The 72089-nt window shown below is 34.7% G+C and overlaps 1 protein-coding gene across 1 annotated transcript; it reads right to left on the bottom strand.

Annotated features, from left to right (window-relative positions):
* Positions 1–17066: 17066 nt before the first annotated feature.
* LOC144352221 (substance-P receptor-like) lies at positions 17067–56720 on the bottom strand. Its single transcript, XM_078009384.1, has 4 exons — positions 56113–56720; positions 34491–34641; positions 18549–18745; positions 17067–17326 (listed from the first exon to the last, which is right to left on the bottom strand). The coding sequence occupies exons 1-4, from the start codon at positions 56718–56720 to the stop codon at positions 17143–17145; spliced, it is 1140 nt and encodes a 379-aa protein (XP_077865510.1). The 3' UTR covers positions 17067–17142.
* Positions 56721–72089: the final 15369 nt, after the last annotated feature.

Genomic DNA, 72089 nt, shown 5'->3' with positions numbered 1-72089 from the left:
GACACATCTAGAATACCACAAAGTCCAATGACACACCTAGAATACTACAAAGTCCAATGACACATCTACAAGACTACAAAGTCCAATGACACACTTAGAATACCACAATGTCCAATGACACACCTAGTATACCACAAAGTCCAATGACACACCTAGAATACTACAAAGTCCAATGACACATCTAGAATACCACAAAGTCCAATGACACACCTAGAATACTACAAAGTCCAATGACACATCTACAAGACTACAATGTCCAATGACACACTTAGAATACCACAAAGTCCAGTGACACACCTAGAATACTAAAAGTCCAATGACACATCTAGAATACTACAATGTCCAATGACACACCTAGAATACCACAAAGTCCAATGACACACCTAGAATACCACAAAGTCCGATGACACACTTAGAATACCACAAAGTACAATGACACACCTAGAATACTACAAAGTCCAATGACACACTTAGAATACCACAAAGTCCAATGACACACCTAGAATACCACAAAGTACAATGACACATCTAGAATACTACAATGTCCGATGACACACTTAGAATACCACAAAGTCCAATGACACACTTAGAATACCACAAAGTCCAATGACACACCTAGAATACCACAAAGTCCAAAGACACACCTAGAATACTATAAAGTCCAATGACACATCTAGAATACTACAATGTCCGATGACACACTTAGAATACCACAAAGTCCAATGACACACATAGAATACCACAAAGTCCAATGACACACCTAGAATACCACAAAGTACAATGACACACCTAGAATACTACAAAGTCCAATGACACACTTAGAATACCACAAAGTCCAATGACACACCTAGAATACCACAAAGTCCAATGACACACCTAGAATACTACAAAGTCCAATAACACATCTAGAATACCACAAAGTCCAATGACACACCTAGAATACTACAAAGTCCAATGACACATCTAGAATACTACAATGTCCAATGACACATCTATAATACCACAAAGTCCAATGACACACTTAGAATACCACAAAGTCCAATGACACACTTAGAATACTACAAAGTCCAATGACACATCTAGAATACCACAAAGTCCAATGACACACCTAGAATACTACAAAGTCCAATGACACATCTAGAATACCACAAACTCCAATGACACACCTAGAATACTACAAAGTCCAATGACACATCTAGAATACAACAATGTCCAATGACACACCTAGAATACTACAAAGTCCAATGACACACCTAGAATACCACAAAGTCCAATGACACACCCAGAATACTACAAAGTCCAATGACACATCTAGAATACCACAAAGTCCAATGACACACCTAGAATACTACAAAGTCCAATGACACATCTAGAATACTACGATGTCCAATGACACACATAGAATACTACAAAGTCCAATGACACATCTAGAATACTATAATGTCCAATGACACACTTAGAATACCACAAAGTCCAATGACACACCTAGAATACTACAAAGTCCAATGACACATCTAGAATACTACAATGTCCAATGACGCACCTAGAATACCACAAAGTCCAATGACACACCTAGAATACCACAAAGTCCGATGACACACTTAGAATACCACAAAGTCCAATGACACACCTAGAATACCACAAAGTCCAATGACACACATAGAATACTACAAAGTCCAATGACACATCTAGAATACCACAATGTCCGATGACACACTTAGAATACCACAAAGTCCAATGACACACCTAGAATACCACAAAGTCCAATGACACACCTAGAATACCACAAAGTACAATGACACACCTAGAATACTACAAAGTCCAATGACACACTTAGAATACCACAAAGTCCAATGACACACCTAGAATACCACAAAGTCCAATGACACACCAAGAATACAACAAAGTCCGCTGACACACCTAGAATACCACAAAGTACAGTGACAAACCTAGAATACTACAAAGTCCAATGACACACTTAGAATACCACAAAGTCCAATGACACACCTAGAATACCACAAAGTCCAATGACACACCTAGAATACCACAAAGTCCAATGACACACCTAGAATACCACAAAGTCCAATGACACACCTAGAATACCACAAAGTCCAATGACACACTTAGAATACCACAAAGTCCAATGACACACCTAGAATACCACAAAGTCCAATGACACACTTAGAATACCACAAAGTCCAATGACACTCCTAGAATACCACAAAGTCCAATGACACATCTAGAATACCACAAAGCCCAATGACACATCCAGAATACCACAAAGTCCAATGACACATTTAGAATACTACAAAATCCAATGACACGTCTAGAATACCACAAAGTCCAATGACACACTTAGAATACCACAAAGTCCAATGACACACCTAGAATACCACAAAGTCCAATGACACACCTAGAATACCACAAAGTCCAATGACACACCTAGAATACCACAAAGTACAATGACAAACCTAGAATACTACAAAGTCCAATGACACACTTAGAATACCACAAAGTCCAATGACACACCTAGAATACCACAAAGTCCAATGACACACCTAGAATACCACAAAGTCCAATGACACACCTAGAATACCACAAAGTCCAATGACACACCTAGAATACCACAAAGTCCAATGACACACTTAGAATACCACAAAGTCCAATGACACACCTAGAATACCACAAAGTCCAATGACACACTTAGAATACCACAAAGTCCAGTGACACACCTAGAATACCACAAAGTCCAATGACACATCTAGAATACCACAAAGCCCAATGACACATCCAGAATACCACAAAGTCCAATGACACATTTAGAATACTACAAAATCCAATGACACATCTAGAATACCACAAAGTCCAATGACACATTTAGAATACAACAAAGTCCAATGACACATCTAGAATACTACAATGTCCAATGACACACCTAGAATACCACAAAGTCCAATGACACATCTAGAATACTACAATGTCCGATGACACACTTAGAATACCACAAGGTTGCTTGACTCATTTAGTAATAAGAAAAGACGGCACTAAGGACCAGAACCCATAATAACACTGACTTTCCGTGGTCGACATTGTGAAATTCTTCCGTTTTTTTGCAGAATAATACAGTATAATCATATTTATTAAAGTTATTGTTCATACATGAGTTGTTGAACACACTACATAGTTTGTAATTTCATTCAGCTTCTTTCAGACAAATAAAAGGCAAACATATGGCAAATTATCCTTTTTAGGTAATATTCTTGTGTAATCGGTAATTATGAAAATTATTGATGGGTGCATAAGGAATATATTTTTTTAAGAATTAACGAAGTATATTTCTGAATTATCTCATCAAAATCAGTTTTTTCGTGTTTTTTATTCTCTCAAAAAAACGAAAGATTTCACAATGACGAAAACGTAAAGTTTATATTAGTGTTTAATACACATGACACTGAAACTAAATGAACCTCAACCAAATAGAATGCACACAGGCTAAAGTGCGATTACACTGTATCGAAAGTGGTTTACACTCTTTAATCCCACCAAAAACAAAAATTGTATTTAGATGTGTAGTTACAGTCTCCATCAATGCATTGCTTACTTTCATTTCTTTCCATTTCAGTGTCATTCGACTCTATCCTGTGTTGATTGTCGAAATATTTCATTATTGTAATGTGTGGGTTTCTTGCGATGGTATCCCAAGTGTTTATCTGCATTTTTTTATTTTACAGAGTCCCCATCAATGGGAAGTTGTTGTTTAAAGTTGGTAGTTTGGTCTATAGGCGCATTGGAAATGTAAGTCACACGTCGATAGGAAACGGTAATATACATTCGATACCCTTTAGTATAATGAAACATTCGGTCTAATCATTTTGAGCGCCGTGAACATAAGCAGGAATAATACACTGAGTATGGAAAAGAACATGAAACGTTTATGGACTACACACTTGTACATTTCAGTAATACACATCCTATAAATCAAGTGAAGCACTCTACTGTCGACATATCTTTAGAAGTACACCACCAACGACGATATCGTGATAAACGTATTTTCGTTCGTCCGCGCATATGCACAGTGAAGAATCTCATTGTTATTGGGGTGAATTATTGTTGTACATGAACAACGTTTTAGTGTATTACCAACCATAACGTTTTTAGCAACATATAGTATCAACTATTGCACTATTGTACAATGACACACCTAGCATACGAGGAAAGGTTGTCAACAAAAATTACATGTAAAAGAGAACTATAACGATCAGAAACCGTAATGCACATGACAGTGAAACTAAATAAAGCACAACCAACAACAATGCACAAAGACTAACCCGAGTAGAAAAAAAAAATTAATAAAAGAAAATCACAAAATGAGAACAAAGCATAGTGACGTCATATGAATGTTTTCACAAAACTAGTCTGTTCCCTTGCCCCAATTTCAAAGCTGAAGGTGGTTAAGAAAATAACTTCCCTCGGCGTTGAAGGGGACCAGACCATCACAAAACCGCATCCCAAATAAATACACGGTGTCATGTGACAATGTCGACGTGCATGACACTTATATACACTACATGTATATTTCAGCAATATACATTATTACACGAATCACGTGACGAATACCACTGTCGACAATTGTATCTTCTTAAAAGTACACCACCAACGATGACGATCGTTTTAATCTTGTTTACGTTCGTTCTCGTCAATGTTTCTTTGTTTGAGCAAAGTTCTTCAGCACTGACATGTGTACAGTTGAACGCAGCAATGAATGATTGTTTTATTCATAAATATGCAAATCGACACACGGTCAGTATATTGATCTTTGATAACGCGTTCTTTGTTTAGTCTCCGTTCGGAGAAAATGTGTGTCTAAAATGTGTGCATCATGGAAAATTGATTTTGATTCATGTTGGTTCACATAATATCACCTTCAGTATGATTATATAATTCAAATAATCTACATCACATAATATCACCTTTAGTATGATTATATAATTCAAATAATCTACATCACATAATAACAGCTTTGGTATGATTATATAATTCAAATAACTACGTCACATAATATCACCTTTGATATGATTATATAATTCAAATAATCTACATCACATAATAACAGCTTTGGTATGATTATATAATTCAAATAATCTACGTCACATAATATCACCTTTGATATGATTATATAATTCAAATAATCTTCATCACATAATAACAGCTTTGGTATGATTATATAATTCAAATAACCTACGTCACATAATATCACCTTTGATATGATTATATAATTCAAATAATCTACATCACATAATAACAGCTTTGGTATGATTATATAATTCAAATAATCTACGTCACATAATATCACCTTTGATATGATTATATAATTCAAATAATCTACATCACATAATAACAGCTTTGGTATGATTATATAATTCAAATAACCTACGTCACATAATATCACCTTTGATATGATTATATAATTCAAATAATCTACATCACATAATAACAGCTTTGGTATGATTATATAATTCAAATAATTTACGTCACATAATATCACCTTTGATATGATTATATAATTCAAATAATCTACATCACATAATATCACCTTTGATATGATTATATAATTCAAATAATCTACGTCACATAATATCACCTTTCGTATGATTATATAATTCAAATAAACTACGTCACATAATATCACATTTAGTATGATTATATAATTCAAATAATCTACATCACATTATATTACCTTTGGTATGATTATATAATTCAAATAACCTACGTCACATAATATCACCTTTAGTATGATTATATAATTCAAATAATCTACGTCACATAATATCACCTTTAGTTTGATTATATAATTCAAATAATCTGTCAAATAATATCACCTTTAGTATGATTATATAATTCAAATAATCTATGTCACATAATATCACCTTTAGTATGATTATATAATTCAAATAACCTACGTCACATAATATCACCTTTAGTATGATTATATAATTCAAATAATCTACATCACATAATATCACCTTTGATATGATTATATAATTCAAATAATCTACATCACATAATAACAGCTTTGGTATGATTATATAATTCAAACAATCTACGTCACATAATATCACCTTTAGTATGATTATATAATTCAAATAATCTACATCACATAATATCAGCTTTGGTATGATTATATAATTCATATAATCTACATCACATAATATCACCTTTGATATGATTATATAATTCAAATAATCTACATCACATAATATCACCTTTGATATGATTATATAATTCAAATAATCTACGTCACATAATATCACCTTTAGTATGATTATATAATTCAAATAATCTACATCACATAGTATCAGCTTTGGTATGATTATATAATTCAAATAATCTACATCACATAATATCAGCTTTGGTATGATTATATAATTCAAATAATATACGTCACATAATATCACCTTCATTATGATTATATAATTCAAATAATCTACATCACATAATATCAGCTTTGATATGATTATATAATTCAAATAATCTACGTCACATAATATCAGATTTAGTATGATTATATAATTATAATAATCTATATCACATAATACCAGCTTTGGTATGATTATATAATTCAAATATTCTACATAATATAACATCAGCTTTGTTATGATTATATAATTCAAATAATCTATGTCACATTATATCAGATTTAGTATGATTATCAGTACAGTACGCCGTCGCATCGACCTTTGTTGCACGTCGGTCGACACTCCCGCTGTATTGTCTTCGTGTATACTTTGTGTGATCCTCGTAATAACCTAATATTATTAATATTTGATTATAATTGAAATACTAAAAACAAACAGGAATGATTTTATTATTATATGAGCTTATTTAAATATGACTTAACAAGAACTGAAAGACTAAAATTAATTTATACACACGGACACGTGGACAGATCATTCACGCACGCCCTCTTTTAATACAGTAGTTAATTAGTTGTTTTATATAATGAAAGTTGTAAATAATTATAAAATAATTAACCAATCATTCACGTAGTTCCACCTTAAGTAGATATTTCAATTACCCAAATCAAGTTACAAATACATGTTTAGTCGCATGTATTCTAGAGGGTGACCACGTTTTGTTTCTACTGGGATGTATGCACAATATTTTTCTCTTTTCTATTTTGGCGAGTAAGTATATTATAATATAAGGGATAATTTTAATTTCATTCTGTATGTGAATCAAGGGATGGCGGATTTGTTAAACTTGTCAATAATTATCATTCTTTACTCGAAAATGTGTTTAATGAATTCGATGCCACAATTCTTCAATCTACTAGTATTTGTTATTAACTTGAATTTTATATATATGTCAATGTCTAGTTATCATTGGCGGATTTAGATGGGGGCCGAGGGGGCCGCGGCCCCCCTATTTTTAACAACCAACAGGGTTTCGCTCCATCGGCGCTCGTGAACTTGGCCTTAGGCTAACGTATCGCCCACCCCCCCCCCTATTCCAGAATCTTAGATCCGCCCCTGGTTATCTTACCCATGTAGATCGAAGGCCAGGCATGCACTTGGCTGAACGTGAAATACACGAGTACACTACCTTTGCAGACAGACATTTCTGGCAACTGATACCCATAAGTTTGTATTACCAGCATCATAAGCATGCAATAATATCAGCAATGTCGTTCAAAAAGTGTCAATGTAATGATTTGGTTAACTATCATGTGAGCAGTATGAGAACATGTTATGTATGAGCAGAAGTCAATTACAAGACAACTTTAGGGAATATTTACTATGTAGGTTATAGCGCTTTCTGGGTCGTTTGAACACGAGAAACGGTATTACCAATTGGTTTGCGCGCTATGATTTAACAGGAATCGGAGGGAACAGACGTAGTCGTAAATAACGGAAGCTCATCAGTAGCCGTTACGCTTTACGATGTATTCGGCTAAGCAATTTGCAATCCGATTGAGGATTGAAATAGCATATACGTCATTACTGCGTCACAAGTGGGTCGTTTCTTTCTAATACGTTTGTTTATCCGATTCTAAAGCGTGATTCATTTATTTGGGTATATCGAGTACAGTCGAACTAGTTTTCTTTTTGCCACTAAATCAAACCTATACTGTTATAAGATCTACAGGTTTTCTACTATGTGATTAATATCGTCACATTTAATACTTACACGTTGTTAAAATATATATGTCTGGCAATTAGACTGTTAAATCTTCTACGTAAAATACACAAAGTTTAAAATGGTCGGTTTACTTGTGAGTGAGTGTGAGCCATTCGTTACCCCGTCTCTAATAAAGGTGAGAAATGTATATAGATTGAGAAATGTAGAAATAATTACACGCGTATGTCAGTATATCACCAATCTGACGTGTAGCTGACGACAATGACATTCACTAAAATACTAAGGCTACGATCTGTGAGTCACAGCATATACCATAAAATGCAAAATGATAGCAGAAACTACGATGGCGATTGCTTTCTCAAACGCTAAATCCATAATTAATTGGGGGTTATAGGTGGTGATTCTCAGCACCCGAAATTATCATTAAACATGTTCAATAGGTAAAAATGAACTCGCATGGCAAAGTAGTTCTAGTTCACAAGTGACTGCGACTATTCCACATACGCGTAAACTATAACTGTGGTGATACTAACAAACGAGCTGTAACATAGCTTTTGCGTATATATAGGAGAGATATGGAATAAATCTTTCCACGAATCGTACAACGCCATCGAGTACCGTGAAAATAACAAACGTGAAATAAAACTATCAGTTTGAAAAGTTGTACACACGGTCTATGGGTGCTTAGACCAAATTACGTCAACTAAGTTTTGGCGACATACTGAAAATAGTTGATGGTGATTCGAGTCATTGGGCGCAGCAACGACACACAAGTCATGTGTCGCAATCTTGATTCCCACTCAACTCACGCGTGGAGTAATAACTTCACATGCCCAAAGTTCATGCTCCGACAATCTATGGTTATGTCATTTGTTTTCGATAAATTAGCAAAATGCCTGGACGGCGCTTACTCTCAAGCCATTGCCTGTCACATATTACATGTATAAACAAAACTGCGACAGATATCATTATACAATTTAACAATTATCTTAGTATGGTGTCACAGAATTTCACATATCCAACAATATTATAATATATATTCCCACGAACATTGCAAAATTATCGCCAAAAATTGCATATGTTTTTGAATCTAGACAAGTATACTTTCTCATTGTGCGACAACAATATCGATTTCAGCATTCAATTTTGGACAAACATGACCGCCGCGATACCACTGACAGAAAGAAAACTACGGGACATTGCATGATATTTTGAACATAAATAAAATATAACAATACACTAGATGCAAGAACAAGTCTTGCGTCTCTCTCGTTTTCAACAAGGTCACGACGTTTAACGGCTATTCACGCAAGCTGAATTTGATTTGATCGTTACATTATTGACAATAACCTGGATGGTAGAAGTACATTCACAACAAACAATTAATCATAACGCAATATCGAAATAGTGTTATTTGTAACAATAAAAGGAAAGGCTTTGTAAATTATATAACATACATGAAAATGAATATTAAACTCATTGACTCGGTTGTACAATATAAATCGGGTGATAGTTCATAATCCATTACTATTGTAATAAATGTTAATTGAATTAACTAAAGTTATAAACTGACTAAGCATAGCTCGCAGGTATGTACACTGACTCACGTCACCTTCCAATTATGTTGAACTAAACAGATCAGTAAGTACATGATTTAGTAGTTAGATGGGATAGCTTCCATTCCAGGATAAAATCGGGTCCTCAAGCTTCCAGTTGTAATATTGTTACGTGTCGAGGTCATCATGTGACAGGAGTCAATGTCATTTGTAGCAGACAAACATTACTAATATGTATAAACCATGAAAAGAAAACCTCAATATTGTATACGAGAATGTGAAAGCTACAATACTGTGTAAGAAATGTGAAAGCTACACTATTTCCATTTTTGTGTGCTGGATTCCAATTTTTCACATTTTGGAACATGTGTGAAACTTCGATTTAAGAAAAATATTATTGACTCTCATTTACTAAGACGAACACATTTTGCTAGCAACTGATTACAAATATACATGCAGTGCTAAGCGATATGTTGATTACGGTCAAGTGTCTGCCCAGAATCAGGAGAATGCAGGTTTGAACATGACTTTCTTAGAAGTAGAAGCGGTTCACCACGTGATGACTAGACATACAATAATGTAAATACTTATCAGGAGATTGGAGTCCTAGTTTTCTAGTTACGATGCCTGAGATACCCAGGCAACTAAACAATCAACTACTTGGCCATTTAAATAATATCTGTATGTGCAATATGCGATGGATGGTTCCTACTATATACTACACGAGTCACCTAATATGGTCCACATGACTTCTAAATAAAACTAGGATGCCTCATATTAGACCGTTTTACAAGGACAAGGCTCACTTCAAAATTATTTACGTGAATCGGTTAAAAATTACATGCGTGCATGATTAAGTGGAGAGACAATAATAACTAGAGAAGTATTTTACAAATACAACTTCCACAAAGACAATTTTTACTGTGTGCAATGTCTTGTGTTGTGAGTTCCGAACCCAGTCTTTATAGCTTCTTGATCCGCACAATAGAATATGGTCAGTTTATCATCATTCATGTCACGTGATCTAAATAAAAGTTTTAGGACAATTTATAAAAACAAAATGACTTGACTGGGAAAACTAGTAATTTAATGTATTTATTCTCATGCAAAGTGACCAAGAGAGTGAGTAGCCGACAGTATAAGACAAACCATGGTGACGAGGATATTTACATAAACAGATGAAATGTATATTTTAAGGAATTGCTGCTTGTGTATGTTATGTAAGATTTAGTTCAGATTACCAATGCGCCGCGGTTTGATAGATCAAAAGAAACGTGGTTCAGGTGAAGACTAATCTGGCATACGTTCGTTATAGGAGAACACTTTTATCTTTAAAGCAGAAACATTTAGTGCATAATGTTGTATATCTACACGGTGTCACTGGTCAATTGTTTGAATTTGTCGTAATTGAGTCATTATTTCATTCTCAAATATATGTCACGAGGTCTAAATAGGAGTTAATTCTCTCAGAGTAACACTGTCGTATCCTTTTTCCATATTTTATCAAAAACTGGTATTATTTCGGTTATTAGTTCGGTTTTACACTCAAAGACCAAGATTTTAAATGTAATTAATGCACAAAATATTGGAATAGTGCACCGGCTGTTGTTTAAATTCACGTATTGCCCGGCGTGATCATTGGTGCAAAATTGTGTTATGTAACTTGTTGTGTGTAGCCAAATATTGAAGGGATGTGCAAAAATCCATGCTCGTGTAATTACGGGCTTGTGTAATTCACGTGGTCTATTAGTCGAAGTTCAAAATGAAAAAATATAGAAATATAAAAATCTGAGATATGAAATTAAAGATTTAAGAGTTTTCGTTGCATTAAATATGAATGAACCCACTTCATAATGTTGGGACCCAAAATAGAATTGCACGGACCACTGATCTAAGAATGTAGCTGGAAATATTTCTGATTTATTATTCTATTCATTACTGCGATGACAATAAGCCAATGTATACGTAGATAACATCATGAGACTGCGGGGAGCTGCTTACGACTATGTCTTCACAATATCCTCGTTTACCCGTTGGATTACCTATACTAAAGTATTTGTTGAGAAGCACTAATCGGTTCTTGAGTGAGAAATACAATTCTCGTATTGGTGTAAGACAATATGAAATTGTGCCTTTTAATGGCATTTCACATTTCCCATTTCATAAATATAAAAGAGATATTATTTAAAAATGTTGGCTGCATAGTAAATTGAGTCATGCAATTACATGAAAGTGACAATAAAATACAAATTAATACCAAGAGTATGGAACATCTAATTTCTATATTTCGATCAGGAGTTCGAAAACAGAATGTATTAAGCTTGTGTCACACTACATACTTCACTTAATTACCAGAACCAAATGTTTTATTTATTTTCCTTTTAACGATGATTCAGTGAGACAAGGGGTAAACGTCGTTAATGTTGTTTTTGACATTATATTCTTTTGTCTTACCGCTTCGCCCTCGACAAAGACAGTATCAAAGCCCAACCCATTAAACATTGATTGTTTCATTGTGTTTCGTCACCAAACCTAAAGTTGTGTCCCAGTGTTGTATGACTTGATAAAATCAATCACTGACCTCTGTAGCCATCATAAGGAAATTGGGTTATATATTTTGAGAAAAATGTACCAACAAAACCTTGAATATTCGAATTAAATGTAGAGGTAAATTAAAGCAAACGGCCTAGATTAATTACAAACAAAATAAAAATTAACTTATGTCATTAATTTATGTCATAGCTTACGGTTTGTTGCAAAATCAACTTATTGTATTACAATAATCAATGCATGGGTCTGCATATAATACAAAGCGGTAATACAACTGTAATTAATGCATGGCGTTGAATACATGCTTCTAATTACATACTGCGCACCGTGCGTTGCAATATATTTTACTGTACCACAGTCGATACACCTCGTGGTGCTCTATATGGTTACCATGCGATAATGGAAACACAATAATTCGTCATAATATGTCTTTCTGTATTTTATATGTGATATTATTACGTGGTGCATTCGTCGTGGTAATTGAGTTGTTAGTGGAGATCAAATGTCCAATTATCATGACGAAATGGTTTTAGGAATTATAACTACAAAGTGGTGATAACATTCCATGATTTATAAAAAATAAAACAAAACGACCATCGCCATTTAACATTACAAATGCTTTACTATTCACTAATGTTGTTCAATTAAATTAACAGTGCCTAAAATGATCGTACTCGAAACCTTGTTGTGATTGTGGAATTACCAATTAAGGTAGAGATGCAGGTTCGTGGGCACTTGGGAGTGACATTTTTTTTTGCTTTTTATTATCCAAAAACTTTTGGCTATGGACTGTTAAAATTTTGTAGAATTGTGAATAGTGGAACATACTCAAAAAACGATTTTAAAATATAGATAACAGGTGCAAACATTCTCCCTTTGTAATGCTTAGCAAGATTTAGCAAGACTGTACATAAATAATAAAAAAAGAAACATGGTGAAAAAAAGAAATGACGGGATCTCCATATTATGCACTATATTTAATTTTTAACAAAACGATAATACATTTAAATTTAGAACTGTTACAGCCATTTAATTATTAGCATTAGCAAACTTCTTTCTGAGTGAATTGTTATGCAAATTAGCAATTATCTCAGCTTCTTTTTAGTGCACATCCTAGAACTTAAAAAAAAAATAGCTCCTAGACGCTTTGACCTTTTGTTTTGAAATTTTCACAAATGATTGACAATGTGTTTATCTTCCAAACGCCGTTGGGGCATTGTTTTTGGTTGAACAGTCGAACAGACAACTAACCTGGGTGTTAATTTATGCATTGATGTACCATAAACCAATTTTGACAGGAAACAGAAGCATGGTTTAGAAGCTATTTTTTTTAAATCACTTTTGACCAAAAAAGCACATTTTTGTGCATATTTCAAACTAAAGTGTTCATACAAAATAATAACTATTGTTTAATAATCTAACTAATTACTATGTTGTTTTTGTTCTAAATCACAATTACCAATAATCTGCAGGTCGTATACTTAGTAAATTAAATTACACCTGATCGTACAGGGATATACTGGGTATAACAATTACGCATCTCGTTCATTATAAATTGACATTAATGACATCCAATTTGTTACATGATACGCGTCTATGATATACATGTGACGTGATCACACCATATAAACCAATTTGACAGATCAAATACAAAAAATACTGCCTGCGGTGCTACGTTCAATCTAGCGACTCCTGGGGGACAAAAGACTTCCTGCAACTGTGCCAATACTATGAAACTGTCTCAATTAGTGATTGCGTCTTAAACACGTACTCAGATTGTGTGCCAATTTGAGTGAACATTTTTTTAGAGTATAATTGGTATTTAGCTATTTACTTTTGAATATTAACAATACTTGATAGATCAATAAAATATTAACATTGATCAATGTCAATGATTATTACAATTGGGCGTAAGGTGCACTTCGTTTTTACTGACATTGTAAGATAACGACAACCGCTTTAGACACATAAGGATTATTTAAACTTTAACAGTAGTAACAAATCATAGTAGTCTTTACCAGTGATTATCTTTATTCAACATCGAAGCACACATTAATCAAAAAGCATAACGTATTTGTCTCATAATTATATACATTTTCAAGGCCAGCCTTTTGAATCTGTTCTATAATTTACTCCATAAATTACATCATAAATATTTAACAATCGTAAAACATTTCTAACATTGAATGAATTTAATAATGAATGAAATAACCCATAACTGTACATAATATTTAAATAGATGATAGATATATATGCTGGTATGTAATTCCAGTAGCATCCACACTGTATGATCTGCAAAAACCTTTCACAAACACTTCGAATTTACTTTACTAAAATACAGTAAGTCATGTAACAATGACCTTGAGTGATTATAACAGCAAATATTATGTTTGATTTGGTGATTATACACTACGAAAATACAAGTGTAAGCATCCGCTTCTTTGCTGTAGTTTTTCAGAATATGATGCTAAACACACGAATTTTATCAATGTTGATTGGAATCACAATAATTATTGTAGGTGTTCTGCATATAAGATAAAATAAGAATGCAACTTTAATTATTAGTTCAACTGCGCAGTGTCTGTCTACTTTCCAACTTGTACTACATCGTTGCATGACAACAAATAATAAGTAATAAAAGTAACGGTTACTGAAACAACAGACTTGCCAACTATAAGGTATTTGAAAGAACGAATATTTTAAAAAAGCTAATAATTCTGACTACTTGTAAATCATATACTTGTCAGTAGTACATATGTATTCGCTTGGATAGATACTTATCTCTAGTCAATAAAAGTCACTCACGGTATAATTAATAGCAATAAATCAAATACTCCTGTGTGCGCATAGTATTCCACAAATTACACATACGATAGATGAAACTAGCGAAAATAACATCACGGTAAATGAAGAACCGAATATTTTAGAGCTTATATATATTTGTATTTACTGTAAGTCATCCGATAGCATTTGGACGGACAATAAATACATTTAGAGTATTTTGACAGTGAATGTGACCATGTCACTGGACATCTCTCTAAACAATACAAAATCGCATTGACACAATTATATGTAAATTATAGCTTTCACATAAACATACAATTTGTTGTAAATGTCATCATAATAACCCGAGTAACTAACCTCATTCGCAGTAGGCAACCACAATGATTTCGTTTTCATTGGCGTTCCTTATTTCATTCTTCGATTGACGGATTTCATATTTATTTATTCACCACATGTTCGTTTCTGGAAACATGGTGGAATATCCTACATATGTGCGACTTGACAATCTAAACATCAATAATTTACAATAAAACTGTGAGACTGGTCTGCTCACAGTGTGATAAATCGACATTCTGTGTATAATAACACTACATTCATTTACATTCAAACACATACACATATCTTTAAAATACATTTGTGTAGCTTTAAAAAAACGATTGTATGCAATAATAGAGTAGACTGATTCTTATCATATCATATAATATCATATCGTACCGTATCGTGTCGTGTCGTATCGTATCGTATCCTATCCTATCGTAACGTTGAAAAACAAACAAAATTTACAGAACACTATGAACGATGGGAGAAAATATAGACTGTGAATAACATTACCTAATATATCCAGTATTCAATTTATGATAATGATTCACCAAATTATTAATAACACTATCACACTTTTTAAATTTACCAGAAGTAATTCGAATGAAATGTCCTAAAACGAGTATTTACAATAATAATTACTATATGTTTTCAACTATACAATTCATATGAAATCGTGCAGAATAGAAACAGAATAGAAATAAATATTATGGAAATGATCCAACACAAAATTATCGCCGGTCTACCATATTATTACGATGTCCTATATAGATTTTTGCTGTCCAATATTTGGGTGTTTAGGGTGCAAGTATATAATGCAGTAAATGCAAAGATTATTCAGGATATCACTTACATGATCGACAAAACAAGCTCGCCAACTGAAGAGGCAACCACTGATTGACGTCCCATGCACATTGACAGTGTGTCATAATAGAGACAAAAATGTATGTATTCTTTACCACATTGTGCGAACACAGTACATGGATTTTACACTACAAAATTAAAAATATGTTTCACCATTGCGAAATCACCAGTCGTGGCCGAATAATAAAATTGTGCATATAAGTTTAACTTGTATAACGTACAAATACCAAGTTTACATTAAATAGATTGCAAAATGTTGGGTAATATAAAAAGTGAAATTAGTGTAATATTTTAGAACCCAAAACTCAAACGCAATTAATACTATTATTTACCTGGATGACAACTCCGCATGATAGAATCAATTGAGTTTTTAGGTGCATGAAAACCGTAAAAGTGAACGGTTATGCAAATTTGTGAAGATGATTTTGCAAATTTGATGGTGAATAAATTATTATAATTGCTTTCACAATCTGCCAATACTACGTATTCTTTTGACGTAACATAATGCGAACTTGCCAATCAACTAAATGTTTTTTTTCTTCTTTTACGAAACGTTAATTGAGTGGAAATAAAGCGTGGGGGGAACTATCTATCATATCCATCTATCATGTTAGTAATGTCAGGCGATACCGCTGGGGCTAACGCAATTCATTGAACTATGTCAGGTGATCCATGGATATATGAGGGTACATGATTGATGTAAAATAGTACATCCAGTACATTATATTAAAACATGAACTTTAAAACCATACAAGCTCGCTTGTCTACAAAATAATTTTAAATGTGTTTAGTTATATAATTTACCTAAACATTAAGTGAACAGTTTGAATTCTACTGCTGTTATATAATAACACCTACTTCTAAAACATTGCATTCGCGAATGACTAGTGAGTGGAAACATTTGACAAGTGATATCAGATGCAATTCAATTCTACATGACATTTTCGACAGTTTGATGATGAGCTTCGGTCGCAGTAGTTTCGATAGATCCATTTCGGGATAGTTTTGAAGAATGTGTACTCCCACTGATGGTGCTTGGACGATGAATCTTTCGGAATGGCTCTATTCTAACACATGGAAAGAACCGCAACGCTCGCTTGAATCCTCGACGAAATCTGTTAACAAAACAATTGTAAACACAATACATCTCTTAGTTAGTTCTGAATATATAATGTAAAAATAACAAACAAATAATTATTGTCACTTTAGTAGTCAATATTAAATATTCTCGTTCATGTAATCCGAAAATAAACATTGCAAGCTTATAATGTTCGCCAAGGACACATAACAATACATGATGGAACGTATATTGAAACAATTGCTTGTTTAACCCCTGGGATATATGTAAAGACTGCACGTAAACCATTTAAACCTGTTATAAAAAGCAGAGTCACTTATGCCCTAATTTTATTTTCCAGACTGCTATTTGTGCTAGTAGCGCTAATTGTATTAATTGGAAATGCATGCATGTCGCAGGTGAACACTACAGCTCAAATTACTCTGAAATACCTCTAGGGATGTATCCACTTGCAAATCGAGGATCTCTAACGTTAAATCGCGCTATGCCAATCACAATATACGCAATACATTGTTGCCTCAATACGTATATGCATTACGTGTCAAATATAAATACTAGGATTCAAATTATCGAATACAATCAATAATTATTCGGAACTTTGGCGTTGAATATCAGTAAAGATATGAATTCATCTGTGCAGTATATACACTCAAAAAGATATAATATATAAAGCAACGCTTGCGAAAAAACTTGTCATAATTACATCAATCTAAGATATTCATGATTTAACATCTATCATACAAATGTATACTGTGCTACAGATATCTGACGCAACATAGCAACTCATCGTACTACAATTGAGACATCCTTCAACGCAAATAAATGTATACTGCTGTGCATTTACGTCAACGGCACTTTTTAAGGTGATGTACATACAGAATATGTTATTATAATTGCGAGACCATGTCAAGATTGCCATTTCACAAATCAAAACGGGACAACCACAGTGTTTCGTCATATAAATCTGATTTTATTTCAGTGCGTTGCCAGGTTACATGTAACACGTGCAATGTTACTTCTCTAGATTCGGACAGAAGCTGTGCAGTTATAAAAGCCTTTCCTAAATAGTTGTGGCCTAATTGTGGACTGTCTTCTGTCTAATTGAGATTATAATATTTTCTCTCAGAATATCTTCCCATCGTTGGATTTCATAAGCGAGATGCGCATATTACTTCAATCACGTGACGATTAGATATATATTCCTGAATATGAAATTGTTTTTTAACAAATGATTACATGATACTGAGCACACTACTTGCCTATCGTTCATCCAGCAGTAAATAAAGGGGTTATACATAGAATTACTGATTGCCAACCAATATATAGCCATATAGACATGCTGCATATGAGCTTGTTTGTAGAGATATGGGTGGTGCCTTGCCAACAACATATATATATGCAATGGTAACCAGCATACAGCAAAGATCACCAGTACGACTATCATCATTTTCACTACCTGGAAATGAAACATATTTACATATTATTTTTATTATTATTATTATTATTATTATTATTATTATTTTTTTTTATTATTATTATTATTATTATTATTATTATTATTATTGAGTTTATCATTTAGTTTCATTACGTGACATATCAACGTAAATAATGATATAGATAAATGCATTTGTAGAAACAAAGATTATAGAATATTTTCAAACTGATTGCATTTGAATATCTTGGAATGATCTATGCTACTAATATAAATAAATGTCAATTCATATGATACTAATTATTTATGCATGAAATAAGCATTTTGTTGTAACAGTCATGATATAGCTTAGTTCGCACCCGTTGTTAGTTTCATTTCAATGTACGTTCACATATATATCCACCAGACGTAATTATCATTTCATGTGGTTTATATTGTAAGCACGGTAATGTTTGGTGTATAGGAACCTTGCATAGACAGATTATGCATCTACAAGTGTTAGTACAAGACTCGCATTCGTAGATTGACATCTATTAAGTTAAGGCCATCCAAGTTAAATTAACGCATGAAACCGTGAATAATTATCCAAGGGAGACTGACCTATTGACTGACTGAATTTCAATTCTTCCAATCAATAATTGACATAATGTTTGACACATGTGAATTACAGTTTGGAGCACGTGACATATCACGGAAGGAAAATGAAGTAAAACTATAATTTATAAAGAAAGATACAAATAATTTTCAAATGGCGATCGGGACTATTCACAATATTAAATTTCCGTTCCAGAGAAATGTAAACAATTGTTAAATTAAAAATTGTTAGATTTGGCTACTACCATATAAACATTACTCCGTTACTTTTATCACCTGTGGATTTGTAATCAGCTTTTGTTGCACATAGATTTAATACACAATGAACTAGGAGACGACAATCCAATATGCTACCGTCACTATGACAATCGTAAGAGTTTGAAAACGATACCAGTAGAATCTGGATTACGTAATAATTATGCACATACAATTTCTCGTAGATCTGTAATACAATCTGAATAAGATGTGATACGGATTTTTTTTGTTTCTAATCGTAAATTGAGTCATCTTGGCACTGGGGAAAAACAGTGTAACTTCACAGTATATTGATGATTAACATGTATGAAGCGTTTTTGTAACATTTTATCGCCGAAAGATTTATATGCAACTTTCACTGCGCTGCAATGTGGAATTAGCTGAATTGGGGCGTGACGATTCAATCTGTAACTTCCCGGCAGTGCGGCAATCATGAAAACTAAATAGAGACATAACTCGGCCCCCTGAACTCTGTATTGCACACATTCATGGTAGTCCAATTCACTGGAATTAATCATCGACCGATATAATGACTGAACTTCTATAGAAAATCACTGAAAACAATTGTATTTATCTTCTCCAATCATTGTGACAGTGAATAATGACTCCAATTTCCTGCTTCGTGGTTGCTCACAAATCACAGATGGAGTAACAGCAACTCGTTTGAGTGAAAAAATAGCGTTTACTTAACACCTTATTTCAATATTTGGCTCAATTAGTGGTGTTAATAGTTAACAGTCCAACACAGTATGTGTTTAAAGTGTTCTGTAAGTCCGAATACTGCTTTTTATATTACAATGATAATATGATGTACAATAATCTACTTATTTACTTATTTACTTATTGTAATTGTAATACCGAAACCATTATCCATTGGCTTGTCATTTCATTGAATTTCAATGAAAATATCGTGAAGAAGTTCACGCGTTTTCAAATGTTACACACTAGAATATTCATGGGATACGTATGTATGGACTCGTGGACAGACGAGGTGTGAAATGTTTGTTTTGTTGTCTTGATCCATTAATAATGGTGTCAGAATCTCATGCATACTACAATTAAACGTTCAACGGCAGGATTGAATAGCAACAAAACTACAGTATCTTTATTACATCTGTTGCATTTGCAATTACATTGAAGTCGTCTATAGTGTGCACTTGGGAAAATAACCGAGATGTTAATAACGTGTCATTGACGGGAGAACGATTATGACATCAATTGGCAAATCCCGTTCAGGTTTAGCGTAGTGGTACGCTGATAGTGATACGCTGATAGTGATACGATGATAGTGGTACGCTGATAGTGGTACGCTGATAATGGTACGCTGATAATGGTACGCTGATAATGGTACGCTGATAATGGTATGCTGATAATGGTACGCTGATAATGGTACGCTGATAATGGTACGCTGATAATGGTACGCTGATAGTGGTACGCTGATAATGGTACGCTGATAGTGGTACGCTGATAATGGTATGCTGATAGTGGTACGCTGATAATGGTACGCTGATAATGGTACGCTGATAATGGTACGCTGATAATGGTACGCTGATAATGGTACGCTGATAATGGTACGCTGATAGTGGTACGCTGATAATGGTACGCTGATAATGGTACGCTGATAGTGGTACACTTATAATGGTATGCTGATAATGGTACACTGATAATGGTACGCTTATAATGGTACGCTGATAATGGTACGCTGATAGTGGTACGCTGATAATGGTATGCTGATAATGGTACGCTGATAATGGTACGCTGATAATGGTATGCTGATAATGGTACGCTGATAATGGTACGCTGATAGTGGTACGCTGATAATGGTACGCTGATAGTGGTACGCTGATAATGGTATGCTGATAGTGGTATGCTGATAATGGTACGCTGATAATGGTACGCTGATAATGGTACGCTGATAATGGTACGCTGATAATGGTACGCTGATAATGGTACGCTGATAGTGGTACGCTGATAATGGTACGCTGATAATGGTAATAATGGTACGCTGATAGTGGTACGCTTATAATGGTACGCTGATAATGGTACGCTGGTAGTGGTACGCTGATAATGGTATGCTGATAATGGTACGCTGATAATGGTACACTGATAATGGTACGCTGATAATGGTACGCTGATAATGGTACGCTGATAATGGTACGCTGATAGTGGTACGCTGATAATGGTACGCTGATAATGGTACGCTGATAGTGGTACGCTTATAATGGTACGCTGATAATGGTACGCTGATAGTGGTACGCTGATAATGGTACGCTGATAATGGTACACTGATAATGGTACGCTGATAGTGGTACGCTGATAGTGGTACGCTGATAATGGTACGCTGATAATGGTACGCTGATAGTGGTACGCTGATAGTGGTACGCTAATAGTGGTATGCTGATAATGGTACGCTTATAATGGTATGCTGATAGTGGTACGCTGATAATGGTACACTGATAATGGTACGCTGATAATGGTACGCTGATAATGGTACGCTGATAATGGTATGCTGATAATGGTATGCTGATAGAGGTACGCTGATAATGGTACGCTGATAGTGGTACGCTGATAGTGGTACGCTGATAATGGTACGCTGATAGTGGTACGCTGATAGTGGTACACTGATAATGGTACGCTGATAATGGTACGCTGATAGTGGTACGCTGATAGTGATATGATGATAGTGGTACGCTGATAAAGGTACGCTGATAATGATACGCTGATAGTGGTACGCTGATAATGGTACACTGATAGTGATACGCTGATAGTGGTACGCTGATAATGGTACGCTGATAATGGTACGCTGATAATGGTACGCTGATAATGGTACGCTGATAGTGGTGCGCTGATAATGGTACGCTGATAATGGTACGCTGATAATGGTACGCTGATAATGGTATGCTGATAATGGTATGCTGATAGAGGTACGCTGATAATGGTACGCTGATAGAGGTACGCTGATAATGGTACGCTGATAATGGTACGCTGATAATGGTAAGCTGATAATGGTACGCTGATAATGGTATGCTGATAGAGGTACGCTGATAATGGTACGCTGATAATGGTACGCTGATAATGGTACGCTGATAATGGTACGCTGATAATGGTATGCTGATAATGGTATGCTGATAATGGTATGCTGATAATGGTACGCTGATAGAGGTACGCTGATAATGGTACGCTGATAATGGTACGCTGATAATGGTACGCTGATAATGGTATGCTGATAATGGTACGCTGATAATGGTACGCTGATAGTGGTACGCTTATAATGGTATGCTGATAATGGTACGCTGATAGTGGTACACTGGTAGTGGTATGCTGATAATGGTACACTGATAGTGATACGCTGATAATGTTACGCTGATAGTGGTACGCTGATAGTGGTATGCTGATAATGGTACGCTGATAGTGGTACGCTGATAGTGGTACGCTGATAATGGTATGGTGATAATGGTACACTGATAATGGTACGCTGATAATGGTACGCTGATAATGGTACGCTGATAGTGGTACGCTGATAGTGGTACGCTGATAATGGTATGGTGATAATGGTACACTGATAATGGTACGCTGATAATGGTACGCTGATAATGGTAAGCTGATAGTGGTATGCTGATAATGGTATGCTGATAATGGTACGCTGATAGTGGTACGCTGATAGTGGTACGTTGATAATGGTACGCTGATAGTGGTACACTGATAGTGGTACGCTGATAATGGTACGCTGATAGTGGTATGCTGATAATGGTACGCTGATAATGGTACGCTGATAATGGTATGCTGATAATGGTACGCTGATAATGGTACGCTGGTAATGGTATGCTGATAATGGTACACTGATAATGGTACGCTGGTAATGGTATGCTGATAATGGTACACTGATAGTGGTACGTTGATAATGGTACGCTGATAGTGGTACACTGATAGTGGTACGCTGATAATGGTACGCTGATAGTGGTATGCTGATAATGGTACGCTGATAATTGTACGCTGATAGTGGTATGCTGATAATGGTATGCTGATAATGGTACGCTGGTAATGTTATGCTGATAATGGTACGCTGATAATGGTACGCTGGTAATGGTATGCTGATAATGGTACACTGATAGTGGTACGCTGATAATGGTACGCTGATAATGGTACGCTGGTAATGGTATGCTGATAATGTTACACTGATAGTGGTACACTGATAGTGGTACGCTGATAATGGTACGCTGATAGTGGTACGCTGATAATGGTACGCTGATAATGGTATGCTGATAGTGGTACACTGGTAGTGGTACGCTGATAGTGATACGCTGATAGTGACACGATGATAGTGGTACGCTGATAATGGTACGCTGATAGTGATACGCTGATAGTGGTACGCTAATAATGGTACGTTATAGTGGTACGCTGATAATGGTACGCTGATAGTGATACGCTGATAGTGGTACGCTAATAATGGTACGCTGATAATAGTTCGCTGATAATGGTACGCTGATAGTGGGAGTATCATTGTGGTAAAATTCTTAGTCAGAAAAGACAATCTTGGTCCATCGATGTTTGATCACAATCTCCTAAACTAAAAAGTGTACGTGATATTATTTGACGATGTTATTATTTCACCATTTGAGACAAATACACATACAGCTATAATTATATCTCGCCTATCTTGTGATACAGTGATAACATTACATTTCACGGCATTAGTGTTATATTTTTTTCTGTCATTGCCTTAACTTTTCCAACTAGCAAGGTTATATTTGTCAGGGAACAGAGGACCGATAACCAAGATAACGGAACACCATTTGATGAGACAACAGCTAGTTTTCAGCGATATTATAGCGGCCATTTGCGTCGAGAAATTATTGACTAAAATAGAAAATGACAAATTATATTCATATAGTATGTTAATTAGATTTTACTATATTGCGTCCATGTCTAATGTACAGCTGAATGATATTACAATAAATAGTGATCAAAATATAATATTTTATAAAACAAAAATCAATATTGTATCGGGAACTTCATTTTTGTTGTATGGTGGTTTTGACAAGAACCTGCATGTGAATAGACAAGTCATCATTGACGTCAAATATACTTATTGAAGAGCTGTTTAATCGATAATATATACAATATATTTCAAATATATGAGTCATGTCGTATAGTGTTTGAGTCGTGAGTGGGAAAGTCAACTTTTGTGATGTAGGGGTATTCATATGCCAGGAATACAGGTTTTAACGACGGATCATGTGTGCAATAATCTAAAAGCACTTATTTGAAAACAAATGCTAAGCGACTATCATATTAACACATTAGACGACGTCCATAAAGGTGTGTGTTATAATATGTCCCAGGGGTTTCTCAGTAATAAGTCAGAGGTGTTCTGCATGTGATATAAAGTGGGGATACACCTTTGATCAATCCTAAAACGCGATAATGACTGATATTCTATAACAATTTATTACAAAAGCAGAATGTACTATACATTCCAATACGCGTCTAAAGTAGCTCCACGATTGATCAGTGGGTAAGTGTCACTTTGTCTATGTTTCATTTCTCTTACTATGAAGTACCAAGCACAAACATATTGTTCTGACTATTCAAGAGTGTATATGATATGCAGTATCATAGCAACGAGCACGATGGTCACACATGGAGCATGTTCTTGGTACGATACATCAGTTTCAATTTACTTACTAAGGTCATTAGATAATATGATCGCTAGACGATGTATAGGAGTAGAACGCAAGTTAACTATCCATGTCACCCATTATATTGCTGTACTCTAGACGGTGACATAATATATCCTGCTTTGTCTAACTTACGTAAAAAAGAAAACAAAAATACATTACATGCTTCGTGGATTGATGATGACTTTTTTAAATAGACTTTATCTAAATATGTCCTTACATTACATAATTATTACGGATATTTATAGACCCCGCCCCTCCTTTTTTCACAGTGACTTTTCTCATTGGAACGTAATAAAATGAATACATTTTACAATGGTCCTTATTAATATTGTATATGGTAAAGCAATACACAATCGTTGATATACGTTATATTTGTTGAAATATTATAATTAATTGCACTGGTCTATATTATAGTATTCCAGTATTATAGTGGGTGTTGCATCTGACACCTGCGTTGAATACCCGGGTTATATCATTCCCTACGTTGGGTTACTGTACCACAGACCCAGTGGTTATGGTAAACCCACTGGTCAGTGGGTGTTTGTGTTGGACCGGTCCTGATGAATGCCAGAACAGCTTCGCATTAAACTTACTTATTGCCAATATAATAGTATGATAATCACACATCCATGTCACAAACATAGAATATGGTTGTTTTGGCAAAATACACTCATAATTGCAATTTGCCCATACAAATTCAGAAGACACAACGGTGACATTCAATGTCCGGAACTCCTTGCACAAACATATCAAATAAAAACTTCAGTGACTTGAATACGGCAAAATATATAAATAAATTTTGTATTGGTTGGTTTGTTACCTTGGCAACGTTTTTTGTTGTGCGCGCTTTAACCTATCACATTAAAACGTTATTAACAAAAACATTGACAATTGCCGAGGGCCATATGGTGATCTAATCTAAAAAAATTAGCTCATGAGTATTGTTCAGAATGTGATCTGACGCGTGAAATTATTAAGTCGATAATAATATGATATACAAATCTGATACTCTTCTGTCGTCAGTGTAGAACTTCAATGGTATATTCATCAAAGTTTTAGGAGAACGCGAATTACAAATCAATATTATTGCAATGTAGAAATCCCATGATCAAGATTTTCAGTTCTAATCTTTAATGCAAATTACTTTCCCAAGGACACAAAACAATTGATTGTTCACATTATGGATTCTTATTTGATACTTATATGAAATACAGATTATGAAATGTACTTATATCAGTGCGTTTCTATTGTTTGTAATTCATAAATAATGTTTGAACTGAACTGAAATTATTAACTGCCTTGTCAATGTCAACAGCTTACTCGACTGTATTTATATCACATGACCGAATATATGTACTATTTATCATCAAATTGTGAACAGGGCTATGACATTTATGTGCATAACATGTGACCATATATAAATAGTCTAGCAATGATCAGCACCTCTCAATAATTTACCATGTCTCGGGTGTACATGCCACAATATCTCTCGCTATCCAATAGTATCATATTAATGATTTACAACTCTGGTGTGTTCAGTTTGTTATTGAATTCTGTTATATTCCATTTAGTTTACTTTATTTTAATTACAAAAGTCAATTACGCACTGTCCTTTGCAATTTAATATCTCATATTTATTGGTGATTTGGGTACTGCACGAAATCATGTTAAGTTTTGGCAGCGGTCCTACTAGAATCAATGAACACAATAATTTAATTTTGAGGGAGAGGATACTGGATATTCGCATTGTTATTTATTTGAGTTGTATGCTATGATATACAACAATTTTATAGCATAAAATAAGCTCACATGATCCACACCGTACGTTTGTGTGGGCAGCAATGCTATAGTCTACAGTAGTACAGTAGACCTTCAGTCAATGTGATATCACCATACTCGTGTAATTTAAAGGGAAATGTCTAAAACTTTTTCGATCACAGAAACCGTTTCTTTTCACATAAATATCACGTTAATAACAAATCTCCAAAGTACCGAACCATTACAATCCGACTGATGGTAAAACTAATCTGCCAGTGGACATAATTAACGTTAATCAGGAGTTAAGCTGACTTGCTAATTTACTATTATTTTTGCTAGTATTATGAAGAATAAATGTTCTAAGATGTTTTCATTCAATATCTTTACCTCCACGACGTTTTACATTAAGTTACAATGGTATGGAACATATATTTAAATGGTGGCAGTCATCGTGCCGCGTCCTGTTCGATAGCGACGTATACAACGCGTGTAAAATACATTTTTTATTTACATGAATACAAGTTTTATTTTGGGGGGCAACGTATCATAATGTCCATCATTTTAGTTCGATTCCCCAGCATAGAACAGAAATATAAATATTTCATATTTGCCATATGAAATGCACATAATTTACAAAAGCCAATGACCAAAGACATATTATGTCTCATTTTTAATGATTTGTTCATGGCAGTGATACATTGGCAAAATATAATAGTAAATGATTACAATAGTGGCTGTTTTCTTGAGTTATTCAAAGTAACCCGACGTATTGTTTGGGTACACGACAATGCTGTCACATGGAGAGGCACAGCCCTAGCGATGGACATGTTTGAAGAAGGCAATTTCCATGGTAATTGTATTCGCATAATCAACAACTAAGTCAGTGAATGAAGTCCAAATCGGATTTCAGTGCTGTGTAAAAAATATAATAAATAACCTGCCTAATTAAACAACGATGCTTTTGGTAACATACATTTTTTAAACTTTAAAATTTGTGTTCAAATGTGGATTTTATACATATAAAAAATATAAACCAATAAATTGGGAGATTGCGAACGCCACTGAAAACGACGCACATATATTCATGTAAACAGACGCATTTTTATTGTAACCAAGATTGTAAGCATACTTGTATTCTGGAGATCGTAACCGCAACTCAAAGACGTGTATTCAATGAATATGATAAACAAGTATACTGGTATGGAGATTATACACAAAAACCCTTGTGTGTAGCATTTTAACCACACACTTGTATTTATATGGCGATTGTAAACGCCACATTTGCACCCTTATGAATATGATACACCATACTGTACATACATACTGTATTCATATAAAGATTGTACTTGCATTTAGTATAATAACCACACTTATATTGTGATTGTAAACTACATAATTCTTTTCGCATGGGACAGTGAAACGTACACTCATATCCATATAGTCATTGTAAATAACAGACATGTATTTGCATGGAAACTGTGAACCGCGCACTTGTATTCATATGGAGATTGTAAACCACACACTTGTATTCATATGTAGATTGTAAACCACACACTTGTATTCATATGGAGATTATAAACCACACACTTGTATGCATATGGAGATTGTGAACCACACACTTCCATCCATATGGAGATTGTAAACTACACACTTGTATTCATATGGAGATTGTAAACCACACACTTGTATTCATATGGAGATTGTGACCCAAATACTTGTATGCATATGGAGATTGTGAACCACACACTTCCATTCATATGGAGATTGTAAACCACACACCTGTATTCATATGGAGATTGTAAACCGATCATTCATATTCATATGGATATTGTAATCCACACACTTGTATTCGCATGAAAACTGTAACCACACACTTGCATTCATATGGAGATTGTAAACCACACACTTGTATTCATATGGAGATTGTAAACCACACACTTGTATTCATATGGAGATTGTAAACCACACACTTGTATTCATATGTAGATTGTAAACCACACACTTGTATTCATATGGAGATTATAAACCACACACTTGTATGCATATGGAAATTGTGAACCACACACTTCCATCCATATGGAGATTGTAAACCACACACTTGTATTATTATGGAGATTGTAAACCACACACTTGTATTCATATGGAGATTGTGACCCAAATACTTGTATGCATATGGAGATTGTGAACCACACACTTCCATTCATATGGAGATTGTAAACCACACACTTGTATTCATATGGAGATTGTAAACCGATCATTCATATTCATATGGATATTGTAATCCACACACTTGTATTCGCATGAAAACTGTAACCACACACTTGCATTCATATGGAGATTGTAAACCACACACTTGTATTCATATGGAGATTGTAAACCACACACTTGTATTCATATGGAGATTGTAAACCACACACTTGTATTCATATGGAGATTGTAAACCACACACTTGTATTCATATGGAGATTGTAAACCACATAATTTGAGGAAAATGGTATGCAAAATATTGTTGTCTTGAACCTGCATGATAACATTCCTCGAATTGGTCTCAAGTACAATAAGTAACTAACTAACTTTTGGCTGATTGATTGATTAACTGACGGAACAACCAACGAACCAGCTGACTTTTTGACTGTCAGATTGAATGATAGACCGACCGTATAACTAAAGAACTGAATAACTAACTAAATAACTAACTAACTAACTAACTAACTAACTAACTAACTAACTTACTAAATAAATAAATAAATAAATAAATAAATAAATAAATAAATAAATAAATAAATAAATAAATAAATTAGTTTATTAAATAATTAATTAATTAATTAATTTCCACGTGTATGTGTGTTACTCTCAAATGCTAACTATGTATGCAGCTGTGGAGCTTTTAACTCACTAAACATGGTGTGTTAAAACATATTAGGTTTATTTAATCTCATTATTTACGAACACTGCATCGTATATAACTACATGTTCCGTTTTATCCATGCTTATTAGCGAATAAAAACTTCAGAGATAAGACGTTAATACTTTATTATGTTAATTATTGTAGAACTGAATATTCGTTTCACCGTGTTTTAGAAAAATACTGTTGTCTGCTACGTGGTTGTTTAGCACTTATATCGCGAGCTGGACGCTAATGAAATTTTATTACAAAATAGTCATAAATATAGTATTAATTTATAGACGGGCGAAGAGACGATTATTGGATGTAACGCGACAAGACAATTATGCAAATACCTTGAACAGGCCATTAACACGGTGCGTGTATGACCTTTAGTTTTATAGGGTTTATAACCCATAACTAAAATTCGTCTAATAATTTTCACAAACAACCGTTGCTTCATAATTATTGGAATCTGTTACACAGTGTATCAAAATGGGGTGACAAGTACACAGACAATGACATGAATAATATATCTTAGAAAAATATAAGAATTACTTCGTCATAAGTTACGTCACGTTATGTTTTACTAGCACATTGGTTCAGACCAAATAAATTACTAGTTAAGATTTTTAATCATATTCTGCTCAGGTATTATGTATGCGTTAATCAAAAATAAACAACCATTTCTTCTCGGAAAGTAACATTTCTAGGTTCGATTATTGTGATACAAATGTCAATGTTTAAAATAAATCAAGACAGGTTACTAACATGTTTTGCTTGACATACATTCTGTGCCATACTCCACTTTGATGTATTTTTAGAGTTTAAACAGACGCTGACTAATTACGTGTCTACATACCTACTGCATGTTTCGAAAAAATATACAAGATGACAAAAACTACGTTCACATTGATGAACGTGATGAAAATCGAAGCTGGGAACTGACGTGAATATGACGTCACTATAGTTAAAATAATTAGCAACGCCGTTAATCACATCTTATTTACACATTTTCTGCATTGTCTATCTCAAACCAAATCATTTCGTTTTTAAAGAGACGAAAATTCCAATCTCATTGTATTTTATGTATATTTCGGTAAGGAAGCGTTGTGACGTTTCTCCCGAAGTATGCATTTTGAAAATGCAGTGGCAAATTGAATTGACTATTACTAGATAGATGTGTATGTGAGATATAGACAGAATATTCTATTCAAAGTGATGCTGATGTGTGACTACCCAATCTCAACACGTTCAAAGTCAAAATACGTAACAGTTTTATCATGACTCATTCGTGACACACAGAAAGGCAGCACTAATGCGATTGTATGATGGTTGTTAGATTTGAGATAACAAGTCCATTGGGTGCTATCATGTAACCTAGTACATATTGTTATATGACGTCATCAAACTTGAATACACATTTACGCATATTTAGGACAATCTAATCATTTTGCAAAATGGTCAAAATGGTCGCTGTAAAGAACAAATGACATTCTGGCAATCCGAACGATGATGATCTCATTCATTTATTTAAAAAATACCGACACTACTTATAAAATACAAAATATTGTTTAAATAAATTTACATACAAATATACAACGTGTGTTGTACCAAAGTCCTGGAAATGGAAGTAACAGCATATAATAAGACAAACAATATATATAAAAATATAGAAAATATTTCATGAACAAAATGCGGTATCTTTATGTTATTAGTAATCTTTAAACAACAGTATTGTAGGATTGTTCATTCTTTCCAACATAACTATAAAATTCACTTGGGTACATAATTTGTGGAATGGTTATACTAGCTCATGTTTTTCCGAACACTTTCACAGTCTATGCGAGCATTACACAGTCAGTTGTGATATGATTCTCTTGTACTTTCTTGCAATTGTACGTATATCTACTTAATGATTGATTCATACATAATAACTGCAATGGTGTCAATGAACAAAGATGTTGCACACCAGTGACATCATATATCACTGACAGCTTTGAAAATTGTTATAATATGATCTCTATATGTATTTCTGTAATACTGGCACTATTGTAGATAACAGTGACTGCCAATATGTAGCTATATACATTTGTTCAGAAGTTGCTGACAAATGGCATCAATGGTATTTAGAATTCCATTCTGTGATGGCATGTGAGAATTTCCAAAATATTAGCACTAAGAAATTCCGTTTCCGACTTTGTGAAATTGAGGGAAAAAAACTAATAAAAAGCTTATTTTGACAAGACAATTCAGAAATTTATATTAAGAATAATTCATAACGAAATGTATTCCCCATGCACCCATAAATTATTTTCATAATTACCGAGTATACAAGAATATTACAGAAAAGAATAATTTTATATATTATTTATGTTTTTGCCTTTTATTTGTCTTGAATTGTGACTGAAATAAGCTGAATTAAACTAAAAACTAAGTAGTGTGTTCAACAACTTATTTATGAACAATAACATTATTAAACATGATTTTACTTTTATATTTTCCTTCTAAAACAAAAGGATTTCTCAAATTCGAAAATGGAAAGTCCTTATCGCAGTGTTAATATACAACTCGAGCAACAATAATATATTCTGATCTGTATAACGGTGGTTTAAGTGTTATTTGTGTCGATAAGTAAAATTCTAATTTTGTATTATATGGAAAATAAAAATCCAAAAAAATCAAAATTGCTGCTGCAAATATGCACTTATAAAATTGAACTGAATACGGTGCAGATTAGCAATTAGTAATTTAGCCTGTGTTTGGCCAAAAACAATAACTTTGACTGCTATGACTCAGAAAATTCAAATTGACCACATATATGCATTGACTAGTTATTGCCGCCACACTGAGTCTAGGTTGTGCAATGAAGTGCAGATATGAGTAGAATAAATAAAGGAAATATGTTAAAATGTTACATCATTTAACAAATGCACAAAGATGCATATCTGACACCTATCGGATCCAACTTCTACCAACTAACTACCACATATTAAACAATTTTAGTATTCATTGCTACGGTGTACGCCGAAATGTGGCTCTTGCTACCTGACATAGACGATTTGTTTTAAGAAATACATGACTGACTGACTGAATGAATGAATGAATCAATCAATCAATCAATCAATCAATCAATCAATTGACGTATGGATGGGTGGAGTGTTTGACGTGTGGATGATTGGACTAATGGGAGGGTGAACGGTCAGATTGATGGGCGGATAAATAAATGAATAATTGAATGGGTAGTTAGTTGGAAGGATGGATGGATGGACGGACAGACGATGGGTGGATAGATGGGTGAAAGAATACAGGATTTCTTTAATAATGAATGATTTGTGGCTGGTACCAACTTTTCAAAAACAGCTGTTTTCACTTTATTATGTAGTGTATTGTAGTGTAGTGTAGTGTAGTGTAGTGTAGTGTAGTGTAGTGTAGTCTAGTCTAGTCTAGTCTAGTCTAGTCTAGTCTAGTCTAGTCTAGTCTAGTCTAGTCTAGTCTAGTCTAGTCTAGTCAACATGCCTTTGAATTGTCATTTCAATTGTTGCCACTCAGTTGTTTTGTGTTTTCACAAAGATTTGTATATATACTTAATATATACGGTTGATTATGTTAATTTCACACTACACAATACTCAGTAATACGTGGGCAGTCATAAAATGTGTGCAGAGCGGATTGGAGTATAGTGTAAAGATGGCTAGCACTTACATCTTTATTTTGTTATCATTTCGACGATAATATGTGTAACTTTGTGATAAGATGCGTTGTCACGATTATATCTTGATTAGTTTAATTAAGACCAGCAGTGATATCATATGACGTAATATCATGAATATTTACATCGTCTTTTGCGTAAACAATACATATTTATAGCGACTCACTTCGAGTGATGTCAGTTTCTGTCATCCAATAACCAGTCAATAACCCATATATTTTAATATTTTACATTCGCAACTGCAAACTCGAAAATATATCATTTCACTTTATTTTTTACGAGTTTATCAAGCCAATTCCAATCACGGTTATATGACGTCATATAATGAATTATTATTTTTTGTTACACGCGATTATCATATGAGTTGATATCTTTGATTAAAGATGATAAAACCGCGTGTCAGTGTAAAAATCTATAAACAATCAATCAGAAAGCAGTCGCCACTTTTACGAAATCAATGCAGGATTTTACTATCATGCCGACAGAAGTAAAACAAGTCCACTAATTACAGTCAGTTAGTGGCCTTGCTTTGTGCATGCACCAACAACATGCGACATTATAAATGCATTGTTTATGTGAGATATATGAATTTCCATGCACCCATGCGGGATGCCAAAGCCGTGTACACAGGGTGTGCAAACATGCACACCATAATCCCATAACTCAATTCAGAGTGGGTCATCGTACATCTGTTGAATGGATTTTGCGTAGATTGAAATGACGTATGTATGCATGTTTTCAAGGAAAACAGTATAGAACAAATTTGACAATTATGTTAAAATAAAATGTATTAAATATGGCGCATTTGTCTCTTTCTTTTGGCAAACGCCACTCCGTATTGTGCTGTGGAATTGCGGTTAAAACTACACGTACCTTCCTTCTTACCTTTCTCTTGGCTCGCAACTGTTCTCGATGTCGGTGTGAACACTCACCTGGGGTCTGGCTTACCCAGAGTTTGATCCCCACAATTGTATACGAAACTGCCATGGCAACCAATGGAACGAAGTAGGTGACCACTAAACGCCCAATGTGGTACCTGAAGGGTTGAAGAATAATTTATTTAGATACACGCTAATGAGAATATAAGGAAGCGTTAATAGATTGTTATGACGCTATTTGTCAGTTTTATTATTACCGTGACTGGCCCTCTGCTGATACTTTTCTTTCAGCGGAATTTATAATTTAAATAGATTGTTTAAATGCATTTACTGGTGATGTCAAATGAAATGTTTAATATTAAGTATGTTTTCTAATATGTGAAAACGATGTACAGTAATACGTGTTGAAATCAAGTCATGTGTTAATAGAACGCAAACTCATTGTCAATGTATTCATGGAACTGAAAAAGTAGCTCGTAAATACTTACTCACATTTAAACACCCACGCATTAACATTTTCAAATGATAATAATCATACCGAATATAAATATTTACTTGTTCATCATATGTATCTGTGAGCAATCGAGTGAAAGTACGCACATTGGTGCCGAGCTAAAACTATGTAAGAAAATAGTGCATGTTTCTGCAAATAATAATAAGTATGTGTAGATGTGAGTGTGTGTATGTATGTGCAGATAGCAGAGTTTCGTTTTGAGTGTGTGGGCGATCGTAATGGTAGTATTGGTCATTCAGTTTTCCTGTAAACTTGATCAGGTATAAAATGTAGACGAGTTTGTCATATCTAGACTTCATTTCCATCCGGTGATTTCGAAATGCAACATATATTATTCAGTTTGATTTAATATTTCCATTGAAACGCACAACTACATTGCTGAGTTATATACACTTGGTAGCTACTGTCATATAATACTTTCATAACACGTGTCACTTCCATTTAATAAATATCAACAGCATGTATATAAACCAAAGTATGGAGTATCTTATAAACCTAGACTATTAGTCATTATTCGGTTTCGCCATAACCGAATAATGACTAATAGTCTAATTCTAAAACAAGAGTGTTCAATCAAAGTATATGTAGTGCGGATAAATACAGTAATAGAGGAATTAATACACAACTAAATGAATATTGAAACTCGACAGCACGGTTTCGTAAGGTACTTTCAATATTCATAATAATAAGAATACTGAGAAGATGAAATTGCATTAACTTGTCTATTATAGTGTTGGTTTTTAATTGATTCATAACAATTCAAACATGTTCGTACTAAAATGCTAAAGATAATTGCACCTGATTAGTCAGCACAGGAATTGTCACAATGTCATCATGGTATTATGTATTAGAAACAGTCGTCTCTGGGGCCTGCGTTAAGTCGCACATTACGTAAATCAATGCAGAAACGGTGTCAAGGGACGTGTAAATGTCAGCACAAACAATCGTCGAGCTAATGGGAAGCGGCAGGCTACCCACTGTTTAAAATGTGGGTTATGATTGAATGTGTTTTCGGTCTACGTGGAGGAATTTGTTAAGTATTTGTTGTGTGTACTGTTACAAGTCTTGATTTTGAGAATACCACTATGTCATACCGCCAATTAGTGTGTTGAACTTCACGCCCAGTTATGGCCATTTTGTTTCACTTGACAGAACAACCCAATCATATATTCTATTCGACTTTCATCACTGTATCTGTAACTACTTGTTTAGTCGTTCCGCATAGGCGTAGAAAACTCGTGTCGACAAAAATCAACAGGTGCAAATTGTTCATTTGCTATTAACCGCATAATTTTCTCATTTGTACGATTCTGTAGACATCCAGTAAGCTTAGACTAGCGCCGATGTCTTGACAATCTTAAACTATATCGAAAACGTCACAAACTTATACATGCAACACGCGCTGACATGCTAATGTGTTTTGTTTTATTTTCGAGTTCAACGTTATCCGAGAGTCATTTCTATATTTTCCACTCATAACCTTCTCATATAATGTTTTTTTTTTTCGAATTATAAGCCTAATAAAACTTATTGAATTTACCAGCAGATTTGTAAGGATACATAATCTAGATGTAAACATTGGCCATCCCCTAAGGGTTGTAATTTGTGATGTATTGAAATACATCCTGCCCACGCTACAGGAAACAGTTAAAATATTCATTTCGGTTTCAAGTGAAACGTTCTACATAATCGAATTAGACTTTGCAGGACTTATGGCCCTGAATTGTTTTAATGATAAAGTGAATCGGACAGAATTGGAAAACGAGACAAAAAAGAAGACAACAACGCATTATCACCGATCTGTCTTCTCCCTTGGGACGTGTAACACTGTAGGCGTTTCAATTGAATTCCATTGATCTTAGCACGATCGAGGGTATGTTTTGTTATCTCAGGTATATATATATATATACAATAATGCTACAATAGTTGCGTTCAGGTTGACGTAAGCAAACACCAGTGATTACGAACAGAGATTTTTATCAATTTGAGTCGTAGCCGAGGATTGACGCTACTCTGTATGTTTACGCATATTACATATTCATCATTTGCATTTTCTAGTCTGAAATAAAAATGAAACGGCAAAGTGCCGAGAGTGGCGTAATAGCTGAAACAACACCGTTTGGAAATACATCATTGTACGCACCTATTATCACGAAACATTTCGTGCGAACGCCTTATTCTGCTCGTTTGTGATATTCGACTCAATTTGATTGTTTTAATATATCCACCGAATAATTTGAGTAACTGAATAATAATTCTGAAAATAAAAATGTCGGCAGTGTGTGATGTTTTAAATGCAATACGGAGATACGCACAATGTGTGTGTGTGGTAATTGTATATAACGTCCTGGTAGTCGGAACGCGTGTGAGATCATCGATGAGAATTTAAAGAATTGTATATTTATTATATTTGTAGACACGTTTCTCCAACCGTAGACAAGGTTCTAGTAGAAATAGATCGATTGATATCGAATATATGACAACATGTTTGCGAAATGTTTTAAGATCGAATGTCGCTGTCGCAAAACACCAGGTTTTAAATTAGTAGATCATTATTATTATCGGCCGAGGTCGATGCGACGGCATACTGTCTGAATGCATACTTTGAGGTATCCTTGTAATAACCTTATTATTATACATTGTTTCCTTCCAATGACATATCATGGGAATGCCGAAATCCAAAAAGTTTCGAACAAGATCAGCGAACCTCTTGGTATGGAGTCCAGTCAAACGCTTACGCGCGCAATCATTTGAATTCGCATTTTCTCATATGCTAGGAGGAAAATACCCCGTAAAATACCGCAAAATTACGGCACATTGTAACTTATGGCGTTACGATGACAGATATATAATGATACTATTTAACATAATTCATAAAAATACCCCGCCACCGAGTTTCGCATTCCAACTAGATGCTTTTATTTACGAGGTCTTCTAGCGAATCGAGCGAATATTTCAAAATCATTGCACAGTTCTGTTAGCTAATGCCATCACGAACTCTGTGCTACAGGTCTTTTTGTCTACAAAATCCATACGTCCATTGTCTTGCAAGCAAACGGTTTAGCAATTGTAGTAACACAACATCTTGTCAATGAGCGATTTTATGTTGTCTATTTTTGTTGGTAAAATCCAACGTGAGTTGTACAAATCATAAGAACGAGCCGACATGACGGCAGATACCGGGCAGACAACATACATTGTAAATTCATCATTACTATACTGAGTATATAGCTTTATTTTATACTTCACATTTTGTGCAAAACATTACCAATTATCTTACAAGTAGTGATACATATACTGTATTAAATATAGTACGGTATTCTTTCACACATATCATGTACTTACATGGAATTTATGAATTACATATAAACACACTACGACGTCATACCTAGATCAAAACATTTCTACGTATATATAACTTTTATCGTTTTTTCCATCGAGTATGACGTCATTGCGGACGAATTGACACCCGTATAGCGGCCTGCGTCTCGGATAGGTTTTACGGGTAGTCGCGAATCCAAAAGATGTCAAACGACTGAAGTATTACTGGAAATTATATGTGTTATATTCGTAGACGCAGTGCCCTAATCACGTACAAGTTTGTATAGAATATGATAATTTTGGAACAAAATGTTATGAAGTTCAAACACGGACACGCGTCGCGCATCGTGTATACTGAATAAAACACCATTGTCGTGAGTAAATCTGTATAGTGGGCAAGCATTTAGGATATTTGACATAAATGTAATAATATATAACATAAGAATACGTAGTGACTACTCTTCTTTGTCGCCAGAAATGATCATGAGCCGTACTCATCTGTGATCAAATTTGACATGTCACATAACTCCAAACTTCTGGTCTGACTGGGCAATCAATTATAATAGCAGAATAGTGAAACATCGAAAAGTCATACGTCATGAATGGCCACGCCACAAATAAAACGACGACAGTGCTAGGTTTAAACGCGAGACAGGCGCCCACATATTTCGCAGGTACCATATCGAGTTTTCTAATACATAATTTATTACAAATATGCCTTTGTGTTGTTTTTAACTAGATGTCTTTATTTACAATATTTATTTTACAATATGTATATATTTTAATTTTATCAAAGCTCCATGCGCTAACATCGTCATTGACTGTGTAGTAAAGGTATGTTTGTCTCAAACAATATTGTTTCATCTGAAAAGCAATATTGTGGGTGAAATTTAATAAAATAGTTATGATTTCTAGTGACACACTATAAGGTAATCTTGTTTGAGTGTGATTTACCTAAGGTAGAGATGCAGTTTACCTGACAGGTGTTTTAATTAGTTAATTAGGAAACCATGATGACCTCCCTTGTCCACAAAACTATATATTTTCGGAAAGCTTATTGTATAAATTTTAAAATGTTTTATGAACACAGTAGTTTGGAATATGCACAAAAATGTGCTTTTTTGGTCAAAAATGATTTTAAAAATGAATTAGCTTCTAAACCATGCTTCTGTTTCCTGTCAAAATTGGTTTATGGGTACATCTGTTTACTATGAAGAAAGTGGCGTCTTGAAAACTGTCTACCAGTTGTCAATTTTGCAGGGCAGCAGCTCAAAATTCACTACTTCAAGTTGACACCCAGGCTAGTTGTCTATACGATTGTTGTAACACTGTTCAACCAAAAACAATGCCCCGACGGCGTTTTGAAGATAAACACATTGTCAATCATTTGTAAAAATATCAAAACAAAAGGTCAAAGCGTCTAGGAGCTATTTTTTTTAAAGTTCTGGGATGTGTACTAAAAAGGAGTTGAGATAATTGCTAATTTGCATAACAATTCACTCAGTAAGAAGTTTTTCTAATGCTCATAATTAAAATGGCTGTAACGGTTCCAAATTTAAATGTATTATGAATTAACTAACTGGCGAATACAGAAATGCACAAAACGTTCTAAATATATCTATATTTTTACCCAGTACATGTGTTTTATTGTATACCACATATTACTGTACATGTTTCAGAACAATACCAATTTGTTTACAGTAGCGGCACACATGACACAATTGAATGTTGTCCGGTGCTAGGGGCGGATCTATGAAGCGACCGTGCCATGGTCTAAATCTTACTGAGCACATTCTGCTCTCTGTTTCTGTGTACGACTTAAACTATAACGCATGCATTGCGACACATTTATTGATGTTTGATCTTGGAACGTTATCTATGACAATGAAATAAAAGTTTCAAAACAAAATGACGCAATATATTAGGCGAAACTCTTATAGATCTCCAAACAAGTAAATTAAATAATTAAAACCAAACATCGATAGCTCAGATTTAGTATGACTATTACACAAATACTTATCACAGGGCATTTTATGATGTAGTACATGAATGCTGAATCCAATGAATTAGCGTGCCATGAAGATTTCTCAATAGTCTTAATGAAATGAACATTCCTGGTCCTCAATGGAAACCGCATGTGCTGATGCGAAATTATTGAACCACGTTCATTAAGATTACGTGTACTGAGTTGCTATGACTGGGCCGTCTCGCTGACTACTACGATAGTCATTTCGTAAATGCACTGGGTTTTACTCTATTCAGTCGGTCAATATGTATTTTGTTACTTGTAATTAAGGCATATATAATACATTCTACTGTCTATCAAATGAATCACTGTACAAGACTCAGTAGATTGCAAACTGCCATATTACTTCATAGTCAGTAATTAGCATGGCAAGCCGTTTAAATACAAAAGAATATGTGCTAGTTTTCAACACAAGTCTGTCAAGGTTATATACTTGTATGTGAAATAGTAATGTAACATCTGATAAGCGTAATTACTGAAATATAGCACGCTTCTTATAGATAATATCACATACAAACGAACACGCGCATCGATGCTAACTAATTGTCCAGCACAGTACGTGCATTTAGCTTTATTTACCACAACGTAATGTAGTGAACTTAATGCTAGCATAGTAGCATAGGTCTTACTGCAGAATAATTTGAAGAAATTACGAAGCATATTCAGTTAACGTGTATGGGTGTAACATACGATATATTGTGCCCATTTGTTTTTAACAGCGTATTGCAATTAGTGAAGTGTACGTCACCGTGTGTGCGATGCGGTAATAAAATGAGACTGTTGATATTACTAAGTGCACTGTTTTAACATACCATTAACAAATCACGGGGTACTTTCTCTTACTCCTCAGATATGTTTGCCATATACTCCCTACTTGCTTAAAAAGTGCATATTACGAATATTGTAGGTATTGACGTCATTATTGTATACACACATAAAACTGACACTGATATTCAAAACATGGTATAATATTTCGGTTTAAATACAATTTAATAATAACTAGAACTATCCGAATAATACTACCACACGGAATTAATAAATGTGATATTTCGGTAACTAATTTAAAAGTAAGTTATTATAATAACAATTCAGAATACTATTAAATAATTCTAAATACACTATGTTAATATATTCAAGTCGGTCTAAATACGATATATTAATAACCACAAATAAATAATACTACCACACATAATTAGTATATGTGATAATTAATTCAAATGTCGGTTTAGAATTCATGATACAATTACAGACACACAGGCATTTGAATGTGTGTTTAAATGTCGTCGTTAATGTTTTGTCGAAGACAGGTTAAAATATTACGAATCCTCTCAGTGTGTCTATTATTATATAGCATTGTTTCAAGAATAAGATGTGTGTTATCACTGCGACGATTGGCTTGTCTCTTGTTGTTTATTGAATTGTCCACATGTGATAATATACTGGCGATATCATTATTATAGATGTTACATAGCGAATAACATTCCATTGTTTAGAAAAAAGTCTTGCTTTGACGTACATTGTTAGATAAGGCTATTACGGAAAGGGACAATGGGTATTGGAGACATGATGTTTTGACGTATTTAATGCATAATCTACTATTACCTATTCCACTCTTTTCAGAAAGATAGAGGAAATACAGAGAAAACTAATATGATGTTGTTCTACACAATGTGTGGTGTGGTACAGACTCCATTGCATTCAATACGTGATGTCTGTGTTTAAAACCTAATACAACCCACTGGCAAATGTAATCGCATTTCTTCTGGAAATTTGTATTCGAATCATTAGAGCATATAATGACTATGTCCGTGGTTACAGGAGATAATATACATGATAAGAAATGATCCTTGGCCCCATACACCATGCCATGTGGAGAAATTATCTTAATGACTAATTATAGAATTTAAACAGCCGAATCTCTAATGAAACCGAATCAATTAAATTTAAGAAGACCGATACTACGTCATTTTTAAATATTCCTTGCAGCGTAAGTTATATACGCTAAATATACACGCAAATTATTGTATTTTTCTGTGTAAAAATGACCAAATATCACGAATAAACGCCATCCGAATCTTCTTTATCGTTACGGCGGGTAATAGAAACATATCTGCATTTAATATTCGCATTGTACGGTGATTATGTGGGTATTTATTTTTTGCGCCTCACTGTACAAAAGTGATACCAAGGCAGTTCAGCACATGCTTAGACAGTTATTTTCTGACTCTATAAACTAGTTAGAAGCTGTTGAAAACCTGCGGCATTAAATGTTCAGCATGGATTACGTGTGATGTTTAACTCCAACTGAGAACGGAGGAGATTATAGCATTCACGATAATCGTGTTATGCCTTGTGATTGCAGCGGAAGGCACAGCCAATAACATCAGAACAAAATTCAAAGCATGCATACAAAATAAAATGTTTTCGCATTCCTATATTCTTACACTATTATTACCCATACTTAAATTGATGACATAGAAATAAATAGTCTTTTCCTGGCAATGTAAAAAAACGTGTATAGCATGTCTTCGCTAAATTAATAATCGAGGACATATTTTCATGACCATGCTTTAAAATCCTAAGAGAAAATGTTACAGTTACCTGGATTTTCTACACATACGAATCGACTAAATTGTGTGAGCAATTCAAACATGTAAGCAACTAGTTTTATACTAAGTGTGGAAAATTCAAAATTATATGGAGGCAGCAGCACGTCACATGAGAGCTATTCATATATGTATGTGACAAGTATCATAGCAAATGTAGACAATTAAAACATACAAGGTAAGTGTGGTCAATTCAAACATTAAAGCATATGCGGCGTCAGTCTCACAGCAAGTGTGAAAGGTTCATCATCCTTGGAGCCTGAGAAAATTCAAATATGCCAAGATGCCATGACAACATCAAGTGTAGACAATTCAAATAAGTAGGGAGTCTGAATCCCAGCAAACAAGACAATTCAAATACATATTGAGCCCACAGCACAGCAAGTATGGGAAACATGCATTGAGTCGTTTTCACAGTCAGTGTAGACAACTCAGACGTGTATAAAGCCTGTATCACAGAAAGTATAGACAATTCAGACATGTATAAATCATGTATCACAGAAAACGTTGACAATTCACACATAAATAAAGCATGTATCACAGAAAGTGTAGACAATTCACACATGTATAAAGCCTGTATCACAGAAAGTGTAGACAATTCAGACATGTATAAAGCATGTATCACAGAAAGTGTAGACACTTCAGACATGAATAAAGCCTGTATCACAGAAAGTGTAGACAATTAATACATGTATAAAGCATGTATTACAGAAAGTGTAGACACTTCAGACATGTATAAAGCATGTATCACAGAAAGTGTAGACACTTGAGACATGTATAAAGCATGTATCACAGAAAGTGTAGACAATTCACACATGTATAAAGCATGTATCACAGAAAGTGTAGACACTTCAGACATTTATAAAGCCTGTATCACAGAAAGTGTAGACAATTCAGACATGTATAAAGCCTGTATCACAGAAAGTGTAGACAATTAATACATGTATAAAGCATGTATTACAGAAAGTGTAGACACTTCAGACATGTATAAAGCATGTATCACAGAAAGTGTAGACACTTCAGACATGTATAAAGCATGTATTACAGAAAGTGTAGACAATTCATACATGTATAAAGCATGTATTACAGAAAGTGTAGACAATTCATACATGTATAAAGCATGTATCACAGAATGTGTAGACAATTCAGACATGTATAAAGCATGTATCACAGAAAGTGTAGACAATTAATACATGTATAAAGCATGTATCACAGAAAGTGTAGACACTTCAGACATGTATAAAGCATGTATCACAGAAAGTGTAGACATTTCAGACATGTATAAAGCATGTATTACAGAAAGTGTAGACAATTCATACATGTATAAAGCATGTATTACAGAAAGTGTAGACAATTCACACATGTATAAAGCATGTATTACAGAAAGTGTAGACAATTCACACATGTATAAAGCCTGTATCACAGAAAGTGTAGACAAATCGTACATGTATAAAGCATGTATTACAGAATGTGTAGACACTTCAGACATGTATAGAGCATGTATTACAGAAAGTGTAGACAATTCACACATGTATAAAGCATGTATTACAGAAAGTGTAGACAATTCAGACATGTATAAAGCATGAATTACAGAAGGTGTAGACACTTCAGACACGTATAAAGCATGTATTACAGGAAGTGTAGACACTTCAGACATGTATAAAGCATGTATCACATAAAGTGTAGACAATTCAGACATGTACAAAGCATGTATTACAGAAAGTGTAGACAATTCAGACATATATAAAGCATGTATTACAGAAAGTGTAGATAATTCACACATGTATAAAGCATGTATTACAGAAAGTGTATACAATTCAGACATGTATAAGCCTGTATCACAGAAAGTGTAGATAATTCTCACATAAATAAAGCATGTATTACAGAAAGCGTAGATAATTCAGATATGTATAAGATAAGTATCACAGAAAGTGTAGACACTTCAGACACGTATAAAGCATGTATTACAGGAAGTGTAGACACGTCAGACATGTATAAAGCATGTATCACAGAAAGTGTAGACAATTCAGACATGTACAAAGCATGTATTACAGAAAGTGTAGACAATTCAAATATGTATAAAGCATGTATTACAGAAAGTGTAGATAATTCACACATGTATAAAGCATGTATTACAGAAAGTGTATACAATTCGGACATGTATAAAGCCTGTATCACAGAAAGTGTAGATAATTCTCAAATGTATAAAGCATGTATCACAAAAAATGTAGATAATTCACACATAAATAAAGCATGTATTACAGAAAGTGTATACAATTCAGACATATATAAAGACTGTATCACAAAAAGTGTAGACAAATCAGACATGTATAAAGCCTGTATCAAAAAAGTGTAGACAATTCAGACATGTATAAAGCCTGTATCACAAAAAGTGTAGACAATTCAGACATGTATAAAGCATGTATTACAGAAAGTGTAGACAATTCACACATGTATAAAGCATGTATTACAGAAAGTGTAGATAATTCACACATGTATAAAGCCTGTATTACAGAAAGTGTAGATAATTCACACATGTATAAAGCCTGTATTACAGAAAGTGAAGACAATTCATACATGTATAAAGCATGTATTACAGAAAGTGTTGACAATTCACAAATGTATAAAGCATGTATCATAGAAAGTGTAGACAATTCACACATGTATAAAGCATGTATTACAGAAAGTGTTGACAATTCACCCATGTATAAAGCATGTATTACAGAACGTATAGACAATTCATACATGTATAATGCATGTATTACAGAAAGTGTTGACAATTCACACATGTATAAAGCCTGTATCACAGAAAGTGTAGACAATTCACACATGTATAAAGCATGTATCACAGAAAATGTAGACAATTCACACATAAAGAAAGCATGTATTACAGAAAGTGTCTACAATTCACACATATATAAAGCCTGTATCACAAAAAGTGTAGACAATTCACACATGTATAAAGTCTGTATCACAGAAAGTGTAGACAATTTACACATGTATAAAGCCTGTATCACAAAAAGTGTAGACAATTCAGACAGGTATAAAGCCTGTATTACAGAAAGTGTAGACAATTCATACATGTATAAAGCATGTATTACAGAAAGTGTAGACAATTCACACATGTATAAAGCATGTATTACAGAAAGTGTAGATAATTCACACATGTATAAAGCCTGTATTACAGAAAGTGTAGACAATTCACACATGTATAAAGCATGTAATACAGAAAGTGTTGACAATTCACACATGTATAAAGCCTGTATCACAGAAAGTGTAGACAATTCAGACATGCATAAAGCATGTATCACAGAAAGTGTATACAATTCAGACATGTATAAAACCTGTATCATAGAAAGTTTAGACAAATCAGACATGTATAAAGCATGTATCACAGAAAGTGTATACAATTCAGACATGTATAAAACCTGTATCACAGATAGTATAGACAATTCACACATGTATAAGCCTGTATCACAGAAAGTGTAGTTAATTCACACATGTATAAAGCATGTATTACAGAAAGTGTAGACAATTCACACAAGTATAAAGCCTGTATCACAGAAAGTATAGACAATTCATACATGTATAAAGCATGTATCACAGAAAGTGTAGACAATTCACACATGTGTAAAGCATGTATCACAGAAAGTGTAGACAATTTTCACATGTATAAAGCCTGTATCACAGAAAGTGTAGACAATTCATACATGTATAAAGCATGTATTACAGAAAGTGTTGACAATTCACAAATGTATAAAGCATGTATCACAGAAAGTGTAGACAATTCACACATGTATAAAGCATGTATTACAGAAAGTGTTTACAATTCACCCATGTATAAAGCATGTATTACTGAACGTATAGACAATTCATACATGAATAAAGCCTGTATTACAGAAAGTGTAGACAATTCACACATGTATAAAGCCTGTATCGAAGAAAGTGTAGACAATTCATACATGTATAAAGCCTGTATCACAGAAAGTGTAGACAATTCAGACATGTATAAAACCTGTATCATAGAAAGTGTAGACAAATCAGACATGTATAAAGCATGTATCACAAAATGTGTATACAATTCAGACATGTATAAAACATGTATCACAGAAAGTGTAGACAATTCAGACATGTATAAAACCTGTATCACAGAAAGTGTAGACACTTCAGACATGTATAAAGCCTGTATCACAGAAAGTGTAGATAATTCACACATATATAAAGCATGTATTACAGAAAGTGTATACAATTCAGACATGTATAAAGAATGTATCACAGAAAGTGTAGACAATTCAGACATGTATAAAGCCTGTATCATAGAAAGTGTATACAAATCAGACATGTATAAAGCATGTATCACAGAAAGTGTAGACAATTCAGACATGTATAAAACCCGTATCACAGATAGTGTAGACAATTCACACATGTATAAGCCTGTATCACAGAAACTGTAGATAATTCACACATATATAAAGCATGTATTACAGAAAGTGTATACAATTCGGACATGTATAAAGCCTGTATCACAGAAAGTGTAGACAATTCAGACATGTATAAAGCCTGTATCACAAAAAGTGTAGACAATTCAGACATGTATAAAGCCTGTATCACAAAAAGTGTAGACAATTCACACATGTATAAAGCCTGTATCACAGAAAGTGTAGACAATTCAGACATGTATACAACCTGTATCACAAAAAGTGTAGACAATTCACACATGTATAAAGCCTGTATCACAGAAAGTGTAGACAATTCAGACATGTATAAAACCTGTATCATAGAAAGTGTAGACAAATCAGACATGTATAAAGCATGTATCACAAAATGTGTATACAATTCAGACATGTATAAAGTATGTATCACAGAAAGTGTAGACAATTCAGACATGTATAAAACCTGTATCACAGAAAGTGTAGACACTTCAGACATGTATAAAGCTTGTATCACAGAAAGTGTAGATAATTCACACATATATAAAGTATGTATTACAGAAAGTGTAGACAATTCAGACATGTATAAAGCATGTATCACAGAAAGTGTAGACAATTCAGACATGTATAAAGCCTGTATCATAGAAAGTGTAGACAAATCAGACATGTATAAAGCATGTATCACAGAAAGTGTAGACAATTCACACATGTATAAAACCCGTATCACAGATAGTGCAGACAATTCACACATGTATAAGCCTGTATCACAGAAAGTGTAGATAATTCACACATATATAAAGCATGTATTACAGAAAGTGTATACAATTCGGACATGTATAAAGCCTGTATCACAGAAAGTGTAGACAATTCAGACATGTATAAAGCATGTATTACAGAAAGTGTTGACAATTTACACATGTATAAAGCATGTATTACAGAAAGTGTAGATAATTCAGACATGTATAAAGCCTGTATCACAGAAAGTTGAGACTATTCACACATGTATAAAGCATGTATTACAGAAAGTGTAGACAATTCACACATGTATAAAACCTGTATCACAGAAAGTGTAGACAAATCAGACATGTATAAAGCATGTATCACAAAAAGTGTAGACAATTCACACATGCATAAAACATGTATTACAGAAAGTGTAGACAATTTACACATGTATAAAGCCTGTATCACAGAAAGTTGAGACTATTCACACATGTATAAAGCAGGTATCACAGAAAGTGTAGACAATTCACACATGCATAAAACATGTATTACAGAAAGTGTAGACAATTTACACATGTATAAAGCCTGTATCACAGAAAGTGTAGACAATTCAGACATGTATAAATCCTGTATCACAAAAAGTGTAGACAATTCACACATGTATAAAGCACGTATTACAGAAAGTGTAGACACTTCACACAAGTATAAAGCCTGTATCATAGATAGTATAGACAATTCACACATGTGTAAAGCCTGTATCACAGAAAGTGTAGACAATTCATACATGTATAAAGCATGTATTACAGAAAGTGTTGACAATTCACAAATGTATAAAGCATGTATCACAGAAAGTGTAGACAATTCACACATGTATAAAGCATGTATTACAGAAAGTGTTTACAATTCACCCATGTATAAAGCATGTATTACTGAACGTATAGACAATTCATACATGAATAAAGCCTGTATTACAGAAAGTGTAGACAATTCACACATGTATAAAGCCTGTATCGAAGAAAGTGTAGACAATTCATACATGTATAAAGCCTGTATCACAGAAAGTGTAGACAATTCAGACATGTATAAAACCTGTATCATAGAAAGTGTAGACAAATCAGACATGTATAAAGCATGTATCACAAAATGTGTATACAATTCAGACATGTATAAAGCATGTATCACAGAAAGTGTAGACAATTCAGACATGTATAAAACCTGTATCACAGAAAGTGTAGACACTTCAGACATGTATAAAGCCTGTATCACAGAAAGTGTAGATAATTCACACATATATAAAGCATGTATTACAGAAAGTGTATACAATTCAGACATGTATAAAGAATGTATCACAGAAAGTGTAGACAATTCAGACATGTATAAAGCCTGTATCATAGAAAGTGTATACAAATCAGACATGTATAAAGCATGTATCACAGAAAGTGTAGACAATTCAGACATGTATAAAACCCGTATCACAGATAGTGTAGACAATTCACACATGTATAAGCCTGTATCACAGAAACTGTAGATAATTCACACATATATAAAGCATGTATTACAGAAAGTGTATACAATTCGGACATGTATAAAGCCTGTATCACAGAAAGTGTAGACAATTCAGACATGTATAAAGCCTGTATCACAAAAAGTGTAGACAATTCAGACATGTATAAAGCCTGTATCACAAAAAGTGTAGACAATTCACACATGTATAAAGCCTGTATCACAGAAAGTGTAGACAATTCAGACATGTATACAACCTGTATCACAAAAAGTGTAGACAATTCACACATGTATAAAGCCTGTATCACAGAAAGTGTAGACAATTCAGACATGTATAAAACCTGTATCATAGAAAGTGTAGACAAATCAGACATGTATAAAGCATGTATCACAAAATGTGTATACAATTCAGACATGTATAAAGTATGTATCACAGAAAGTGTAGACAATTCAGACATGTATAAAACCTGTATCACAGAAAGTGTAGACACTTCAGACATGTATAAAGCTTGTATCACAGAAAGTGTAGATAATTCACACATATATAAAGTATGTATTACAGAAAGTGTAGACAATTCAGACATGTATAAAGCATGTATCACAGAAAGTGTAGACAATTCAGACATGTATAAAGCCTGTATCATAGAAAGTGTAGACAAATCAGACATGTATAAAGCATGTATCACAGAAAGTGTAGACAATTCACACATGTATAAAACCCGTATCACAGATAGTGCAGACAATTCACACATGTATAAGCCTGTATCACAGAAAGTGTAGATAATTCACACATATATAAAGCATGTATTACAGAAAGTGTATACAATTCGGACATGTATAAAGCCTGTATCACAGAAAGTGTAGACAATTCAGACATGTATAAAGCATGTATTACAGAAAGTGTTGACAATTTACACATGTATAAAGCATGTATTACAGAAAGTGTAGATAATTCAGACATGTATAAAGCCTGTATCACAGAAAGTTGAGACTATTCACACATGTATAAAGCATGTATTACAGAAAGTGTAGACAATTCACACATGTATAAAACCTGTATCACAGAAAGTGTAGACAAATCAGACATGTATAAAGCATGTATCACAAAAAGTGTAGACAATTCACACATGCATAAAACATGTATTACAGAAAGTGTAGACAATTTACACATGTATAAAGCCTGTATCACAGAAAGTTGAGACTATTCACACATGTATAAAGCAGGTATCACAGAAAGTGTAGACAATTCACACATGCATAAAACATGTATTACAGAAAGTGTAGACAATTTACACATGTATAAAGCCTGTATCACAGAAAGTGTAGACAATTCAGACATGTATAAATCCTGTATCACAAAAAGTGTAGACAATTCACACATGTATAAAGCACGTATTACAGAAAGTGTAGACACTTCACACAAGTATAAAGCCTGTATCATAGATAGTATAGACAATTCACACATGTGTAAAGCATGTATCACAGAAAGTGTAGACAATTTACACATGTATAAAGCATGTATTACAGAAAGTGTTGACAATTCACACATGTATAAAGCATGTATCACAGAATGTGTAGATAATTCACACATGTATAAAGCATGTATTACAGAAAGTGTAGACAATTCACACATGTATAAAGCCTGTATCACAAAAAGTGTAGACAATTCACACATGTATAAAGCATGTATTACAGAAAGTGTAGACACTTCACACAAGTATAAAGCCTGTATCATAGATAGTATAGACAATTCACACATGTGTAATGCATGTATCACAGAAAGTGTAGACAATTCACACATGTATAAAGCCTGAATCACAGAAAGTGTAGACAATTCATACATGTATAAAGCATGTATTACAGAGAGTGTTGACAATTCACACATGTATAAAGCAGGTATCACAGAAAGTGTAGACAATTCACACATGTATAAAGCATGTATTACAGAAAGTGTAGACAATTCATACATGTATAAAGCATGTATTACAGAAAGTGTTGACAATTCACACAAGTATAAAGCAGGTGTCACAGAAAGTGTAGACAATTCACACATGTATAAAGCATGTATCACAGAAAGTGTAGACAATTCACAAATGCATAAAGCATGTATCACAGAAAGTGTAGACAATGCATACATTTATAAAGCATGTATCACAGAAAGTGTAGACACTTCAGACATGTATAAAGCATGTATCACAGAAATGTAGACACTTCAGACATGTATAAAGCATGTATTACAGAAAGTGTAGACAAGTCATACATGTATAAAGCATGTATCACAGAAAGTGTAGACAATTCATACATGTATAAAGCCTGTATCACAGAAAGTGTAGACAATTCATACATTTATAAAGCCTTATCACAGCAAGTGTAGACAATTCACACATGTATAAAGCATGTATTACAGAAAGTGTTGACAATTCACACATGTATAAAGCATGTATCACAGAAAGTATAGACAATTCATACATGTATAAAGCCTGTTTCACAGAAAGTGTTGGCAATTCATACATGTATTAAGCCTGTATCACAGAAAGTGTAGACAATTCATACATGTAAAAAGCATGTATCACAGAAAGTGTAGACAATTCACACATGTATAAAGCATGTATTACAGAAAGTGCAGACAATTTACACATATGTAAAGCATGTATCATAGAACGTGTAGACAATTCACACATGTATAAAGCATGTATTGCAGAAAGTGTAGACAATTTACACATGTATAAAGCCTGTATCACAGAAAGTGTAGACAATTCACACATGTATAAAGCATGTATTACAGAAAGTGTTGACAATTCACACATGTATAAAGCATGTATTACAGAAAGTGTAGACAATTCATACAAGTAAAAGCATGTATTACAGAAAGTGTAGACAATTCACACATGTATAAAGCCTGTATCACAGAAAGTGTAGACAATTCACACATGTATAAAGCATGTATCACAGAAAGTGTAGACAATTCACACATGTATAAAGCATGTATTACGGAAAATGTAGACAATTTTCACATGTATAAAGCATGTATTACAGAAAGTGTAGACAATTCACACATGTATAAAGCCTGTATCACAGAAAGTATAGACAATTCATACATGTATAAAGCATGTATCACAGAAAGTGTAGACAATTCACACATGTATAAAGCCTGTATCACAGAAAGTGTAGACAATTCATACATGTATTAAGCCTGTATCACAGAAAGTGTAGACAATTCACACATGTATAAAGCCTGTATCACAGAAAGTGTAGACAATTCACACATGTATTAAGCCTGTATCACAGAAAGTGTAGACAATTCATACATGTATAAAGCATGTATCACAGAAAGTGTAGACAATTCACACATGTATAAAGCCTGTATCACAGAAAGTGTAGACAATTCACACATGTATAAAGCCTGTATCACAGAAAGTGTAGACAATTCACACATGTATAAAGCCTGTATCACAGAAAGTGTAGACAATTCACACATGTATTAAGCCTATATCACAGAAAGTGTAGACAATTCATACATGTATAAAGCATGTATCACAGAAAGTGTAGACAATTCACACATGTATTAAGCCTGTATCACAGAAAGTGTAGACAATTCATACATGTATAAAGCATGTATCACAGAAAGTGTAGACAATTCACACATGTATAAAGCCTGTATCACAGAAAGTATAGACAATTCATACATGTATAAAGCCTGTTTCACAGAAAGTGTTGGCAATTCATACATGTATTAAGCCTGTATCACAGAAAGTGTAGACAATTCATACATGTATAAAGCATGTATCACAGAAAGTGTAGACGATTCACACATGTATAAAGCATGTATTACAGAAAGTGTAAACAATTCAGACATGTACAAAACCTGTATCACAGAAAGTTTAGATAATTAGAATTTGGTCATAATCACAGCAAAGAAAACAATTAAAATATGAATGAGGTCATTTTTACCTGCGGACAACTCAAACATGAACAAGGTTAGCAATTTTTTTAATATGGACGATGTATGGAGGTCCGTATCCAAGTAAGTGCTGACCATTAAACATGTATGGAGAAAGTATCTTAACAAGTGTAAACAATTCAATTATTTTTGGAGTATAAAAGAAAGTGTGGATAATTCAACACATATGGAGTCATTATCATAGCCTATGAAGACAATTCAAACATGTATGGAGCCATTACCATATTGTTTTTTTATGCAAACATACATGAAGCCTGTACCACATATATAAGTTTTGACCAATACTTCATGTATGAAGTCAGAGACGCATCATGTGGGACAATTCAAACTTATATTGGGTCAATACCACATATATTGTGTATATATTACATATAACAGTCGTTCCAGGTATGTATCCAGTATCTATTCAAAATCACATAATACTATACATGCCATCACTGTGCCACCATGTCAGTACAATTATCACGTGTACGGAATACGCACTGCGAAATAATTCTACAGAATGATGTGGCGTTAATATTTTCACCTAACAATGTAATATGTTACTTGGATGTATGAACCTATGACATATAATGGCAATTAGACATCTATATATTACATCTATATATTATCGGACTTATTTCTCGACAATAAATAATTGGCCATAATATATATTCTCCAGAGACATGCGTGATAGGAAATCCATAAAGACGATGACTATAGGAAATACATTATACTATGTACTGACGGTTTCAATATCTACCAAGGGAACGCGCAAGTTACATATCCTATTTAGCCACTGCTACAGGAAATTGTATGCTGATTGGTTACTATTAACTTTGCTATGTGAAAAATAAACTGTGTTTATGAATACCGTCGTGGGTAAATTGTTCAAATATTGCATACCCTGACAGCGGAAAAATATCATTGTCCTTAGCGATTTGTCACACATATTCAATATAACAACTTCGTGTGATATTCGTAATGTAGCAATGAAATAAATTCGACTTTGCGTGAATATATGTCATGATAACTTGCTTTGATTTGGATTCACAAAGATAGTTAGGTCAACTCCTTAGAATAAGACACATTACGCCAAAGGGCATAGTTGTGTTACATTTGCAATTATATATACAACACACGCAACTGCATAGGTCTATACTCACAAACTATTAGTACAACGTAAAAATGCCTTCAGTGATTTCTATGTAAATTTTACTCTGCTGCATATCTACAATTCTAGGTAGAACAATGTTTTTTCCGAGAGTAATTATTTTTACCAAGCTTTCAAATTGAATGTGCCTGTTCTTTAAATCCACACACAGCAATTCAACGTTTTGAAGATATGTTCCATATTACCCGTATTATGGAATTACATATATCTCCCGTCTCATTATTACGCGTTAACAGTTATGTTTTCCCACTGGAGTGAAATTTACACAAGTATGGTGAACAAATAAATATTGTACACCTTAATTGGTTTTAAACCAACAAGATGTATACCTAAAGGTTCTCATGATATGTTATTGTATTTAATCTCATAGTGACATCATGTGTGCAAATCGCGTGAATGAAGTTCGTCACATGTGGCCTTGAAAACGACATTCATTCGAGAGATCCGCGAAGCATACTTTAGAAGTTCATGTGTGAATCATTCTATTCATTCTATTGACTATAAGTAGAGGAATTCACCAGACAATGTATGATAACGTTTCCACTTCATCTCACGTATGTTGTTAAACTACATCTGCACGTATGACATATTCACAGCTATCATTCATCGGTGACAATTTATAATTGCATTTTTGTTCTTATAGTGATTTAAATATTCCCATATGGTTTAAGTAGGGTACCTCGATGCGACAAACATGTATAGATGATGGCTAAATGGACAACTTGCAGCAAATATTACCCTCAGCTTTTAGTTGTATGAAAATTAGATGTATACGCAAACTATGTATTTGATTTACACTTTGCAATTATGGAATATGAACAAAGAAAATACCAAGCATGTTAAACGTATTGCAGTGTTAATTTTCGTTTTTATTTTGATAAAGAATATCGTAATTTTTCGAATGTAATGTGAATTATATAGTTATATTGTAATATACTTATAATAGTGTTTATAGCTGATAGGTTTTCATCAGATGCAATTATCAATATTATTAGCCGCGAGTACCTTAATTGTGAGGGTTACAAATATTGTAAATTAACCGCCTTGGACGTGGTAATTATTTCAAACAAATGTATTTCCTCGAATATGCGAAAACGTAACGATAACTGCATTACAACTATTTCCCTAAAACTCCGAATTGTTTGTAATGAATTCTTCTTTTTCGAATGAACATTATGTTGGTGTCTGCATATCTGCAAAAAAAGACGTCTTTCGGCAAATACAAATTAATTTTTGTGTAGTAAATCACTTGCCCAAAATTGTTCTTTTTAGTGGGTCACACGATGAAGAAATTACACAGCGTGTATTGTGCTTGTGTGTCTGTATAATTTTTTGTGAATTTAGGAATTTACTCTGAATCGTATGCAAAAAATTGGATGAATAACAATTACTTACCAAAAATCATAGTCTTTGTAAACACCATCGGGCCAGTGGAGATAACAAATTGTACGATTCCCATCAGGACAGGTAAACGTGTGAGTATTGGCATAAATACCAAGAGGCAAGAGAATAAGAATTGCCACTGCCCATACGATAACTATAATTACAGATGATTCAAGTTTTGTCATTCGTGGACGCATTGGGTGTATTATGGCAATGTAACGATCGATGCTGATAGCCGCAAGAGTGAAAATACTTGCCGAAACCGTTAGCGGACCGACAAACTGTGAAATCTTGCAGTAGGCATGTCCGAAGTACCATTGGTTGGTGACCATATAAGAGAACTGAAATGGTGTATAGAATACAACTATCAAGGTGTCGGCAAAAGCCAAGTTGACGAGAAAGTAGTTTGTGACAGTTCGCATCTCTCGATGTGCCAAGACAATCCACATAACTATACAGTTGCCTCCTGCCGCCACTACAATTGCACAACCATAGATAACTGCCCAAATGAACATTACGTGCGGTGTTTGCAGAAAACGGTCGGCAATGCATTTTTCAACATCGGGTGCAGCATTATTGGCGAAATTGCCGATGTTTGTATCATCGCTCACGGTAGGCATGGTGAAAATATCGGTAGTGACTAAACTAATGTTCGACGCAGTGTTTGTTAACAACATTGTAGTCTTGACAGTGAATGTGACTGGTCCCAGTTGTGTACATACTATATAAACGAACGATGGAGCATAATATTCACCTAGACCGTGAATGAACCTTAGACTGTAATGCTGTTAACATATCTATTTAAAATTAAAGCACTACAGACCCCCTAGTTTACCGTGAATTGTTCACTGCCTGCACCATATGTTAATTTTAAAATCAACTACACGACAGTGTTCGTCATGAGCGTGTTTTGTTTCGTGCAATTAAATTTATTGATAACGTATCCGATGCATGATTGCTTTCCTACTCTGCATATATCAGTGTCTGTCCATTGATATACTATGATTCAAGTTGTCATTCTTTTCTCACCAATATTTGTATGCTGTGTTAAATATGTAACCACACTTAGCTGTTTACAATAACTCCACTGCCACGGGCAGGATCATGTGAGTCTGTGTGTAATGAAATAATACATAAGTCCATGACTACTTCAATTATTTTAAAAGGCTGTCAGTATATAGTTCCCCTTGAACAGGAAATGTTATTTTAGTTTGGTCTACTCTGAATGTGAACATGACTTGATAGACCCAATGTGGCTATTGTAGGGTAGGCAGGTAATTATTGATCTTTGTAAACAAATCTTCACCAACTTAGTACAAATACATACATAAATTGTCTTCAATATATACAAGTAATATAAATTAACGATGTTTAAAAGACTAAATGGGTACACAGGTTGTCCACTTGGATGCTTCCTCAACATTAAAAGCTTGTCTGTGCCCCTTTCACCTTTACTATTTCTTTAAATAGATATCGAAATCGTTTATATTCTTAAACCTGTGCATGTATTTAAAAAACTAAATATACTATTAATAGCCAAATGTTTATTTTCAGTCTAAATAAATGAAAATAAATAAATATTTATTCATTTCGCAGCTACACGTTCAAATATCTTGCACATTTATTTCCACATATTTGAAATAAACTGAGTTGAATTCGCTTCTAAGAATTATTCAGCGTGCTGGGATTTAATTTGTACTCCAAAGTCGACAATATTTTCACTAATCTATGCCTTGATATAGGTAATAATACACTTAGTAACCCTCATTCGGGTTGTCGTTGAAATACTCCATGCCATGTGTCATCTCAAATAACATATTTAGCATGCCATACTGAAGCAACCCACTGTGGATTAGGAAACATGTGTTTCATTTCATAAAATAATTGAATATACGGGACAGCGTCCATCCCATTTAAAAGGTAATTACTTGTGAATATACGTAGAGCTATCAAACGCGATTCCAAAGATATATTAAATACGCATTGACCTTGTGTCACAAATTTGCCGATTGCGCGCATGACAACAGTCTCAATAGATGGTGTTCAATGTTTACAGATTATGTGGTGATTATTTGATGCGATTCATTTATATGTAGGTATTATTCAGTAATCACCAATAACTATTCGAAATACCCACACGTTTCGGGAATATGCAAGGGAACAAGAGTCTTTGTCCTAAGTGTCCTAAGTATTTAGCTATTAATACATAATTACTTAGGATAACCATTAACAAAATATTGTACAAATATCGATTCTAGTTGCTTCGATATATTAATCGCATACATTGGTATGTTAATAACACATACCTATTATTAATCTAATCGCACAAACAAGCACGAAGTAGATGCAAGACTAATATGATTTAAAGTTAATTATTACAATATAACGTTTTCGTCGCTACAATCTGGGACTGAATACAAACAACTTTGGTATAGCTGTGATATAGATTAATCAACAACAATAATCTGTGTTTGCGTGACCAGTAGACCAACTTGAATGATAAGAAAACACACACAGCTACAATTTCAGCTGGCGCGGTAATGGGAAGTGGTATACTATACTAAGTTGCGTGCGCAGTAGCATACACTCGAACATAACTCTAACTAGCGTGGCGAGTAGGTCAAAACCATACTGCCATACGCGCTTATTAGAAGACATATAGGCATAATATTGTGATCGCACAGTTATATTGTCTTCGTGTAGTGAATATATTCTCGTTGCCAGCGTTAACCGTCTTTTAATTTAACAGGGTACGACCATAGCGATATTAATCACACATAACAGCATAATAATATGTTTGGCTATCATCAATGTCCTTCGAATATGTTATTAATTTCACTCAACGATTAGTAGCTGAACCCTATTAGATAACTGACAATCACTTGCTTGTTATTTTCTCAGCCATTTTAGCAGCCTATGCGTATATGGTGTCATTCCTAATTTAAACGCAGCATCGTACAGGCAACGACACTATTACTACTTAGTACAATGCAATGTGCATGCTATACCCAATTATATTAGGCGAGATAACTTACGAAACAGTTGTTTTTATTCAAGGTTGTACTATGTCTTCGATCATGTTGAATTTGCCTGTATACCATGGAGATGTGCACTGGACACCAAGTATGCACTCCAGGTATTAATAACAATTGCTCACGACCGAATAAGCCAATAGGTGATCAAAACTGACAGCACAGTTCATTAATTAAATGTTAATGTATTGACCGTGGGGACCTGTATGCAGAACATATGGCTATATTTTTGTTCATACATCGATGGTTTTTTTTAATAAGCTTACTAATATGCGGTAATGAAAACCAAATATAATGTTGACAGAAAGATCGATATGATATTTTTTATTCAAGACAAATTAACTTGAAATGTGTCAAATTAGATGAAAATATCGAAATAGTAAAAAAGCATCCCCTCTCCCGGGTTGAGCAGAGTTTGAGCATATCCCATTGAAACGGTAACTCAGGATCACAACCATCATGAACTTCGACCAAAAGCTTCCTGCATAAAATGAAGCAGAATATTGTTCAGGAGAGGAGCATATAGCTTAATAAATATAATTTAATTACTGTATCTTTCATTTGCTGTGTTCTTGTTCAATTTAAATTTCAACGGACAAATATCATATTGTGAAGGTATGAACTTGTCATTGTGATATTGTAGATACGTGGAATAAACCGTGCTGGTTAAGGCCATGAAAAGGCGCATTTGGTTATTACGTGTTCGTATACTTTTATCACCATAGAAACGAAAACTCCCCGCATTATGTGTATAAAGCCCTGGAAAACAGTCAGTTAGTTCTATTGGACTGGAGAGCAACGAAGCGTTAGTATATTTGATTTGTGTAATTAATTTTACACCAAGGGTACGGGCAAAGGGTAAATAGACATTTTTCATGTGTTCGGTTTAGGCTTTACAGCGGGATTTAATAGTTACAGAGATGGTAAAAACACGTTATTGCTCGAACACTTTAGGCGTGAATGGAACCCAATCTGTTAAGAGGTCTTGGTTCCAAACATAGGATTAAATTTAGTCAATTACGCTGGCGCAGTTATACTGAATTACTGCCCAGAGCTTTGGCCAATATGCTCATTTCCTTTTCACTTTAATTGAATGCGATGTAGAAGAATAAAGAAAACATTTAGAACATGATCCACCCACTACTGCTGTTAATGATCTTTCTAATCTATTTATTCAAATTCAGGAACCACATTATTGTTTTCAACATTCATACATCAATGCTGGAGATGTAATATGCCAGTACACACTTGAAAGCAAATTCAATTCCAGGTTGTATCATGATGTATCCTTGTTAAATAAGTCGGCGGGAATCTCGTCGTGGCTCTACTCGTTTTACGATGTTGCAACAACGTTATCATGGTGTTGTCCATGCATGGAACGAGACTGATATGCTAATATCCGAAATTTCTTTGTCAGCATGCAAAAAAGACAGATAATTTATATGATGAAGCGTATTCATTAAAATAGAAAGCTGTTCTACGCCGCACACTGACGACATACTGCATGGTAATCATGTATATGAAAAGCCATTATGCTGTTTTTTCAAGTTCGCCAGTAATTTGTATATAAACTACGTTATTTTGCAGGTAATCCCATGGCTTACCACAGATTAAATTGATATTCTCACCATTTACCAGGATTTCATTCTTCGTACTTTTTGTCCCTTTTATCAGTGCATCACCGTAAAAATCGGATCAACGTTCATGAAAAAATGTCTCTTGTTTAAATGTCGTTTCCGCTGTCATTTATTGTTATGAACCACACATTTTGTGATATTAAGACGGCATACTTGATATGCACTTATGTGTTCTATATATTTATAAACTCTTCGCATGAGTTCTAATGTGTGGATTTCTTTGTGAATCGCTATTCGAATAGAGATAATCTATGCGTCACTGTGAATGTGCTAATGCGATTTGATGGTTTGACGTTTTGTTTGACTAAGTATAGTGTATTTTAAAAATACACTCTTAAGATAAAAAGCGCGATAAAATTACTTGTCCCGGTTTGTTCACAATCTGATTATTAAATGATATAATTGTGCTTTAGTTATTTCTTGTAAAATTTGACTGTAAATTGTTTCTGAAGATAAGCTCACTTGCTTTCACTATACCTTTCTATAAACGACACAGTTACCGTTCATGTTTGAATTATGAAAGTATCTTGAAAGTGTAAATATTTTTATCAAAACTGATTACATTTTTGACTATATGTATGGTTGATATACTCAATATCGAAAGCACGAAATTATGTATGAAAGCTAGATTACATATTGGTATGCCATTCATTCATTCACATTCGATTGTTCATTCATTGGCGACATATATAGACGTGATTGTATTTTGACATTATATTTCATTGCGCATTTATTATAAATATCAAAATACGATGACATATTGTTACTGAATCAAAATACTATTGTTTAATTGTTCAGATGGACATTGTAAAGTATTGGTGAAACAAAGAACAGATTAAGGAACGTATTGAAGAGTGTCGGTCTTTATAAATTTCATTAGATGATAATTAAGAATTATAACACGATTATTTTTTGAAAATATGTAATATATAGGATTATTCAGAATTGTATTAATTGATTTCGTTTATTGTGAAATAGGAATGTTTTGATTAGTTTTACCTTTCAGCGTATTGATAAGCTAGTGACAACATTATATTCATATACTCATGTTGTGAGATACGTCGTCAGTACATAATGTCAACACATTGCCACATTTATCGTAAAGTATGTTTTTTGTAGTGTAGACAAAGATAAAAACAAGCGCGAAAAAAAACGTCCTCGTCCGTTTACAAGCTGATTATCAATTGTATTTTAGTAATTTCTATATGGTAGTGTAGAGTACAAGTGAATGATAGTGTAGAGTGCTAGTGAATGGTAGTGTAGAGTGCTAGGTTTGGTAGTGTAGAGTGCTAGTTAATGATAGTGCAGAGTGCTAGGAATGTTAGTGTAGAGTGCTGGGAATAGTTGTGTACAGTGCTAGTGAATGGTAGTGTAGAGTGCTAGGGATGGTAGTGTAGAATGCTAGTGAATGAGAGTGTAGAGTGGTAGTGAATAGTAGTGTAGAGTGCTAGTCAATGGTAGTGTAGAGTGCTAGTCAGTGGTAGTGTAGAGAGCTAGTGAATGGTAGTATAGAGTGCTTGAGATGGTAGTGTAGAGTGCCAGTGAATCGTAGTGTAGAGTGCTAGAGATGGTAGTGTAGAGTGCTAGTGAATGATAATGTAGAGTGGCAGTGAATAGCAGTGTAGAGTGCTAGGGAATAGTATTGTAGAGAGCTAGGGATGGTAGTGTAGAGTGCTAGGGAATAGTAGTACAGCGTGCTAGTGAATGGTAGTGTAGAGTGCAAGAGGTGGTAGTGTAGGGTGCTAGTGAATGATAGTGCAGAGTGCTAGGAATGTTAGTGTAGAGTGCTGGGGAATAGTAGTGTAGAGTGGCAGTGAATAGTAGTGTAGTGTGACAGTGAATAGTAGTGTAGTGTGACAGTGAATAGTACTGTAGAGTGGCAGATAATAGTAGTGCAGAGTGGCAGTGAATAGTAGTGTAGAGTAGCAGTGAATAGTAGTGTAGAGTGGCAGTGAATAGTAGTGTAGGGTGGCAGTGAACAGTAGTGTAAATTGGCAGTGGATAGTAGTGTAGAGTAGCAGTGAATAGTAGTGTAGAGTGGCAGTGAATAGTAGTGTAGAGTGGCAGTGAATAGTAGTGTAGGGTTGCAGTGAACAGTAGTGTAGATTGGCAGTGGATAGTAGTGTAGGGTGGCAGTGAATAGTACTATAGGGTTGCAGTGAACAGAGTGTAGAGTGGCAGTGAATAGTAGTGTAGGGTGGCAGTGAACAGTAGTGTAGATTGGCAGTGGATAGTAGTGTAGAGTAGCAGTGAATAGTAGTGTAGAGTAGCAGTGAATAGTAGTGTAGAGTGGCAGTGAATAGTAGTGTAGGGTTGCAGTGAACAGTAGTGTAGATTGGCAGTGGATAGTAGTGTAGGGTGGCAGTGAATAGTACTATAGGGTTGCAGTGAACAGAGTGTAGAGTGGCAGTGAATAGTAGTGTAGGGTGGCAGTGAATAGTAGTGTAGAGTGGCAGTGAATATCAGTGTAGGGTTGCAGTGAACAGTAGTGTAGATTGGCAGTGAATAGTAGTGTAGGGTGGCAGTGAATAGTAGTGTAGAATGGCAGTGAATAGTTGTGTAGAGTAGCAGTGAATAGTAGTGTAGAGTGGCAGTGAATAGTAGTGTAGGGTTGCAGTGAACAGTAGTGTAGATTGGCAGTGGATAGTAGTGTAGGGTGGCAGTGAATAGTACTATAGGGTTGCAGTGAACAGAGTGTAGAGTGGCAGTGAATAGTAGTGTAGGGTGGCAGTGAATAGTAGTGTAGAGTGGCAGTGAATATCAGTGTAGGGTTGCAGTGAACAGTAGTGTAGATTGGCAGTGAATAGTAGTGTAGGGTGGCAGTGAATAGTAGTGTAGATTGGCAGTGAATAGTAGTGTAGAGTAGCAGTCAATAGTAGTGCAGAATGGCAGTGAATAGTAGTGTAGAGTAACAGTGAATAGTAGTGTAGAATGGCAGTGAACAGTAGTGTAGAATGGCAGTGAATAGTAGTGTAGAATGGCAGTGAATATTAGTGTAGAATGGCAGTGAATAGTAGTGTAGAATGGCAGTGAATAGTAGTGTAGAGTGGCAGGGAGTAGTAGTGTAGAATGTCAGTGAACAGTAGTGAAGAATGGTAGTGAATAGTAGTGTAGGTGGCAGTGAATAGTAGTGTAGAATGGCAGTGAATAGTAGTGTAGAGTGGCAGTGAATAGTAGTGTAGAATGGCAGAAAATAGTAGTGTAAAATGGCAGTGAATAGTAGTGTAGCATGGCAGTGAACAGTAGTGTAGAATGGCAGTGAATAGTAGTGTAGAATGGCAGTGAATAGTAGTCTAGAATGCCAATGAGTAGTAGTGCAGAGTAGAAGTGAATAGTAGTGTAGAATGGCAGTGAATAGTAGTGTAGAATTGCAGTGAATATTAGTGTAGAATGGCGGTGAATAGTAGTGTAGAATGGCAGTGAATAGTAGTGTAGAGTGGCAGTGAGTAGTAGTGTAGAATGTCCGTGAACAGTAGTGTAGAATGGCAGTGAATAGTAGTGTAGAATGGCAGTTAATAGTAGTGTAGAGTAGCAGTGAATAGTTGTGTAGAATGGCAGAAAATAGTAGTGTAGAATGGCAATGAATAGTAGCGTAGAATGGCAGTAAATAGTAGTGTAGAATGGTAGTGAACAGTAGTGTAGAATGGCAGTGAACAGTAGTGTAGAATGGCATTGAATAGTAGTGTAGAATGGCAGTGAATAGTAGTCTAGAATGTCAATGAGTAGTAGTGTAGAGTAGAAGTGAATAGTAGTGTAGAATGGCAGTGAATAGCAGTGTAGAGTGACAGAGAATGCTAGTGTAGAATGGCGGTAAATAGTAGTGTAGAATGGCAGTGAATAGTAGTGTAGAATGGCAGAAAATAGTAGTGAAGAATGGCAGTGAATAGTAGTGTAGAATGGCAGTGAATAGTAGTGTAGAATGGCAGTTAATAGTAGTGTAGAATGGCAATGAATAGTAGCGTAGAATGGCAGTAAATAGTAGTGTAGAATGGTAGTGAACAGTAGTGTAGAATGGCAGTGAACAGTAGTGTAGAATGGCATTGAATAGTAGTGTAGAATGGCAGTGAATAGTAGTCTAGAATGTCAATGAGTAGTAGTGTAGAGTAGAAGTGAATAGTAGTGTAGAATGGCAGTGAATAGCAGTGTAGAGTGACAGAGAATGCTAGTGTAGAATGGCGGTAAATAGTAGTGTAGAATGGCAGTGAATAGTAGTGTAGAATGTCAGAAAATAGTAGTGAAGAATGGCAGTGAATAGTAGTGTAGAATGGCAGTGAATAGTAGTGTAGAGTAGCAGTGAATAGTTGTGTAGAATGGCAGTAAATAGTAGTGAAGAATGGCAGAGAATAGTAGTGTAGAATGGCAGTGAATAGTAGTGTAGAATGGCAGTGAATAGTAGTGTAGAATGGCAGTAAATAGTAGTGTAGAGTGGCAGTGAATAGTTGTGTAGAATGACAGTAAATAGTAGTGAAGAATGGCAGTGAATAGTAGTGTAGAGTGGCAGAGAATGCTAGTGTAGAATGGCAGTGAATAGTAGTGCAGAGTGGCAGTGAATAGTAGTGTTGAGTGGCAGTGAATAGTAGTGTAGAATGGCAGTGAACAGTAGTGTAGAGTGCTTGTGAATAGTAGTGTGGATTGGCCGTAAATAGTAGTGTAGGGTGGCAGTGAATAGTAGTGACGAATGGCAGTGAATAGTAGTGTAGAGTGGCAGTGAATAGTAGTGTTGAGTGGCAGTGAATAGTAGTGCAGAATGGCTGTGAATAGTAGTGTAGTATGGCAGTGAATAGTAATGTCGAATGGCAGTGAATAGTAATGTCGAATGGCAGTGAATAGTAATGTAGAGTAGCAGTGAATAGTAGTGCAGAGTGGCAGTGAATAGTAGTGTAGAATGGCAGTAAATAGTAGTGTAGCATGGCTGTGAGCAGTAGTGTAGAACGGTAGTCATTAGTAGTGTAGAATGGCAGTGAATAGTAGTGTAGAATGGCAGTCAATAGTAGTGAAGAGTGGCAGTGAATAGTTGTGTAGAATGGTAGTAAATAGTAGTGAAGAATGGCAGTGAATAGTAGTGTAGAATGGCAGTGAATAGTAGTGTAGAATCGCAGTGAATAGTAGTGTAGAATGGCAGTGAATAGTTGTGTGGAATGGCAGTGTATAAAAGTGTAGAATGGCAGTGAATAGTAGTGTAGAATGGCAGTAAATAGTTGTGTAGAGTGGCATTGAATAGTTGTGTAGAATGGCAGTAAATAGTAGTGTAGAATGGCAGTGAACTGTAGAGTAGAATGGCAGTGAATAGTAGTGTAGAATGGCAGTGAATAGTAGTGTACAATGGCAGTGAATAGTAGTGTAGAATTGCAGTGAACAGTAGTGTAGAATGGCAGTGAATAGTTGTGTAGAATGGCAGTGAATAGTAGTGTAGAATGGCAGTGAATAGTAGTGTAGAATGGTAGTGAAGAGTAGTGTAATGTGGCATTGAATAGTAGTGTAAAGTGACATTGAATAGTAGTGTAGAATGACAGTGAATAGTAGTGTAGAATGGCAGTGAACAGTAGTGTAGAATGGCAGTGAATATTAGTGTAGAATGGCAGTGAATAGTAGTCTAGAATGTCAATGAGTAGTAGTGTAGAGTAGAAGTGAATAGTAGTGTAGAATGGCAGTGAATAGTAGTGTAGAGTGGCAGACAATGCTAGTGTAGAATGGCAGTGAATAGTAGTGTAGAATGGCAGTGAATAGTAGTGTAGAATGGCAGTAAATAGTAGTGAAGAATGGCAGTGAATAGTAGTGTAGAATGACAGTGAATAGTAGTGTAGAATGGCAGTGAATAGTAGTGCAGAGAGGCAGTGAATAGTTGTGTTGAGTGGCAGTGAATAGTAGTGTAAAATGGCAGTGACCAGTAGTGTAGAGTGCTTGTGAATAGTAGTGTGGAGTGGCCGTAAATAGTAGTGTAGAATGGCAGTAAATAGTAGTGTAGCATGGCTGTGAGCAGTAGTGTATAACGGCAGTCATTAGTAGTGTAGAATGGCAGTGAATAGTAGTGTAGAATGGCAGTCAATAGTAGTGTAGAATGGCAGTAAATATTTGTGTAGAGTGGCTGTGTATAGTTGTGTAGAATGGCAGTAAATAGTAGTGTAGAATGGCAGAAAATAGTAGTGAAGAATGGCAGTGAATAGTAGTGTAGAATGGCAGTGAATAGTAGTGTATAATGGCAGTTAATAGTAGTGTAGAGTAGCAGTGAATAGTTGTGTAGAATGGCAGTAAATAGTAGTGAAGAATGGCAGAGAATAGTAGTGTAGAATGGCAGTGAATAGTAGTGTAGAATGGCAGTAAATAGTAGTGTAGAGTGGCAGTGAATAGTTGTGTAGAATGACAGTAAATAGTAGTGAAGAATGGCAGTGAATAGTAGTGTAGAGTGGCAGAGAATGCTAGTGTAGAATGGCAGTGAATAGTAGTGCAGAGTGGCAGTGAATAGTAGTGTTGAGTGGCAGTGAATAGTAGTGTAGAATGGCAGTGAACAGTAGTGTAGAGTGCTTGTGAATAGTAGTGTGGATTGGCCGTAAATAGTAGTGTAGGGTGGCAGTGAATAGTAGTGACGAATGGCAGTGAATAGTAGTGTAGAGTGGCAGTGAATAGTAGTGTTGAGTGGCAGTGAATAGTAGTGCAGAATGGCTGTGAATAGTAGTGTAGTATGGCAGTGAATAGTAATGTCGAATGGCAGTGAATAGTAATGTCGAATGGCAGTGAATAGTAATGTAGAGTAGCAGTGAATAGTAGTGCAGAGTGGCAGTGAATAGTAGTGTAGAATGGCAGTAAATAGTAGTGTAGCATGGCTGTGAGCAGTAGTGTAGAACGGTAGTCATTAGTAGTGTAGAATGGCAGTGAATAGTAGTGTAGAATGGCAGTCAATAGTAGTGAAGAGTGGCAGTGAATAGTTGTGTAGAATGGTAGTAAATAGTAGTGAAGAATGGCAGTGAATAGTAGTGTAGAATGGCAGTGAATAGTAGTGTAGAATCGCAGTGAATAGTAGTGTAGAATGGCAGTGAATAGTTGTGTGGAATGGCAGTGTATAAAAGTGTAGAATGGCAGTGAATAGTAGTGTAGAATGGCAGTAAATAGTTGTGTAGAGTGGCATTGAATAGTTGTGTAGAATGGCAGTAAATAGTAGTGTAGAATGGCAGTGAACTGTAGAGTAGAATGGCAGTGAATAGTAGTGTAGAATGGCAGTGAATAGTAGTGTACAATGGCAGTGAATAGTAGTGTAGAATTGCAGTGAACAGTAGTGTAGAATGGCAGTGAATAGTTGTGTAGAATGGCAGTGAATAGTAGTGTAGAATGGCAGTGAATAGTAGTGTAGAATGGTAGTGAAGAGTAGTGTAATGTGGCATTGAATAGTAGTGTAAAGTGACATTGAATAGTAGTGTAGAATGACAGTGAATAGTAGTGTAGAATGGCAGTGAACAGTAGTGTAGAATGGCAGTGAATATTAGTGTAGAATGGCAGTGAATAGTAGTCTAGAATGTCAATGAGTAGTAGTGTAGAGTAGAAGTGAATAGTAGTGTAGAATGGCAGTGAATAGTAGTGTAGAGTGGCAGACAATGCTAGTGTAGAATGGCAGTGAATAGTAGTGTAGAATGGCAGTGAATAGTAGTGTAGAATGGCAGTAAATAGTAGTGAAGAATGGCAGTGAATAGTAGTGTAGAATGACAGTGAATAGTAGTGTAGAATGGCAGTGAATAGTAGTGCAGAGAGGCAGTGAATAGTTGTGTTGAGTGGCAGTGAATAGTAGTGTAAAATGGCAGTGACCAGTAGTGTAGAGTGCTTGTGAATAGTAGTGTGGAGTGGCCGTAAATAGTAGTGTAGAATGGCAGTAAATAGTAGTGTAGAATGGTAGTGAAGAGTAGTGTAATGTGGCATTGAATAGTAGTGTAAAGTGACATTGAATAGTAGTGTAGAATGACAGTGAATAGTAGTGTAGAATGGCAGTGAACAGTAGTGTAGAATGGCAGTGAATATTAGTGTAGAATGGCAGTGAATAGTAGTCTAGAATGTCAATGAGTAGTAGTGTAGAGTAGAAGTGAATAGTAGTGTAGAATGGCAGTGAATAGTAGTGTAGAGTGGCAGACAATGCTAGTGTAGAATGGCAGTGAATAGTAGTGTAGAATGGCAGTAAATAGTAGTGAAGAATGGCAGTGAATAGTAGTGTAGAATGACAGTGAATAGTAGTGTAGAATGGCAGTGAATAGTAGTGCAGAGAGGCAGTGAATAGTTGTGTTGAGTGGCAGTGAATAGTAGTGTAGAATGGCAGTAAATAGTAGTGAAGAATGGCAGTGAATAGTAGTGTAGAATGGCAGTGAATAGTAATGTAGAGTGGCAGTGAATAGTTGTGTAGAATGGCAGTAAATAGTAGTGAAGAATGGCAGTGAATAGTAGTGTAGAGTGGCAGAGAATGCAAGTGTAGAATGGCAGTGAATAGTAGTGCAGAGAGGCAGTGAATAGTTGTGTTGAGTGGCAGTGAATAGTAGTGTAAAATGGCAGTGACCAGTAGTGTAGAGTGCTTGTGAATAGTAGTGTGGAGTGGCCGTAAATAGTAGTGTAGAATGGCAGTAAATAGTAGTGTAGCATGGCTGTGAGCAGTAGTGTAGAACGGCAGTCATTAGTAGTGTAGAATGGCAGTGAATATTAGTGTAGAATGGCAGTCAATAGTAGTGAAGAGTGGCAGTGAATAGTTGTGTAGAATGGTAGTAAATAGTAGTGAAGAATGGCAGTGAATATTAGTGTAGAATGACAGAGAATAGTAGTGAAGAATGGCAGTGAATAGTAGTGTAGAATGGCAGTAAATATTTGTGTAGAGTGGCAGTAAATAGTAGAGAATTATGGCAGTGAATAGTAGTGTAGAATGACAGTAAATAGTAGTGTAGAATGGCAGTGAATAGTAGTGTAGAATGGCAGTCAATAGTAGTGAAGAGTGGCAGAGAATAGTTGTGTAGAATGGCAGTAAATAGTAGTGAAGTATGGCAGTGAATAGTAGTGTAGAATGGCAGTGAATAGTAGTGTAGAATGGCAGTGAATAGTAGTGTAGAATCGCAGTGAATAGTAGTGTAGAATGGCAGTGAATAGTTGTGTGGAATGGCAGTGTATAAAAGTGTAGAATGGCAGTGAATAGTAGTGTAGAATGGCAGTAAATAGTTGTGTAGAGTGGTATTGAATAGTTGTGTAGAATGGCAGTAAATAGTAGTGAAGAATGGCAGTGAATAGTAGTGTAGAATGGCAGTGAATAGTAGTGTAGAATGGCAGTGAACTGTAGAGTAGAATGGCAGTGAATAGTAGTGTAGAATGGCAGTGAATAGTAGTGTACAATGGCAGTGAATAGTAGTGTAGAATTGCAGTGAACAGTAGTGTAGAATGGCAGTGAATAGTTGTGTAGAATGGCAGTGAATAGTAGTGTAGAATGGCAGTGAATAGTAGTGTAGAATGGTAGTGAAGAGTAGTGTAATGTGGCATTGAATAGTAGTGTAAAGTGACATTGAATAGTAGTGTAGAATGAAAGTGAATAGTAGTGTAGAATGGCAGTGAACAGTAGTGTAGAATGGCAGTGAATAGTAGTGTAGAATGGCAGTGAATAGTAGTCTAGAATGTCATTGAGTAGTAGTGTAGAGTAGAAGTGAATAGTAGTGTAGAATGGCAGTGAATAGTAGTGTAGAGTGGCAGTGAATAGTTGTGTAGAATGGTAGTGAATGCTAGTGTAGAATGGCAGTGAATAGTAGTGTAGAATGACAGTGAATAGTAGTGTAGAATGGCAGTGAATAGTAGAGAATTATGGCAGTGAATAGTAGTGTAGAATGGCAGTAAATAGTAGAGAATTATGGCAGTGAATAGTAGTGTAGAATGGCAGTGAATAGTAGTGTAGAATGGCAGTCAATAGTAGTGAAGAGTGGCAGAGAATAGTTGTGTAGAATGGCAGTAAATAGTAGTGAAGTATGGCAGTGAATAGTAGTGTAGAATGGCAGTGAATAGTAGTGTAGAATGGCAGTGAATAGTAGTGTAGAATCGCAGTGAATAGTAGTGTAGAATGGCAGTGAATAGTTGTGTGGAATGGCAGTGTATAAAAGTGTAGAATGGCAGTGAATAGTAGTGTAGAATGGCAGTAAATAGTTGTGTAGAGTGGTATTGAATAGTTGTGTAGAATGGCAGTAAATAGTAGTGAAGAATGGCAGTGAATAGTAGTGTAGAATGGCAGTGAATAGTAGTGTAGAATGGCAGTGAACTGTAGAGTAGAATGGCAGTGAATAGTAGTGTAGAATGGCAGTGAATAGTAGTGTACAATGGCAGTGAATAGTAGTGTAGAATTGCAGTGAACAGTAGTGTAGAATGGCAGTGAATAGTTGTGTAGAATGGCAGTGAATAGTAGTGTAGAATGGCAGTGAATAGTAGTGTAGAATGGTAGTGAAGAGTAGTGTAATGTGGCATTGAATAGTAGTGTAAAGTGACATTGAATAGTAGTGTAGAATGAAAGTGAATAGTAGTGTAGAATGGCAGTGAACAGTAGTGTAGAATGGCAGTGAATAGTAGTGTAGAATGGCAGTGAATAGTAGTCTAGAATGTCATTGAGTAGTAGTGTAGAGTAGAAGTGAATAGTAGTGTAGAATGGCAGTGAATAGTAGTGTAGAGTGGCAGAGAATGCTAGTGTAGAATGGCAGTGAATAGTAGTGTAGAATGGCAGTGAATAGTAGTGTAGAATGGCAGTAAATAGTAGTGAAGAATGGCAGTGAATAGTAGTGTAGAATGACAGTGAATAGTAGTGTAGAATGGCAGTTAATAGTAGTGTAGAGTGGCAGTGAATAGTTGTGTAGAATGGCAGTGAATAGTAGTGTAGAATGGCAGTAAATAGTAGTGAAGAATGACAGTGAATAGTAGTGTAGAATGGCAGTGAATAGTAATGTAGAGTGGCAGTAAATAGTTGTGTAGAATGGCAGTAAATAGTAGTGAAGAATGGCAGTGAATAGTAGTGTAGAGTGGCAGAGAATGCAAGTGTAGAATGGCAGTGAATAGTAGTGCAGAGAGGCAGTGAATAGTTGTGTTGAGTGGCAGTGAATAGTAGTGTAAAATGGCAGTGACCAGTAGTGTAGAGTGCTTGTGAATAGTAGTGTGGAGTGGCCGTAAATAGTAGTATAGAATGGCAGTAAATGGTAGTGTAGCATGGCTGTGAGCAGTAGTGTAGAACGGCAGTCATTAGTAGTGTAGAATGGCAGAGAATAGTAGTGTAGATTGGCAGTCAATAGTAGTGAAGAGTGGCAGTGAATAGTTGTGTAGAATGGTAGTAAATAGTAGT

This window comes from Saccoglossus kowalevskii, chromosome 19 (genome assembly GCF_978046115.1).
Source record: "Saccoglossus kowalevskii chromosome 19, keSacKowa6.1, whole genome shotgun sequence".
Taxonomy (NCBI): Eukaryota; Metazoa; Hemichordata; class Enteropneusta; family Harrimaniidae; genus Saccoglossus; species Saccoglossus kowalevskii.
The sequence above is the reverse complement of the archived record's forward strand: the minus strand, read 5'-3'. Positions and strand labels throughout refer to the sequence as shown.

Bases quoted from the DNA above. Each gene is read 5' to 3' on its own strand.
- LOC144352221 (XM_078009384.1), bottom strand. From the start codon at position 56,720: ATGCCTACCGTGAGCGATGATACAAACATCGGCAATTTCGCCAATAAT. The intron at 18,746-34,490 runs GTAAGAAGGAAG...TTTCATTTCCAG, and splicing joins AGTTGCGAGCCAAGAGAAAG to GTAGTGAAAATGATGATAGT. The intron at 17,327-18,548 runs GCAAGTAGTGTG...TTTTGTTAACAG, and splicing joins TACTGCTGGATGAACGATAG to ATTTCGTCGAGGATTCAAGC.